This window comes from Coregonus lavaretus, assembly GCF_964263955.1.
Source record: "Coregonus lavaretus genome assembly, contig: HAP1_SCAFFOLD_1924, whole genome shotgun sequence".
NCBI classification, from domain to species: Eukaryota; Metazoa; Chordata; class Actinopteri; order Salmoniformes; family Salmonidae; genus Coregonus; species Coregonus lavaretus.
Window position 1 is genome coordinate 20,012 of NW_028159121.1, and position 72,089 is coordinate 92,100.

The window sequence follows — 72,089 nt, forward strand, 5'->3', positions numbered from 1 at the left end:
AGTACTGGAGCAGGTTTTCATCAAGGATCTCTCTGTACTTTGCTCAGTTCTACTTTCCCTTGATCCTGACTAGTCTCCCTGTCCCTGCCGCTGAAAAACATCCCCACAGCATAATAATATAATAATATGCCATTTAGCAGACGCTTTTATCCAAAGCGACTTACAGTCATGCGTGCATAAATTTTTTGTGTATGGGTGGTCCCGGGGATCGAACCCACAACCTTGGCGTTACAAGCGCCGTGCTCTACCAGCTGAGCTACAGAGGACCAGCATGATGCTGCCACCACCATGCTTCACCGTAGGGATGGTGCCAGGTTTCCTCCAGACGTGACGCTTGGTATTCAGGCCAAAGAGTTCAATCTGGGTTCAACAGACCAGAGAATCTTGTTTCTCATGGTCTGAGAGTCCTTTAGGTGCCTTTTGGCAAGTGGGCTGTAATGTGCATTTTACTAAGGAGTGGCTTCTCTACCATAAAGGCCTGATTGGTGGAGTGCTGCAGAGATGGTTGTACTTCTGGAAGGTTCTCCCGTCTCCACAGAAGAACTCTGGAGCTCTGTCAGAGTGACCATCAGGTTTTTGGTCACCTCCCTGACCAAGGCTCTTCTCCCCCAATTGCTCAGTTTGGCCGGGCTGCCAGCTCTAGGAAGAGTCTTGGTTGTTCCAAAGTTCTTCCATTTAAGAATGATGGAGGCCACTGTGTTCTTGCGGACCTTCAATGCTGCAGAAATGTTTTGGTACCCTTCCCCAGATCTGTGCCTCGACACAATCCTGTCTCGGGGCTCTACGGACAATTCCTTCGACCTCATGGCTTGGTTTTTGCTCTGACATGCACTGTCATTTGTGGGACCTTATATAGAGTTGAAGTCGGAAGTTTACATACACTTAGGTTGGAGTCATTAAAACTCATTTTTCAACCACTCCACAAATTTCTTGTTAACAAACTATAGTTTTGGAAAGTCGGTTAGGACATCTACTTTGTGCATGACACAAGTACATTTTCCAGCAATTGTTTACAGACAGATTATTTCACTTATAATTCACTGTATCACAATTCCAGTGGGTCAGAAGTTTACATACAATAAGTTGACTGTGCCTTTAAAACAGCTTGAAAAATTCCAGAAAATGATGTCATGGCTTTAGAAGCTTCTGATAGGCTAATTGACATAATTTGAGTCAATTGGAGGTATACCTGTGGATGTATTTCAAGGCCTACCTTCAAACTCAGTGCCTCTTTGCATGACATCATGGGAAAATTATAAGAATCAGCCAAGACCTCAGAAAATTAATTGTAGACCTCCACAAGTCTGGTTCATCCTTGGGAGCAATTTCCAAACGCCTGAAGGTACCACATTCATCTGTACAAACAATAGTACGCAAGTATAAACACCATGGGACCACGCAGCCGTCATACCGCTCAGGAAGGAGACGCGTTCTGTCTCCTAGAGATGAACGTACTTTGGTGCGAAAAGTGTAAATCAATCCCAGAACAACAGCAAAGGACCTTGTGAAGATGCTGGAGGAAACAGGTACAAAAGTATCTATATCCACAGTAAAACGAGTCCTATATCGACGTAACCTGAAAGGCCGCTCAGCAAGGAAGAAGCCACTGCTCCAAAACCGCCATAAAAAAGCCAGACTACGGTTTTGCAACTGTACATGGGGACAAGATCGTACTTTTTGGAGAAATGTCCTCTGGTCTGATTAAACAAAAATAGAACTGTTTGGCCATAATGACCATCGTTATGTTCGGAGGAAAAAGGCGGTAGCTTGCAAGCCGAAGAACACCATCCCAACCGTGAAGCACGGGGGTGGCAGCGTCATGCTGTGGGGGTGATTTGCTGCAGGAGGGACTGATGCACTTCACAAAATAGATGGCATCATGAGGAAGGGAAATGATGTGGACATATTGAAGCAACATCAGTCAGGAAGTTAGAGCTTGGTCGCAAATGGGTCTTCCAAATGGACAATGACCCCAAGCATACTTCCAAAGTTGTGGCAAAATGGCTTAAGGACAACAAAGTAAAGGTATTGGAGTGGCCATCACAAAGCCCTGACCTCAATCCTATAGAAGATTTGTGGGCAGAACTGAAAGAGTGTGTGCGAGCAAGGAGGCCTACAAACTTGACTCAGTTACACCAGCTCTGTCAGGAGGAATGGGCCAAAATTCACCCAACTTATTGTGGGAAGCTTGTGGAAACGTTTGAACCAAGTTAAACAATTTAAAGGCAATGCTACCAAATACTAATTGAGTGTATGTAAACTTCTGACCCACTGGGAATGTGATGAAAGAAATAAAAGCTGAAATAAATCATTCTCTCTACTATTATTCTGACATTTCACATTCTTAAAATAAAGTAGTGATCCTAACTGACCTAAACAGGGATTTTTTACTAGGATTAAATGTCAGGAATTGTCAAAAACTAAGTTTAAATGTAATTTGCTAAGGTGTATGTAAACTTCCGACTTCAACTGTAGGCAGGTGTCTGCCTTTCCAAATCATGTCCAATCAATTGAATTTACCACAGGTGGACTCCGATCAAGTTGTAGAAACATCTCAAGGATGATCAATGGAGACAGGATGCACCTGAGCTCAATTTCGAGTCTCGTAGCAAAGGGTCTGAATGCTTATGTAAGGTATTTCTTTTTTCTTTTTTTTTATACATTTGATTGAAACCTGTTTTTGCTTCGTCATTATGGGGTATTGTGTGTAGATTGATGAGGACATTTTTTTATTTAATGCGTTTTAGAATAAGGCTGTAACTTAACAAAGTGGAAAAAGTCAAGGGGTCTGAATACTTTCCGAATGCACTGTATGTAATAAATAATCGTAATATTATAGAAGATGTGTAAAATGCTGAAACATTTATTTGCAGTATGTAAACTTAACATAATGAACAGGAATTACATTTACTCTCAGGGGTGGCCAATAAGATGTAGTTGAAAGCCATGGATCCTGGAAATATCCTAAGGATTACATTCAAAAAGATCCAGCTGCTAAATCAACCAAGCATGAGAGTAAAAAATACCCAACTGATGTTTGGGTAATCCCAACGGTCCAACTTGTTGGGTTATTCACGCAGCCCAACTGCCTGGGTCAAAATAACCCAGCCTATGTTCTGTCCAATATTTATTCAGCGCTGGGTTAACAAAAAAACCCAAATTGGGTTGTTTTAACCCATAATTTGTTTAATTTTAGATAGCTGGAAATGGCTCATCAGGACGACTGAATGAACTGACTGAACCGAAATCTGTTCGTCCTCAGCTGCACGCAATATGTCATCGATTTGTGCACCAGGAGTGTCCGAGAATATATGCCTTAAACATTGTCAGCTTTCACCTATCAGAGGACCCTAATATTCACACAGGCAGCTAGAGAAACCAATAGCAATGTACCAATGAATAAATAAAACCAATACCAGTAGTCAACTAGCCGGAACCCGCCTGTGTCTTTAGCCTTTACCCACCCTGTTGGAAACACTGCTAGACTCATGTAACAGTGCTCTGCCAAAGGAGTGTTCTGGTTATCTTATCTTTATCTTAACTTTATACAAACGTCAGTCTGGTCAGCATTCTGTGCTAAGGGAGAATTTTTAGCATTCGCAGGGGATGTGACCACAGTATTTATTATTGGACTGGAATTTTCCATTACATGCTTTAAAACAGTTTGTTGTTCTGTCTAAAGAAAGCATGGCTGGAATATTTCAGAGCCGGAATTGGGATAGGGTTGGTTTTTTTCCTGGTTTCCAGGTTTGGCTTTGGCAGACACATGATTGGTCGGTTTGCCTATGGCAGACTCACATGATTGGTCAGTTTGGCTGCGGCAGACTCAGTGAATGGGTGGTCTGCAATTGCAAACACAGCAATTGGCCAGTCTTCATTGGGGAAATCTCATTGTGAGGAAACTATAGTGGGCAATGGGCCATTTTACTATGCTACTATGCTTGTATTGTAGCATGACTGTTACAGGTCCGCTTATTTGATATAGAAACCTTCCACTTTCTATGCCGTAATAGCATGTTGGTTGTGTGTTCGTAATATGTCCATAGCCTGTTGGTTGTTTGTACATAGTGTGTGACCTGGCCTCTGGTGTGTGTGTTCCAGGAAACCTTCAGGTCATGCTGATAAGGAGGTAATGGCTGCTACCGTCCTGACATCACTGTCCACCTCCCCTCTGGTCCTCACCCATACCCAGACAGCCTCAGGTAAGACCACACATGCACACGCACACACAAACAGAGGTTCAGGTCTCACTAACAGTAGTGCCAGTCTCTAATTTCTACCTCTAGAGTTAATGTTTACAACGCAACCAACCTCACCCTGCCAACAGCCTGGCATTGGACACATCATTGTACTCCTGAGTGGCGCAGTGGTCTAAGGCACTGCATCGCAGTGCTAACTGTGTCACTAGAGATCCTGGTTCGAATCCAGGCTCTGTCGCAGCCGGCCGCGACCGGGAGACTCATGGGCGGCGCACAATTGGCCCAGCGTCGTCCAGGGTAGGGGAGGGAATGGCCGGCCGGGATGTAGCTCAGTTGATAGAGCATGGCGTTTGCAACGCCAGGGTTGTGGGTTCGATTCCCACGGGGGGCCAGTATAAAAAAAAAATATGTATTCACTAACTGTAAGTCGCTCTGGATAAGAGCGTCTGCTAAATGACTAAAATGTAAATGTAATGTAAAATGCTGTTGTTTCCGGAGCTGCCCGTTACCATGGCACTCATCGCCGTGCCAACGTTAGTAGACGGTCAGAGTCCTGACTTCTATTTTAAGCCTCGATGCAAGTGTTTTTCTTTTGCAGTTTTTTTGGCACCACCACCACTACTCCACTCATTGGAGAGTTGCTTTATTTTATTTCAGCAGGTCGGTAACCTAAAACACGATGCCAAATCTATGCTGGAGTTTCTTAACAAGAAGACAGTGAATGTTCCTAAGTGGCAGAGTTGCAGTTTTGACTTAAATCTACTTAAAAATCTATTGCCAGAACTGAAAATGGTTGTCTAACAATGATCAACAACCATTTTGAAAGAGCTTGAAGAATTGTTTAAATAATAATGGGCAAATGTTGCACAATCCAGGTGTGGAAAGCTCTTAGAGACTTAATGAGAAAGACAGCTGTAATCGCTGCCAAATATGCTTCTACAAAATATTGACTCTGTGGTGTGAATACTTGCGTAAATTAGATATTTATGTATTTCATTTTCAATACATTTGCAAGAATTTCTAAAAACTTGTTTTCACTTTGTCATTATGGGGTATTGCGTGTAGATGGGTGAGAAAAAACAATCTATTTATCCATTTTGAATTCAGGCTGTAACACAACAAAATGTGGTATAAGTCAAGGGGTGTGAATACTTTCTGAAGGCCCTGTATAAAGGATGTAGAAAAGATAATGGACCTATACATTTTTTTAATAATATGATCTTTGAGAACCAACAATGACAGAAATAAAAGCTAGACAGCCAGGGAGAATTGAAAATTCCCAAAACAATTAATTTAGCAGTATAGTTAAAACACAGCATTAGCCATGGCAAAATGAATACAATTTCAGGAAATTAGCTTTAAAACTGCAAACATTTCTTGCAAACATTTCTCTCAGCTCCACGGAGACATTTGACCAAGAAGGAGAGTGATGGCGCTGCATCAGATGACCTGGCCTCCACAATCACCCGACCTCAACCCAATTGAGATGGTTTGGGATGAGTTGGACCGCAGAGTGAAGGAAAAGCAGCCAACAAGTGCTCAGCATATGTGGGAACTCCTTCAAGACTGTTGGAAAAGCATTCCTCATGAAGCTAGTTGAGAGAATGCCAAGAGTGTGCAAAGCTGTCGTCAAGGCAAAGGGTGGCTACTTTGAAGAGTCTCAAATATAAAATATATTTTAATTTGTTTAACATTTTGGGTTACTACATGATTCCATATGTGTTATTTCATAGTTTTGACATCTTCAGTATTATTCTACAATGTAGAAAATAGTAAAAATAAAGAACCCTTGAATGAGTTGGTGTGTCCAAACTTTTGACTGGTACTGTACATCACAGAAGACTGAACTATAACAAAACTGTTTCACAAAGAAACTGGATTTTCAGCAGTTTTTTTGAAATAATGTTTATTAATTATGAAATTATGAAAAATATGACTAACATTCCACCCATGTGGCCACTACATTTTACATTTACATTTTAGTCATTTTAGCAGACGCTCTTATCCAGAGCGACTTACAGTTAGTGAGTGCATACATTTTCATACTGGCTAGGTAATTTAACTGCAGGAAAGGGCTACAGGTTCTAGGTTGAACCCTTTGCCTTACAAAGAGCCCCTGTCTTCCAAAAAGGGTTCTTCAGATCAAAACGGTTCTTAGTAGAACCCTATACCTCCGCAAATAACCCGTTTGGAACCCTTTTTTCTAAGAGTTCAATAATATGCAAACAATGTGTGAGCTTAGCTATTATCTGCTTCAGATGTACAATGACAAGGGGCGCATTGCACATGCCCATTAGGCCAGTAATGCCATCATACTGGCTAGATTGGTGATGCATGCCATGGTGATAAGCTGCAAAATGGGTTCACATGGTGATATGCTGAGAAAGAGTGACAATCAAATAGAATAGATTGGAGAGCTCACAACTGGACAAAAAGGTCATGTTCATTTGAGAAAGCAACACAGAAACACAGACAAATTAGAGACAGATACCTTTCACCCCCTTTTTATTGCAGAATTGTGATCTGCGATTAATTAACATTGACATTAAGGTTGGGCAACAATTTAGGCAACAGGGATCTTGATCCAGGAGGGGATTGAATGTCTCTAGCCTGGGTACCAAACTTTCGGCAATCTCAATGTTCAATACGCAGCTGGATTTACAGTGCCTTCCGAAAGTATTCATACCCCTTAACTTATTAGACATTTTGTTGTGTTCCAGCCTGAATTCAAAATTGATTAAATATATATGTTTTCTTACCCATATACACACATCACCCCATAATGACAAAGTGAAAACATATCTTTAGGAAAAAAGTATGTTTTATTGAAAAAGAAATACAGAAATATCGAATTTACTTAACTATTCACACCCCTGAGTCAATAGATGTTAGAATCACCTTTGGCAGGGATTACAGCTGTGAGTCTTTCTGGGTAAGTCGCGTAAGAGCGTTCCACACCTGGATTGTGCAACATTTGCCCATTATTATTTTAAAAATTCTTCAAGCTCTGTCAAATTGGTTGTTGATCATTGCTAGACAACCATTTTCAGGTCTTGCTATAGATTTTGAAGCAGATTTAAGTCAAAACTGCAACTCACTGTCTTCTTGGTAAGCAACTCCAGTGTAGATTTGGCCTTGTGTTTTAGGTTATTGTCCTGCTGAAAGGTAAATTCTTCTCCCAGTGTCTGGTGGAAAGCAGACTGAACCAAGTATTCCTCTAGGATTTTGCCAGTGCTTAGTTGAATCTTGCATCTGCTACAAGACCATGGTGCTTGCCTACGGAGCTGTGAGGGGAACGACACCTCCGTACCTTCAGGCTCTGATCAGTCCCTACACCCAAACGAGGGCATTGCGTTCATCCACCTCTGGCCTGCTGGCCCCCCTACCTCTGCGGAAGCACAGTTCTCGCTCAGCCCAGTCAAAACTGTTCGCTGATCTGGCACCCCAATGGTGGAACAAGCTCCCTCACGACGCCAGGACAGCGGAGTCACTCACCACCTTCCGGAGACACTTGAAACCCCACCTCTTTAAGGAATACCTGGGATAGGATAAAGTAATCCTCCTACCCCCTCTTACCCCACCCCAAAGAAAGGGAAAAAAAAAAAAACATATTGTAAAGTGGTTATCCCACTGGCTATAAGGTGAATGCACCAATTTGTAAGTCGCTCTGGATAAGAGCGTCTGCTAAATGACGTTAATGTAAATGTAAATGTAAATGTAGCTCCATTCCGTAAAAATGTTTATCCTGAAGAACTCCCTAGTCCTTAACGATTACAAGCAAACCCATAACATGATGCTGCCACCACTATGCTTGAAAATATGGAGAGTGGTACTCAGTAATGTGTTGTATTGGAGTAGCCCCAAAAACATTTTTTGCACTATACCTTTAGTGCCTTGTTGCAAACAGGATATTTGTATGGCTTCCTTCTTTTCACTCTGACTAACTACAATGTTTTTGATCCATCCTCAGTTTTTTCCTATCACAGCCATTAAACTCAGTAACTGTTTTTTTACCCCCATTTCGTGATATCCAATTGGTAGTTACGGTTTTTTGTCATTGCTGCAACTCCCTAACGGACTCGGGAGAGGCGAAGGTCGAGAGACATGCATCTTCCAAAACATGACCTGCCAAGCCGCGCTGCTTCTTAACACACTGATCGCTTAACCTGGAAGCCAGCCACACCAATGTGTTGGAGGAAACATCGTCCAACTGACGACCGGAGTCATCTTGCAGACACGCTGCCCGTCATAAGGCGTTTGTAGAGCACGATGAGCCAAGGAAATCCCCCCGGCCAAACCCTCCCCTAACCCGGACTATGCTGGGCCAATTGTGAGCCGTCCCATGGGACTTCCGGTCCAAAGTGTAATTAATAACTTCACCATGCTCAAAGGGATATTCAATGTCTGCTTTTTGTGTTTTTACCCATCTACCAATAGGTGCCCTTCTTTGCGAGGCATTGGAAAACCTCCCTGGTCTTTGTGGTTGAATCTGTGTTTGAAATTCACTGCTCGACTGAGGGACCTTACAGATAATTGTATGTGTGGGGTACAGAGATGAGGTAGTCATTCAAAAATCATGTTAAACACTATTATTGCACACAGACTGAGTCCATGCAAGTTATTATGGGACATTTAGGCTTTCCATGACAAAGGGGTTAAATACTTATTGACTGAAGACATTTCAGCTTTTAATTTTTAATTTAATTTGTAAACATTTCTAAAAACATAATTCCACTTTGACGTTATGTGGTATTGTGTGTAAGCCAGTGACAAACAAATCTCAATTTAATCCATTTTAAATTCAGGCTGTAACACAACAAAATGTGGAATAAGTAAAGGTGTGTGAATACTTTCTGAAGTATGCAGACAGGCTTTCACAGTGATCTATATCTGAGGACAGAGAAAGAAAGAAATAGGCTCCGTATTATTACAGTCTTCATAGTTTTCCTCTCTAGGGATTAGATCTGGATAATCGTTTCATAATGTAAGTCCAGAGCGTCTGCTAAATGACTAAAATGTAAAATGTAATAATGTCCTCCCACAAAATGACCTGCCCTATCTTACTAGTTCACCTACTCTCTCCCTTTTCTGACAGCTGGATCAGTAAATAATTTCACCCTCTTCCATTGCTGTTATCTACAAATGCTCATTAGCCTACACACAGTGGCCTGCTGTAGCCCGCTTCCTAGCTAGCTAGCTAGCTAGCTAGCTATTAATAATGCATAGTTTTGTAACATTTTCAAAATGTATTTACTTGGAGCGACTGGCAAGCAACCCTATAAACCTACTGTACCACTAAATCAACATCCGTTTTCCCCTGATGTTTATTATTGTTCTGGTCACAACTCTGGGGTGAGGAGATGAGGGCTGGTAACTAGCCACTGTACTGAAACACACATTAGGGTTATGTGTGGCTGGGTCATTAACATTGTGTGAGTTTTCTTCCCCCTTCCATAAATCGACGGTATATATTTAACCCCTCTTGGCCCCATCTCCACAGTTTATTTCAGTTATTTATTAAAATGGGTAAATCCACAAAATATTAGGGGATGGGGGTGTACTGTACAATATGTGGGGAGAGAGGGCAAATATGTATTCATGTTTCATAATTAATCAGAAATGTCATCATACTCTTTTCATACATGATTGAAATGTGCTTAGTGGGTAAGAGCGTTGTGCCAGTAACCGAAAGGTCGCTGGTTCTAATCCCCAAGCCAACTAGGTGAAAAATCTGTCTGTGCCCTTAAGCAAGGCACTTAACCCTAATTGCTCATGTAAGTCGCTCTGGATAAGAGCGTCTGCTAAATGACTAAAATGTAAATGTAAAATGTACCTGTTTACCTCCAATATCGTATTTTCTTCCCCCTAGTGTCATGTGCTGAATACATCTCTTCAGGGGTTATGGGGTTAGTCTCCCCTGAGACAACATATAGAACTATGTGAACTCCTGTGTCTCTATTCTCTGTAGGATCCTCCTCATCTACACTAGCCTCCATGGACCAGTCAGTTATTGATTAATATGAGTTAATCTCCAACACACAGCTCATCCTGCTTGGAAGGCTTTACCTCTTGTTTTTCATTGTGTTTCACTACAAGGCAATGTGATTATGGCCTTCTTATAGGATCTGTATAAGGATCTGTATTAGTGAAGCGGTCAAAATACCATATTGCAGTGGAGGGGTTTGTTGGCCAACGCTGCTGGAGAGTGAGGCTGTTTTCCTATGGATGGATGGACGTTCAATATAAACCTCCATTCAAATATTGCATTAACAATGTTGCCAAAAAACATTGTATGAAAATGATTCTAGAGTATGAAGTAAATAAGTTAATTAAAGCTATAAAGTGAATTAATGCCTCCCTGGTTTTGATGGTACTGACTGGCCATCATCTGTCTCCAGCTGCAGTTCCGGAGCCAGCCAGCAGAGGGTGGAAGGAGGTGCTGTCAACTAGCTACAGCAGCTCCACCAGTGGCAACTGGAGCTGGGACACCAGCGACCAATCAGTGCCCTCCACACCGTCCCCGCCTCTCTCCAACGATGCCAGCAAGAGCTTCCTGCTCTCCTCCCAGGGTGATAATGTCATCGACGACGTCAAAGAGAGCACGCACTTCTTGTTTGAGGACCCCATACCCCGGAAGCGGAAGGTACAACCGGGGGTCAGGGGTTTAGGATGAGGCTTCATCCTAATGCTACTGAACATCCTTCTATACTTATGTCCAAGGAGTTCATAGATCACAGCTATTTGATTTATCCAGTCCAGTTACTTGTTTCTTGTGATCCTTCAGATGAGAACAGTATTTGTAGCCACAACCAACCCTAAGCTGCGACCCATTAGAAATTGGCCATGGGCCAAAAGTGGCTCCCATCAATTTATGAATCGCTGCCCTAGAGTGTCGTTTTGCTAATTCGAGGGGGCCTCTTAAACCCCTCTGGAAAATTATCTCAAAACACAGTGCTAATGTAATTTAGGATCTTATGACACTGACTTGGCCCTGAGACAACAAGGTCTGTCAACCTATACGCCTCTGAGCGTGATGGAGTGTGTTCTCGCTCTCTCTTTTCCTCTCTCTCTTTTTTTCTTCCCCTGTCTTTTCATACAGTGGAAACCTTCCAAGACATAAATGTGGTTTCATTATCAAGAAGAGCCATAAGCCCCCTCACTCATCTCCAAGAGGAAGAGGTGGGAGTTAGGACGGGGAGGAAGGAGGAGGTGTGTAAAAAGAGAGTTTGGAGGGGGAGGAGAGTTTGTAAAAACAGATTAGTGATGAGGAAGGAGTAAAATTAGTTTTGGGATGTGGGAGGAGAGGGGAGTGAAGAGAGAGTTTGTAAGGTGAAGTAGGAGAGGAGTAAAAGGGGGGAGTGTGAGGCTTCATCTGCAGCAAGCTGAGAGGGAGAGAAGAATATCTCAGAGACTGGAGGGGGCTCAGATATGAGTGTGTAGGTCCAACTCACTGGCCTGTAGGCCTATCCCAGAGGTAACAGAGACCATGTCGGCTGGAACACATAAGATCATACAGCATGCAGCAGGCCAGGCTATAGAAAGACAATATCCTGAAAGGAAATGAAGAAAAAGTGATAGTGAATGAAAATATTCTAGATTGGACTACACTCACTGACTAGCTTCACCAGAATATGACAAACACAATGTAGCATTCCCATCACTAAGCACTTGAACTGAATTATGATTAAGCTGTGTTACAGTACCAAAAGACTGTGCTCTATTAGTCAAGTCATCCATCAAATATAATGTATTTTCATGTTTCACGTCCATTCTTCAGCCAAACCTCGCTTGTTAAGATGTGACATAACATTAGACAATGCTAGACACACAGTAAATATTAAATCAACAGTATGCAAAGCCTTGGGAGGCCATCTCAATAAGGCTTGCACTGACATGCATGCAATAGATAAAGTAATTACAGTTTGGATGACTTGTATATAAACCTGCCCTGGGCAAACCTAACAGGCAGTTAGTTTACTGTGGTGGTTCAGTGTAGTAGGCCAAGACCAGAGGCCTAGCTAAGTCCTGAATGGCAGGCAGCAGTAAGTCTGGGTATACAGTAGAGTAGCTGCAGTGTATCTGACTGTGTAGAGTAGTGTACTATAAGAGGCTTAGGAACTGTGTTAATCACCCGAGTATTGCTGTAATAATGTTAAGATGGAAGAAAAACACTTTGGGCATTATTTGTGATTGTTTGTTGAGACGCTGCAGATTTACCTTTGGGTGTGTTTCATACAGTATGTTTCACAGTGCATGTGATGTCTTCACTGCAAAGAATAAGGGATTGCATAAGAATATAGACTGTTAAAAGGGTTAAATTGATCAGCCGCTGATAAACCTGTTCTATAGTTTGTATTTTAAAGTCGCTCTTTCTCCCCTCCCTCTTTCACTCCCTTTCTGGAAGCTGTTGATAGGTAGAGAGCCAACGCCCACTAACCTGTCATTAGTACTGATGCAGGTCCCAACACATCTCTCCCTCCACTACCTACCTCTGAGATCTGCACGCTGCCTGGGAAAATAAGTCTGAAAAAACATAGCTCTGTCTATGTTTTTAGATTCTGCAGTCTAAAAAATGCTGGGTTAAAAACAACCCAATTTTGGTAAATATTGGACAGAACACGTTGGGTTATTTTGACCCAGCCAGTTGGGTCACAAACAACCCATTGTTTTCTTTAAGTTGGGTTGTTGATACTGGGTTATTGAGCTATGATACACTGGGAGACTGGAGGTGTGGCTTAGTAGGTGCGGGCTTTCCGATAGTTATTTTTGGTGACCCGTGAGAGCAAATGTCATTCCGGTTAATCTGTTCTGTTGTGTTGTCAAAACTTGTGATGGTTGAGCACTGACACTTTTGTAGCTTTAATAAGGTTTACACAAGCGTATGAGTTCCTTAAGTGCCTATGCATATCCCAATGTTGGTATAGTTACCAGTTTTTTATAGTTAAATAATGTTATAAATGTTAGATTTAAATATGTAATGTGCAAAAATAGTGAAGGAAAATTGAAATTTGCAGTGTACAAACTTAACATGAATGAAATGTACTGTCATGGGTGGGGAAAAAAAGCCATCTGAAAGCCACACAGCCAATACGACATGCCTTTGGATTACCCAAACATGGGTTAATTTAACCTTCAGTTGTGTTTTTATTCAATTTCATGTTGGGTTGACCCAGCAGATGGGTATTTTTTTATGAAATCCATAGGTTCTTTTCAGGAGGCGTGGTCTATTGGGAAGTGGCTTTCAGATTGGCACACCCCTACTAAGCCATGCCTCCAGTCTTCTGATCTGACTGAGTGGATCATAGCTCAATGACCCAACTAAGTGACCCGACTGGCTGGTTAAAAAATAACCCAATTTGTGTTCTGTCCACTATTGCTGGTTTTTAAACCAGCATGTGAGGAAAAAAAGTATTTTCTTCTAGATTTGAGGAGGATAACAGCTTTCTAAATAATAGCCTTTTGTTGTTGAGAGGTTGAACGTCAGTGTGTGTGCACGCGCGTGCGTGTGTGTGTGTGTGTGCGCGCATGTCAGTAGTGCCAGGACAACAACCTCTCACTCAACGTGATCAATACAAAGGAGATGATCGTGGAATAAAGGAAAAGGAGGGCCGAGCACGCCCCCATTCTCATCTACAGGGCTGTAGTGGAGCAGGTTGAGAGCTTCAAGTTCCTTGGTGTCCACATCACCAACAAACTATCATGGGCCAAACACACCAAGACAGTCATGAAGAGAGCACGACAACGCCTATTCCCCCTCAGGAGACTGAAAAGATTTGGCATGGGTCCTCAGATCCTCAAAAAGTTCTACAGCTGCACAATCGAGAGCATCCTGACTGGTTGCATCACCGCCTGGTATGGCAATTGCTAGGCCTCCGACCGCAAGGCGCTACAGAGGGTAGTGCGTACGGCCCAGTACATCACTGGGGCCAACCTTCCTGCCATCCAGGACCTCTATACCAGGCGGTATCAAAGCTGGGACCGAGAGAATGAAAAACAGCTTCTATCTCAAGGCCATCAGACTGTTAAATAGCCATCACTAGCACATTATAGGCTGCTGCTGCCTATTGAAATCACTGGCCACTTTAAGAAATGGAACACTAGCCACTTTAATAATGTTTACATATCTTGCACTACTCATCTCATATGTATATACTGTATTCTATACCATTCTACTGTATCTTAGTCCATGCCGCTCTGTCATTGCTTGTCCATATTTGTACGGTTGAAGTCGGAAGTTTACATACACTTAGGTTGGAGTCATTAAAACTCATTTTTCAACCACTCCACAAATTTCTTGTTAACAAACTATAGTTTTGGCAAGTCGGTTAGGACATCTACTTTGTGCATGACACCAGTAATTTTTCCAACAATTGTTTACAGATTATTTCACTTATAATTCACAGTATCACAATTCCAGTGGGTCAGAAGTTTACATACACTAAGCTGACTGTGCCTTTAAACAGCTTGGAAAATTCCAGAAAATGATATCATGGCTTTAGAAGCTTCTGATAGGCTAATTGACAATGAGTCAATTGGAGGTGTACCTGTGGATGTATTTTAAGGCCTACCTTCAAACTCAGTGCCTCTTTGCTTGACATCATGGGAAAATCAAAAGAAATCAGCCAAGACCTCAGAAAAACAATTGTAGACCTCCACAAGTCTGGTTCATCCTTGGGAGCAATTTCCAAATGCCTGAAGGTACCACGTTCATCTGTACAAACAATAGTACGCAAGTATAAACACCATGGGACCACGCAGCCATCATACCGCTCAGGAAGGAGACGTGTTCTGTCTACTAGATATGAACGTACATTGGTGCGAAAAGTGCAAATCAATCCCAGAACAACAGCAAAGGACCTTGTGAAGATACTGGAGGAAAACGGTACAAAAGTATCTATATCCACAGTAAAACAAGTCCTATATCGACATAACCTGAAAGGTTGCTCAGCAAGGAAGAAGCCACTGCTCCAAAACCACCATAAAAAAGCCAGACTACGGTTTGCAACTGCACATGGGGACAAAGATCGTACTTTTTGGAGAAATGTCCTCTGGTCTGATGAAACAAAAATATAACTGTTTGGCCATAAACTTAACCATTGTTAAGTTTGGAGGAAAAAGGGGGTATCTTGCAAGCCGAAGAACACCATCCCAACCGTGAAGCACGGGGGTGGCAGCATCATGCTGTGGGGGTGCTTTGCTGCAGGAGGGTCTGGTGCACTTCACAAAATAGATGGCATCATGAGGAAGGAAAAATATGTGGATATATTGAAGCAACATCTCAAGACATCAGTCAGGAAGTTAAAGCTTGGTCGCAAATGGGTCTTCCAAATGGACAATGACTCCAAGCATACTTCAAAAGTTGTGGCAAATGGCTTAATGACAACAAAGTCAAGGTATTGGAGTGGCCATCACAAAGCCCTGACCTCAATCCTATAGAACATTTGTGGGCAGAACAATGTGCGAGCAAGGAGGCCTACAAACCTGACTCAATTACACCAGCTCTGTCAGGAGGAATGGGCCAAAATTCACCCAACTTATTGTGGGAAGCTTGTGGAAGGCTACCTGAAATGTTTAACCCAAGTTAAACAATTTAAAGGCAATGCTACCAAATACTAATTGAGTGTATGTAAACGTCTGACCCTCTGGGAAAGCGGTTAAGGTAGAATTCTCAGATGATGTTGGGATCTAGAATGTCGTCCACCGGGACCCAGCACCGCTCCTCTGGACCGTACCCCTCCCTGTCCACCAGGTACAGTGATCTGACGGCATAGGTGGGGCTCCACTCGATGTCCAAGGGAGGCGAAGGGGTGTTGTGGGGGACGGCATCAGCAAGGGGACCAGGAACCACCGGCCTGAGGAGGGAAATGATGGTGAGATCCGATAGTTAGTGGGGAGTTGTAATCTTTAAATTACCTCATTGACCCTCCGGAGGAGTTTGAACGGCCCCACAAACTGGGGACTCAGCTTCTTACAGGGCAGGCGGAGCGGAAGGTTCCTGGTGGAGAGCCAGACGCGATCACCAGGATGGAACACTAGAGCCTCACTGCGGTGGCGATCCGCCTGCTCTTTCTGATGGCAGACGGCGTGCTGGAGTCTCACGTGGGTATCGTTCCAAACCTCTTCTGCGCGTCTGAACCACTCGTCCACCGCAGGATTTTCGGTCTGGCTCGGAGTCCATGGAGCCAGGGCCGGCTCATAACCCAGAACACACTGGAAGGGAGTCAGCCCGGTGGAGAAGTGTTGCAATGGATTCCGGGCCCACTCCCTCTGCTGGTCCTGGAAGTGACTCCTCAGGAACCTCCCCAGCTCCTGGTTCATCCTCTCCACCTGCCCGTTAGATTGAGACCGGTACCCGGAGGTGAGGCTGACCGTGACCCCCAGCTTCTCCATGAAAGCCTTCCATACATGTGATGTTAATTGGGGGCCACGATCGGAGACGATATCCTCCGGAAGGCCATAGTTCCGGAAGACCTGCTGGAACAGTGTCTCAGCGACCTGCGAATGGTAGGGAGACCAGAGAGAGGGATGAAACGGCATGATTTTGAGAATCTGTCCACAACCACCAAAATGGTGGTGAAACCATCAGAGGAGGGGAGATTAGTGACAAAATCAATGGACAGATGGGAAGGAGATTTCCTGCTGGAGCGTGCCGGGGAGATTTTGATGAGTACATACTGAACATGAGTTGACATTGTGTGCAACGTCATGCGCCAAAGTGGGCCATCAGTATTTCTCAGAAAGGAATTGAGTGGTGCGGGTGATACTTGGGTGTCCAGCGGCGAGGGATATGTGTGCCCAGGTCAGCAACCAATCTCTGACCCCCGTGGGGACATGGATGCGCTCCGGAGGGCAGGTGGCAGGAGCGGGTTCCCTCTCCAGAGCCTGGCGGATGTCCACATCTACGTCCCAAAATACGGGGCCAATGATACGGGAGGACTGATTGATGGGCTGGCGGACACTCACAGGGCCCTCCACCAACGTGGAACCACAGGGTGCGGGAAAGCAGGTCCTCCGACATCCTGGTCCCAGGCGGTAATCCTCCTCTGACCAGGAGATGGTGGGATTATGGAGTTGGAGCCATGGGAGGCCAAGGATGACTTTGTGCACCAGTGCGGAGCTGATGAGGAAGGAAATATTTTCCTGGTGCTTGGGTCTCACGGTGAGGGTGAGTGGAGCTGTGACGTGCATAATAGTGCGGGATCCCAATGGTTGCGTATCCAATGCTTGGACCAGAAACGGAAAGGAGAGCGGGTATGAGGTGATGTGCAGGGAGGAGGCAAGGGCCTGGTCAATAAAATTCCCTGCCACACCGGAATCCACTAGAGCTGTAGAAACAATAGATGAGGGACAGCCAGCTAGTAAAAAAGGTTTGGCGGAAAGTGATGATGGTGTACTCACGCCTAACCCAGGAGACGGATGATCACAGGGCCGTCCCTCTGCTCTTGTGGATTCCGGGTTGGGATGTACCGGACACCTTTGAAGCTGGTGCCCCTCCTGGCTGCAATAGGGACAGAGCAGGAGTGTGACCAAGGTTAGATTGTCGTCTCGGCACGCCAACTCCGTCTGGACCTCTTCGCGCAATCCTCTTCTGAATAGGGTGCAGAGCGCCTGTTCATTCCATCCGCTGGATGCTGCCACTGACCGAAAGGTGAGCGCATACTCCGACATGGTCTGGCCATCCTGCCGTAGTTGGAGTAGGCGCTCACCCCCCTCTCTGCCCTCCGGAGGATGGTCGAAGACCCCCCTGAACAGAGCCATGAACCCCTCATAGGAACCCAGCTCCTCCTCTCCTTTCTCCCAGACAGCTGTAGCCCACTCCAAAGCCTGTCCGGTCAGCAGGGAAATAACCGTGGCAACCTTGAACCTCTCCGTGGTGGGGGCTCCCATCTGATGAGTGATATAGAGGGAGCACTGGAGTAGGAAGCCACGGCATTTGGAGGGAGACCAGTCATATTTGTCCAGGAGGGACAAATGGGCATCGCTGACCTGGGCGGACTGTTGGATGGGCTGTGGTGCTGGCTCGACTTGTGGTAGAGAATCCTCCGCTTGTTGGAGGTGACGCCCCTCGGGAAATGTTGAGACATTGAAGAACGCGGATGACCTCATCCATAGCCGTCCCCAGTTGTGCCAGCTGGTCGTGGTGTTGGCGAAGTAGATGTCCCTGTTCACTGACCATCAGAGAGATGTCCTGATTAACTGCTGCTTCCATTTGGTGAGGCAGTATTCTGTAACGTCGAGGCAGGGAGTCAAGAAGCAGGTGCAGTTAGTGAGTTTAAAATTAACGAACATAGACCGATACATAACAAGCAAAACGTCTGACAAGGAAACATAACCAATACTGCCTGATAACTGATAACAAAAGAATGCTATATAAAGTAATCAGGGAGTAATGAAGTGCAGGTGTGACTGATGATGAGACGCAGGTGTGCGTAAAGATGGGTTGCCAGGACCGGTGGTTAGTAGACCGTTGAGCGCCGGAGAGGGGGAGCAGGAGTACATTTACATTTATATTTACGTCATTTAGCAGACGCTCTTATCCAGAGCGACTTACAAATAGGTGCATTCACCTTATAGCCAGTGGGATAACCACTTTACAATGTTTTTTTTTTTTTTTTTTTATTATTTTTTTGGGGGGGGGGGTTGGGGGTGGGTTGGAGTAAAGGGGGGGGGGGGGGGGGTGGGGGTAGAAGGATTACTTTATCCTATCCCAGGTATTCCTTAAAGAGGTGGGGTTTCAAATGTCTCCGGAAGGTGGTGAGTGACTCTGCTGTCCTGGCGTCGTGAGGGAGCTTGTTCCACCATTGGGGTGCCAGAGCAGCGAACAGTTTTGACTGGGCTGAGCGGGAACTATGCTTCCGCAGAGGTAGGGGAGCCAGCAGGCCAGAGGTGGATGAACGCAGTGCCCTCGTTTGGGTGTAGGGACTGATCAGAGCCTGAAGGTACGGAGGTGCCGTTCCCCTCACAGCTCCGTAGGCAAGCACCATGGTCTTGTAGCAGATGCGAGCTTCAACTGGAAGCCAGTGGAGTGTGCGGAGGAGCGGGGTGATGTGAGAGAACTTGGGAAGGTTGAACACCAGACGTGCTGCGGCATTCTGGATGAGTTGTAGGGGTTTAATGGCACAGGCAGGGAGCCCAGCCAACAGCGAGTTGCAGTAATCCAGACGGGAGATGACAAGTGCCTGGATTAGGACCTGTGCCGCTTCCTGTGTAAGGCAGGGTCGTACTCTCCGAATGTTGTAGAGCATGAACCTACAGGATCGGGTCACCGCCTTGATGTTAGAGGAGAACGACAGGGTGTTGTCCAGGGTCACGCCAAGGCTCTTCGCACTCTGGGAGGAGGACACAACGGAGTTGTCAACCGTGATGGCGAGATCATGGAACGGGCAGTCCTTCCCCGGGAGGAAGAGCAGCTCCGTCTTGCCGAGGTTCAGCTTGAGGTGGTGATCCGTCATCCATACTGATATGTCTGCCAGACATGCAGAGATGTGATTCGCCACCTGGTTATCAGAAGGGGGAAAGGAGAAGATTAGTTGTGTGTCGTCAGCGTAGCAATGATAGGAGAGGCCATGTGAGGATATGACAGTGCCAAGTGACTTGGTGTATAGCGAGAATAGGAGAGGGCCTAGAACTGAGCCCTGGGGGACACCAGTGGTGAGAGCACGTGGTGCGGAGACAGCTTCTCGCCACGCCACTTGGTAGGAGCGACCGGTCAGGTAGGACGCAATCCAAGAGTGAGCTGCGCCGGAGATGCCCAGCTCGGAGAGGGTGGAGAGGAGGATCTGATGGTTCACAGTATCAAAGGCAGCAGACAGGTCTAGAAGGACAAGAGCAGAGGAGAGAGAGTTAGCTTTAGCAGTGCGGAGAGCCTCCGTGACACATAGAAGAGCAGTCTCAGTTGAATGACCAGTCTTGAAACCTGACTGGTTTGGATCAAGAAGGTCATTCTGAGAGAGATAGCAAGAGAGTTGGCTAAAGACGGCACGCTCAATAGTTTTGGAGAGAAAATAAAGAAGGGATACTGGTTTGTAGTTGTTGACATCAGAGGGATCGAGTGTTGGTTTTTTGAGAAGGGGTGCAACTCTCGCTCTCTTGAAGACGGAAGGGACATAGCCAGCGGTCAAGGATGAGTTGATCAGCGAGGTGAGGTAGGGGAGAAGGTCACCGGAGATGGTCTGGAGAAGAGAGGAGGGGATAGGGTCAAGTTGGCAGGTTGTTGGGCGGCCTGCCGTCACAAGTCGCAAGATTTTATCTGGAGAGAGAGGGGAGAAAGAAGTCAAAGCATAGGGTAGGGCAGTGTGAGCAGGACCAGCAGTGTCATTTGACTTAACAAACGAGGATCGGATGTCGTCAACCTTCTTTTCAAAATGGTTGACGAAGTCATCCACAGAGAGGGAGGAGGGAGGGGGGGGGGGGGATTCAGCAGGGAGGAGAATGTGGCAAAGAGCTTCCTAGGGTTAGAGGCGGATGCTTGGAATTTAGAGTGGTAGAAAGTGGCCTTAGTAGCAGAAACAGATGAAGAGAATGTAGAGAGGAGGGAGTGAAAAAATGCCAGGTCCGCAGGGAGTCTAGTTTTCTTCCATTTCCGCTCGGCTGCCCGGAGCCCTGTTCTGTGAGCTCGCAATGAGTCATCAAGCCACGGAGCTGGAGGGGAGGACCGAGCCGGCCGGGAGGATAGGGGACATAGAGAGTCAAAGGATGCAGAAAGGGAGGAGAGGAGGGTTGAGGAGGCAGAATCAGGAGATTGGAGGGAGAAGGATTGAGCAGAGGGAAGAGATGATAGGATGGAAGAGGAGAGAGTAGCGGGAGAGAGAGAGCGAAGGTTGCGACGGCGCATTACCATCTGTGTAGGGGCAGAGTGAGTAGTGTTGGAGGAGAGGGAGAGAGAAAAGGATACAAAGTAGTGGTCGGAGACTTGGAGGGGAGTTGCAGTGAGATTAGTAGAAGAACAGCATCTAGTGAAGATGAGGTCAAGCGTATTGCCTGCCTTGTGAGTAGGGGGGGACGGTGAGAGGGTGAGGTCAAAAGAGGAGAGGAGTGGAAAGAAGGAGGCAGAGAGAAATGAGTCAAATGTAGACGTAGGGAGGTTGAAATCCCCCAGAACTGTGAGGGGTGAGCCATCCTCAGGAAAGGAACTTATCAAGGCGTCAAGCTCATTGATGAACTCTCCAAGGGAACCTGGAGGGCGATAGATGACAAGGATATTAAGCTTAAATGGGCTAGTGACTGTGACAGCATGGAATTCAAATGAGGAGATAGACAGATGGGTCAGGGGAAAAATTGAGAATGTCCACTTGGGAGAGATGAGGATTCCTGTGCCACCACCCCACTGACCAGATGCTCTCGGGGTATGCGAGAACACATGGTCAGACGAGGAGAGAGCAGCAGGAGTAGCAGTGTTTTCAGTGGTAATCCATGTTTCCGTCAGCGCCAAGAAGTCGAGGGACTGGAGGGTAGCATAGGCTGAGATGAACTCTGCCTTGTTGGCAGCAGAACGGCAGTTCCAGAGGCTGCCTGAGACCTGGAACTCCACGTGGGTCGTGCGTGCAGGGACCACCAGGTTAGAGAGGCAGCAGCCACGTGGTGTGAGGCGTTTGTGTAGCCTGTGCGGAGAGCAGAGAACAGGGATAGGCAGAGGCATAGTTGACAGGCTGCAGCAGATGGCTACAATAATGCAGAGGAGATCGGAATGAAATGAACTGAACATCTGGGAAAGGAGAGAGCGGGGCCTCCCTCACCACAACTCCCAAATATAACTCTCCCAACTTCCACCTCAGAAACTATAATTGTTGTAAACTACAGCGGTTCAATGTTTTCTAGGAATAGACTAACTTAGTTTATTCAGCTAGCTAACTAGGTGCAGTATTATTCCGTGAAAAACGTCCGGGCACCTCGTCATAAAACGCCACAGCCAGCTAGCATGCCGGTCTCCAACAACACGGTTTAGCGCCAATACTCAGCCACAACAAACCACCAGTGTATCAACACGCAAGCAGATCGTTCGTGTCCGTGTCTAACGTTGTGTGTTAGTCCCGACAGCTTGAGCGAGTCCGTCGTCAACTTATTCAGCCAGTTAGTTAGCTAGGATAGTTAGCAAACTAGCTAGCCATTGCTTTCAGACAAAGAAGAACCCCTCCTTTCACGGCACGAACACAAAGAGAGCCAAACTAACGTTAACTAGTCACCCATGTCCCGAATTCCGGGTAGACGTGACAGAAGGCTACAGGACTGAAAGTCATCGAATGCAACAATCATAGGTGGTACAGGTACCTCTAAAATTCACTGGAAAGGCACCCAGGGAAATAGTGTTAAAACAACACCCAAAAATGAGTTACTGTAACGCCACAGGTGTTAATTCCCTAACACTGAGAAAGTGTAACAGCATCTCTAATAACACTCTAATAAAGTGTTAATTTAAGTTGGAATTTGCAACACCCATGGTTTTAGGGACCAAGACTCTTGCGGTATTACATTATCAACACTTTCAAAATAAATTGTTTAACATTATTTTGGTGACTTACATATACAGTACACACTAAAGAAGTGTTAAATGTGACACTGTGGGTGTTAAAATTCTGATCTCAAATTTGCTGTGCAGACTGTAGAGATTATGACCATGTGAATATTAGGGTAACTTTCTTGCCCTTGGCCATCCCAAAAAATGTTTATTTATGACACTATGCTTCTGTCAATATAGAGCAGAGAGAGAGAGCGGTGTAAAGTTTCACCTGTGTGTGTGTGTGTGTCTTGCTAACCTGTCTTCTCTCAGGTTTCTATGTTCACAGGCCTGCTTGTCTCATAGGCTGTGTAATGGTCTAATGGTCTTGTTTTCTTTTTTACACAGTAGAATACGTGTAGCCTCCCTGTATGTAAGTGGAGCACATCCTCTGCTGAGAGATCTGAACGTTTTTCTCACAGGTTGCAGTGCGCTCACCCCATAACCACAGGGTTGTTGGTTCAAGCCCCACTCTTGCTCTTCCCCCTTGGTTGCTACAATAGCACTGTCTCCACTGTGTTGTGTGTTCTGTTGTGTTTCAGAACTCTATAAAGGTGATGCTCAAGTGCTTGTGGAAGAACTGTGAAAAGGTCCTCAGCACCTCTTCAGGGATCCAGCGACACATCCGCACCGTCCACCTGGGGTAAGGCACCAATCAACTAATCATAGAGCAAGATATAGGTCAACTGCTATAGATATCCAATCACAATAGTTGAATTGGTAATTGTTGTAACCAATCGCTGCATACAGGTCTCCTGGGGACCAATAAGAGAGCAGATATAATACAGTTCACCTTACTCTATTTACTGAAGTATTGTTCAAATATCTACTAACAGCAAGGAGCTAGTATTTTGGAGTATGTGCTACATTGGTAGCTCTGCCTCTCCATGGGCTCTCAGTGTTTGTTATGACTTCTCTATGTCATTAGGTTTGTTACTCTAGTATAGTAGTGGCGCCGGAGAAGATGGCTGCCGTTTTACAGCCCTCTAACCAATTACTATTATGTGTGTTTTTTTGCGTTATTTGTCATTTATTCTGTACATAATGTTTCTGCCATCGTCTCTTATAACCAAAAAGAGCTTCTGGATATCAGGACAGCGATTACTCACCTCGTACTGGACAAAGATTTTTTCTTCAACGAGTCAGACGTGAAGGATATCCTACAGACACCCGACAAGGCCCAAATCCCTGTCATTCGCAGGAGAAAGAGACGGAGATATCGTGGACGTAGGTCGGGGTGCCTCGTAAGGATCCGACGGCGAGCGAGTAAACTGCCTCTTCCATCAATCCTATTAGCCAATCTTCAATCATTGGAAAATACATTTGATGACCTAAGAGTACGGTTATCCTACCAACGGGACATTAAAAACTGTAATATCTTATGTTTCACCGAGTCGTGGCTGAACGACGACATGGACAACATACAGCTAGCGGGCTATACGCTACATCGGCAGGATAGAACGGCTGACTACGGTAAGACAAGGGGTGGTGGTCTGTGTATATTTGTAAACAACAGCTGGTGCACAAAATCGAATACTAAGGAAGTCTCAAGGTTTTGCTCGCCTGAGGTAGAGTATCTTATGATAAGCTGTAGACCACACTATTTACCAAGAGAGTTTTCGTCTATATTTTTCATAGCTGTCTATTCACCACCACAAACCAATGCTGGTATTAAGATTGCACTCAATGAGCTGTAGAAGGCCATAACTAAACAGGAAAACGCTCATCCAGAGGCAGCGCTCCTAGTGGCCGGGGACTTTAATGCAGGGAAACTCAAATCCGTTCGACCTAATTTCTACCAGCATGTTAAATGTGCAACCAGAGGAAAAAATACTCTAGATCACCTTTACTCCACACACAGAGACGCATACAAAGCTCTCCCTCGCCCTCCATTTGGCAAATCTGACCATAACTCTATCCTCCTGATTCCTGCTTACAAACAAAAACTAAAGCAGGAAGCACCAGTGACTCGGTTAATAGAAAAGTGGTCAGATGACGCAGATGCTAAGCTACAGGACTGTTTTGCTAGCACAGACTGGAACATGTTCCGGGATTCTTCAGATAGCATTGAGGAGTACACCACATCAGTCACTGGCTTCATCAATAAGTGTATCGATGACGTCGTCCCCACAGTGACCGTACGTACATACCCCAACCAGAAGCCATGGATTACAGGCAACATCCGCACTGAGCTAAAGGGTAGAGCTGCCGCTTTCAAGGAGCGGGACTCTAACCCGGACGCTTATAAGAAATCCTGCTATGCCCTCCGACGAACCATCAAACAGGCAAAGAGTCAATACAGGACTAATATTGAATCGTACTACACCGGCTCTAACGCTCGTCGGATGTGGCAGGGCTTGCAAACTATTACAGACTACAAAGGGAAGCACAGCCGCGAGCTGCCCAGTGACATAAGCCTACCAGACCAGCTATACCACTTCTATGCTCGCTTCGAGACAAGCAACACTGAAGCATGCATGAGAGCACCAGCTGTTCCGATGACTATGTGATCACGCTCTCCGTAGCCGATGTGAGTAAGACTTTTAAGAGGTTAACATTCACAAGGCCGCAGGGCCAGACGGATTACCAGGACGTGTACTCCGAGCATGTGCTGACCAACTGGCAAGTGTCTTCACCGACATTTTCAACATGTCCCTGACTGAGTCTGTAATAGCAACATGTTTCAAGCAGACCACCATAGTCCCCGTGCCCAAGGACACTAAGATAACCTGCCTAAATGACCACCGACCCTTGGCTCTGACGTCTGTAGCCATGAAGTGCTTTGAAAGGCTGGTCATGGCTCACATCAACACCATTATCCCAGAAACCCTAGACCCACTCCAATTTGCATACCGCCCCAACAGATCCACAGATGATGCAATCTCTATTGCACTCCACACTGCCCTTTCCCACCTGGACAAGAGGAACACCTACATGAGAATGCTATTCATTGACTACAGCTCAGCGTTCAACACCATAGTGCCCTGAAAGCTCATCACTAAGCTAAGGATCCTGGGACTAAACACCTCCCTCTGCAACTGGATCCTGGACTTCCTGACGGGACGCCCCCGGGTGGTAAGGGTAGGCAACATCACATCTGCCACGCTGATCCTCAAGACGGGGGCCCCTCAGGGGTGCGTGCTCAGTCCCCTCCTGTACTCCCTGTTCACCCATGACTGCATGGCCAGGCACGACTCCAACACCATCATTAAGTTTGCCGACGACACAACAGTGGTAGGCCTGATCACCGACAATGATGAGACAGTCTATAGGGAGGTCCGTGTGGTGCCAGGATAACAACCTCTCCCTCAATGTGACAAAGACAAAGGAGATGATTGTGGACTACAGGAAAAAGAAGAGGACTGAGCACGCCCCCATTCTCATCGACGGGGCTGTAGTGGAACAGGTTGAGAGCTTCAAGTTCCTTGGTGTCCACATCACTAACGAACTATCATAGTCCAAACACACCAAGACAGTCGTGAAGAGGGCACGACAAAGCCTATTCCCCCTCAGAACACTGAAAGGATTTGGCATGGGTCCTCAGATCCTCAAAAAGTTATACAGCTGCACCATCGAGAGCATCCTGACTGGTTGCATCACCGCCTGGTATGGCAACTGCTCGGCCTCCGACCGCAAGGCACTACAGAGGGTAGTGCGTACGGCCCAGTACATCACTGGGGCCAAGCTTCCTGCCATCCAGGCGGTGTCAGAGGAAGGCCCTCAAAATTGTCAAAGACTCCAGCCACCCTAGTCATAGACTGTTCTCTCTGCTACCGCACGGCAAGAGGTACCGGAGCGCCAAGTCTAGGTCCAAAAGGCTTCTCAACAGCTTCTACCCCCAAGCCATAAAACTCCTGAGCAGCTAATCATGGCTACCCAGACTATTTGTACTGCCCCCCCACTCCCAGACCATATTTTTACACTGCTGCTACTCTGTTAATTATTTATGCATAGTCACTTTAACTCTACCCACATGTACGTATTACCTCAACTACCTCAACTAGCCGGTGCCCCCGCACATTGACTCTACACCGGTACCCCCCTGTATATAGCCTCCTTACTGTTATTTTATTTTACTTCTGCTCTTTTTTTCTCAACACTTTGTTGTTGTTGTTGTTTTATTTTAATTTTTTATTACAAATAAATGCATTGTTGGTTAAGGGCTGTAAGTAAGCATTTCACAGTAATGTCTACACCTGCTGTATTCGGCGCGTGTGGCCAATACAATTTCATTTGATTTGACAAAGTGCCATAAAGGGATGCAGGGTGGATGGTGGAGGCATATCAACACATGAGGAGGTTTTGCTGGTGTGTTTTTATAGCCTTCTGTTGCCATCCTGCATTCTCTCAGTCAGTCAGTGAGGGCTATGACCAATGAAGTCTGTAAGCTCAGTGGCTTTGACTCAGAGGCCCTGGGTATCACTGCCCTCTGCTGGTTATAGAGGATCCAGCATCAAATCAAATCAAATCAAATCAAATCAAATCAAATTTTATTGGTCACATGCGCCGAATACAACAGGTGCAGACATTACAGTGAAATGCTTACTTACAGCCCTTAACCAACAGTGCATTTATTTTAAACAAAAAAAGTAAGAATAAAACAACAACAAAAAAGTGTTGAGAAAAAAAAGAGCAGAAGTAAAAAATAAAGTGACAGTAGGGAGGCTATATATACAATAGAATAAAGTGACAGTAGGGAGGCTATATATACAGGGGGGTACCGTTGCATAGTCAATGTGCGGGGGCACCGGCTAGTTGAGGTAATAGAACAGCTCCTCATTAAAAAGCTTGAAGCGGCTTGGTATGATGTGTTATAATGCCTTATTAACATGTTCATACCACTTTACTGATGTAGCTGCAGAGTATTATGAAGCGGTATATTGACTGCAACTTTAGGGTGCTCTGAATGTTATTATAAGGGGAAGGGAGGGAGCCACCAACACAGATAAGAGTGAGGTGCTGGATAGAGGAGGTAGACTCAATGCTGCAGGACTGTTTTGAGAATACTGATTGGAATATGTTCAAAGATTCATCCATCCAGGACTCATCCATCAACATTGAGGAATATAAATCGTCAGTCACAGGCTTCATTAGGAAATGTGTTGATGATGTTGTACCCACAATAACAATCCAGACCCCAACCAAAAACCCTGGATGAATGGAGATATCCGTACCATGCTGAGAGCCCGTACTGCAGCATTCAATGTCAGCAGAACAAACCCTGATGACTCGGTGGCGTGCAACGTGTACAAGACAAGCAGGTACGAGCTCCGCAAATCCATTAGGGATGCAAAAAGACAATACAGACTCAAACTTGAATTGATGTTTGACAATTCAGACTCGCAACGTATGTGGCAAAGAATACAGACTATCACGGACTACAAAGGTAAATCCAGCGGTGTGGTGCCCACCGAAGCCTCCCTCCCAGACGAGTTTAACATTCTATATATATATGCGTCCTCAGAGTGTGTACTGTCCAGCTGGCGGGCGTCTTCACGGACATCTTCAACCTCTCTGTGTCCCAGGCTGTAGTCCCCTCCTGCTTCAAGGAGATCACCATCGTACAAGTGCCCAAGAAAAACTATGTGACATGCCCAAATTACAATTGCCCCGTCGCACTCACCCCGTTCATCATGAAGTGCTTCGAGAGGCTAGTCATGGCACACACCAGGCACACTGGACCCTCTCCAATTTACCTACCGCTCCAACAGATCCATGGAAGATGCCATTTCCATCACTATTCACATGGCCCTAGCAACTCTGGACAAGAGGAACACCTATGTGAGAATGCTCTTCATTGACTAAAGTTCAGTATTCAACACTATTGTTACCTCCAAGCTCGACACGGAGCTCAGAGCCCTGGGTCTGGACCACCATCTGCAACTGGAACATGGACTTCCTGACGGGCAAACCACAGGCTGTGAGGATTGGTAATAACAACTCCTCCACTCTTAACACAGGAGCCCCCCAGGGCTGTCCTCAGTTCACCCACAACTGCCTGGCTTTGCACGACAGCAACTCCATCATCAAATTTGCTGACGACATCATGATTATAGGCCTGATAACCAACAACAACGAGTCAGCTTATAGGGAGGAGGTAAGTGAACTGGCATGGTGGTGCCAGGAACACAACCTCTCCCTCAACGTCAGCAAAACAAAAGAGTTGATTGTTGATTTCAGGAAGCAGAGGAGGGAACATGCCCCAATCCACATAAACGGGACTGCAGTAGAGCGAGTCAGCAGTTTTAAGTTCCTCGGCATCCACATCACCGAGGACTTACATTTACATTTGACATTTTTAGTCATTTAACAGACGCTCTTATCCAGAGCGACTTACAGTTAGTGAATGCATACGTTTTCATTTTTTTCATTTTTTTTTATACTGGCCCCCCGTGGGAAACGAACCCACATCCCTGCCGGCCAAACCCTCCCCTACCTTGGACGACGCTTGACCAATTGTGCGCCGCCCATGGGTCTCCCGGTTGCGGCCGGCTGCGACAGAGCCTGGACTCTAACCAGGATCTCTAGTGGCACAGCTAGCACTGCGATGCAGTGCCTTAGACCACTGCGCCACTCGGGACTTAACATGGACCAACAACAACACCACTCTTGTCAAGAGGGCACAACGGTGTCTCTACTTCCTAAGGCGGCTGAAGAAATTCGGCATGCCACCCCAGGTACTCTCCAAATACTACCACTGCACCATCGAGAGCGTCCTGACCGGCTGCATCACGGCCTGGTAAAGAGGGTGCAAAGCTGTCATCAAGGCAAAGGGTGGCTATTTGAAGAATCTCAAATTTCAAATATATTTTGATTTGTTTAACACTTTTTTGGTTACTACGATTCCATATGTGTTATTTCATAGTTTTGATGTCTTCACTATTATTCTACAATGTAGAAAATTGTAAAAATAAAGAAAAACCCTTGAATGAGTAGGTGTTCTAAAACGTTTGACCGGTGGTGTATGTCACTCTCCTATGGTGCAGGCGGAACTGTGACTCGGACTACAGTGACGGCGAGGAGGACTTCTACTACTCAGAGATCGAGGTCAACATGGACAGCCTATCAGAGGGCTTGTCCAGCCTCACACCCACCTCCCCCACCACTACCGGCCCTCCCCCCATCTTCCCCCCTTTCTCCCCCGCTGCCTTTGTACCCCGCTCTGAGCCCTCCCAAATCATCGTGAGGGGACCGCAGGGTCACGCCCCCAGCCTGCTCAGCCAATCAGCTCCCTCCTCGCTCTGCCATATCCGTACTGACCACGCCTACCAGGTAAGAACTGTCAGGCACACACGTGCACGCACATACACCTTATTCTCCAACGGCTATGGTACTCTCTGTTGCTATAGAGACTCTCCAGTAGTGTCATGTAGCTGTCCTCTACTTCATGACAGATAATGTTTTGGTTCCCCTGGTCTGTTTGTGTGTAGCTAATTATGTCCATGAAACTGAGTTGTCCACGGGCTTAAAGCTGCACATGTCATGACGTCCCGTCAGATCAATAGATTTATTTTAGGTGAGGCAGTCGCCTTCTCTCTTCTACTACATTTTCCATAGTATCTGTCTCCCTTTTCTTTCTGTATCATTCTTTGTCGCTCAACCTCCCTCTACCTCCACTTTTTTTCACTTCTTCTCTAATCATCTCTCCCTCTTCACCCCACCCCTATTTTTCACTCCCCCATCTCTCACCTCTCTACTCCTACTCCCTCGCTCCCACCACCCCCAACTAACCTCTTTTTCAATGTCTCTCTTCCCCACGCCTTTCACTCATCTCTCTCCTTTTTTCTTCTACTCTGCCTCCCAGCCCTGGAGTGTTGTCTACTATCTAGACATATTGTCTTTAGGGCTGAACTAGAATCAGTTCAGCCCTAACATAGCCAGTGTGAAGAGTAACACGGTCTGAAGAGGTGACACTGATCTAGAGCCGTAGTTACGTAGAGTTCTTTCTGGTCACGTCACATGGTCAGGAAAATCTCAGAGCACTAGGTGTAACCCTTAATGATGGACTGCCATGCTATGATTGGTTGGTGTTGAATGCCCTTTGACCTGTGGTTGCCCCTGCAGGGCCCGTTGACTCACATCCGCACGGTGAGCTTCGGGGAGAAGAGACAGCCTGCCCCCCACACACACACCACAATCAGCAAGACACCCCCCTTTACAGCCCCCCTGCCCAAACCAGCACCAGGAACCAGGTACACAGTATGTGTGTTGACCCTTGCTGTGTGAGTGTGTTTATCAACTTCATGGGATTGTAGTGTAAAGTCTAACTGTGTGCCATCTTCTTGGTTGCCAAGGAAACCCCGTGGTGATGCCAAAAAGTGCCGTAAAGTGTACGGCATGGAGAAGAGGGACATGTGGTGCACAGCCTGCCGCTGGAAAAAAGCTTGTCAGCGATTCACTGACTGAACCCCACTACATCACTGGGATGGACTCTTCCTCTGCCAGCGCTTCACTGAGGTGGCATCTACCACTGAGGAGATGTGGGGGTTTCTCCGTGATGAAGCCCCTCAGAGCACGTACTGCTTCCTCCTGACCAGCAGGGCGCTCTCTGCTCGCTTCTCCTTGTCCGCAGATAGCTGAACTCACAAAACACAAAACTAACTGATGGAAAAGGCAAAAAAAATACAAAAATCAAGAAAAATGAATGTGGCTTTGGAAGAATTGTGTTTCTTTCTAAGGATGAGACTTTTTAGGTAATCAAAAAAAGGAAAATATTATTCAAAACGTGATTCAGAACCTTTTCGATTTGTTTTGTATTTTCAAAGTTTGCCTGCCTTCACTGTAGGGGAGTGGTTGAAGATTTCAGATAAGCTTTTTGGTCTTGTGTACTCTCAACATGTTGTTTTTTACTGGTCCGAGTATCATGGAAGCTACTGTGTTTGAGTTTACAAGATCCTGATACCGCTCTCTTGTCATCATTTTTCTTTCTCTTGATGCATCTCTGTTAATGTTTTATAACTAAAAACAGATTAACTTCGGGGCGTTTATTCAAATGGATTGTTTTAAATTTTCAAATGGGCAGTAAGTCTTACCAAAGGAAAAACGAATCAGATTGTCAATCTATTCTCTCAGAATTTAGATGCTGCTTATTAAGACTCAAGCTTGTTCTGCTCTTCATATCCAAGTGTTATGGAATAACACATCACATGCTGTTATGGGAATTCAACTCATAAACTCTAATCAGTTTGTTTGGGAAGTAAATAATCCATAGCTACTCATCATAAGCTTCCTGCTTTTTGCATAGCTATGAAACACACGTTCTTCCATCTGGTGGCACCAAATGTTACGTTTTGAATCTTTAAATTGTTCAATGTACATCTACAGTTTATAAAGAGATCTATTTCCGTTTCTTCCTTTCTATACCTCTGATATGCATCTTTCAGAAACAATACATCTTTCAACAGATCAATGTAAACTTTGTAACTACAGTGTTTGCGCTCATTTCTTACATGTATTTTCAGCGATTAGTTGCCAAGGCAACTAGTAGTTGCAGAGTGCAATCTCCAGGGTTTGGAAAGTATTGTCTTGCTTTGATTAATCAGCTCTATTGTTGATAACAGTTATCAACAACAACATTAAGCTCTGCTGTAGCATTGTTGGCTACTCAGAGTTGTAGAGTTCATTTTCTGGGTACAGTGGGGGAAAAAAGTATTTAGTCAGCCACCAATTGTGCAAGTTCTCCCACTTAAAAAGATGAGAGAGGCCTGTAATTTTCATCATAAGTACACGTCAACTATGACAGACAAAATGAGAAAAAAAATTCCAGAAAATCACATTGTAGGATTTTTAATGAATTTATTTGCAAATTATGGTGGAAAATAAGTATTTGGTCAATAACAAAAGTTTCTCACTACTTTGTTATATACCCTTTGTTGGCAATGACACAGGTCAAACATTTTCTGTAAGTCTTCACAAGGTTTTCACACACTGTTGCTGGTATTTTGGCCCATTCCTCCATGCAGATCTCCTCTAGAGCAGTGATGTTTTGGGGCTGTCGCTGGGCAACACGGACTTTCAACTCCCTCCAAAGATTTTCTATGGGGTTGAGATCTGGAGATTGGCTAGGCCACTCCAGGACCTTGAAATGCTTCTTACGAAGCCACTCCTTCGTTGCCCAGGCAGTGTGTTTGTCATGCTGAAAGACACAGCCACGTTTCATCTTCAATGCCCTTGCTGATGGAAGGAGGTTTTCACTCAAAATCTCACGATACATGGCCCCATTCATTCTTTCCTTTACACGGATCAGTCGTCCTGGTCCCTTTGCAGAAAAACAGCCCCTAAGCATGACGTTTCCACCCCATGCTTCACAGTAGGTATGGTGTTCTTTGGATGCAACTCAGCATTCTTTGTCCTCCAAACACGACGAGTTGAGTTTTTACCAAAAAGTTATATTTTGGTTTCATCTGACCATATGACATTCTCCCAATCCTCTTCTGGATCATCCAAATGCACTCTAGCAAACTTCAGACGGGCCTGGACATGTACTGGCTTAAGCAGGGGGACACGTCTGGCACTGCAGGATTTGAGTCCCTGGCGGCGTAGTGTGTTACTGATGGTAGGCTTTGTTACTTTGGTCCCAGCTCTCTGCAGGTCATTCACTAGGTCCCCCCGTGTGGTTCTGGGATATTATCCCAGAACCGTGTGGTTCTGGGATAATAATTGCTCCCACAGTTGATTTCTTCAAACCAAGCTGCTTACCTATTGCAGATTCAGTCTTCCCAGCCTGGTGCAGGTCTACAATTTTGTTTCTGGTGTCCTTTGACAGCTCTTTGGTCTTGGCCATAGTGGAGTTTGGAGTGTGACTGTTTGAGGTTGTGGACAGGTGTCTTTTATACTGATAACAAGTTCAAACAGGTGCCATTAATACAGGTAACGAGTGGAGGACAGAGGATCCTCTTAAAGAAGAAGTTACAGGTCTGTGAGAGCCAGAAATCTTGCTTGTTTGTAGGTGACCAAATACTTATTTTCCACCATAATTTGCAAATAAATTCATTAAAAATCCTACAATGTGATTTTCAGGAGAAAAGAAATTCTCATTTTGTCTGTCATAGTTGACGTGTACCTATGATGAAAATTACAGGCCTCTCTCATCTTTTTAAGTGGGAGAACTTGCACAATTGGTGGCTGACTAAATACTTTTTTCCCCCACTGTATCATCATAGAAATAGAATACAATCTCATCCTAGTTCTCTGTGGGTACCATACTCAGTCCTACTCAACCCTCAATCCCAGTTACAGCTCTTAACTGGTATCTAATGGCGTTGAAATCAAGATGTTTTTCTCCAAGGGATTATTTGCTTCCCATGAATTGTACCTGGAATCCTGATCAGACATGAGAGCAGATATAGATGTATATTTTTAAACAGATTTATTTTTCTACTCTAGCTATTGTTTTGATTGTTGCCAGCTCTTTGAATGTAGTCTCTGCAGCCTCTCTCTCTTTCTACTCCCAGCCATGACACAAGTTGCAATAGCATGATGCACACACAAACACACACACAGGGCTCTAAATTAACATTTTTCATTGGTAGCACCACATAAAATGTATGAGCACCAGATTATATATATGTTTTAATTGATTGAGATACAGCCTATATTGGGCCTATATTAATTCTAGCTACTTTTGAAGCATATGTTGATACAAATATCAGTAATTAAAATTACCTGGAATATTAGGTTTCTACAGTGTGTAAAAGCACTATTTTCCTATAGAGTGCATTACATTGAACATTTTACACTGTCTCTTTAAGCACGTCAGGTTTGTGATGAGGACATGCAAGAAATCTGACAATCGTTCAGTGCTATGATCATTGATCTCCTGAAGAAGATATCCCTTTTCCTTTCTTTCTATGCCCCCAAATGTTTGGATATACAGTGCCTTGCAAAAGTTGTCATCCCCCTTGGCGTTTTTCCTATTTTGTTGCATTACAACCTGTAATTTAAGTTGATTTTTATTTGGATTAATGTAATGGACATACACAAAATAGTCCAAATTGGTGTAGTGAAATGAAAAAAAAAAAAAAAAGTTGTGGAGAAGTACAGATCAGGGTTGGGTTATAAAAAAATATCTTGAAACTTTGAACAGCCCACGGAGCACCAATAAATCGATTATTAAAAAATGGAAAGAATATGGCACCACAACAAACCTGCCAAGAGAGGGCCGCCCACCAAAACTCACAGACCAGGCAAGGAAGAGACTAAAGATAACCCTGAAGGAGCTGCAAAGCTCCACAGCGGAGATTGGAGTATCTGTCCATAGGACCACTTTAAGCCGTACACTCCCCAGAGCTGGGCTTTACGGAAGAATGGCAAGGAAAAAGCCATTGCTTAAAGAAAATAATAAGCAAACACGTTTGGTGTTCGCCAAAAAGCATGTGGGAGACTCCCCAAACATAGGGAAGAAGGTTCTCTGGTCAGATGAGACCCAACACCTCTCATCACCCCGAGAACACCATCCCCACAGTGAAGATTGGTGGTGGCAGCATCATGCTGTGGGGATGTTTTTCATCGTCAGGGACTGGGAAACTGGTCAGAATTGAAGGAATGATGGATGGCGCTAAAGACAGGGAAATTCTTGAGGGAAACCTGTTTCAGTTTTCCAGAGATTTGAGACTGGGACCTTCCAGCAGGACAATGACCCTAAGCATACTGCTAAAGCAACACTCGAGTGGTTTAAGGGGAAACATTTAAATGTCTTGGAATGGCCTAGTCAAAGCCCAGACCTCAATCCAATTGAGAATCTGTGGTATGACTTCAAGATTGCTGTACACCAGCAGAACCCATCCAACTTGAAGGAGCTGGAGCAGTTTTGCCTTGAAGGATGGGCAAAAATCCCAGTGGCTAGATGTGCCAAGTTTATAGAGACATACCCCAAGAGACTTGCAGCTGTAATTGCTGCAAAAGGTGGCTCTACAAAGTATTGACTTTGGGGGGGTGAATAGTTATGCTCGCTGTTTTCTGTTTTTTTGTCTTATTTCTTGTTTGTTTCACAATAAAACAATATTTTGCATCTTCAAAGTGGTAGGCATGTTGTGTAAATCAAATGATACAAACCCCCAACAAATCCATTTTAATTCCAGGTTGTAAGACAACAAAATTGGAGAAATGCCAAGGGGGGTGAATACTTTTGCAAGCCACTGTACTGGTAAAGTTACAAGGTTGTTTGCTAGGTAGCCAATGAGGTAACATGACTGAACAAAGTGTAATGAAATGGTTAAGGGCCCGCGAGTAGTTTTAGAATGGCCCACGACATGGTTTATTAACGTAAATTGCGGTCCTGTCGATAGGCTATAGAAATAAAACAAACTTTGCGCCGGTAATATGGGTCAGATCTTTTGAACTGTTTGGGGTAGAAACTAGCCATATTCGCTGTAGTAATGGTACAACCATGACGCTAATAAATATGCGCTCCCTTTTTTCTCAAGGGCACTCGGAATCAAAAGTACAGCAAAACCTACTCATTACAACTAATATTATTCGGGCGATTTTTTTTTATAGGAGCACAGATCTCCCAAATAAAAATTCCAGGTCGCACAGCAAAATATTTTGGAGCATATGCGACCAAAATGGTCGCACTTTAGAGCCCTACGCACGTGCACATAGTGCCACCTGTCCTGTCTTACCTGAGCTCAGCTTCAACTTGTTTCGATGACAACGGCCACAGTCAGTGGCGGTGTTCGATAACATCAAAACGACTGCAGGCGACTGCCTGCCGACTGACTGATCTACAAATCACCTTGCATCATAAGTAACGACTCATTATTATTTGTCGATCAGTCAGTCACAATTTACCCATGATACGTTTTTTTTTTTATCCTATCGAAGACTTTCCAGTCTTTGGCTGTGTAACACGTCTGTTGTCATGTTAACACATGCTCTCTCAGCTGTCACATAGTAGAAGGCCATTCTAAGACAGCTGGCCGTGACTGTTATATCTTGTTATTGTTGTTTTTTGGGTACAACAAACAAACAATCTAACGAACTGGATTAATTTTAGGGCTCTATTCATCCATATCACTGAAGCATTACAGATTGCGCGATAGAAATGTAAAGGTAATTTCCAATTGAGCCGACATATGCAACGAGTGGATGCAATCTCTGTTAACAGGGAACGTTGCCTTTAAATTTAAATTACACTGTAACGCTGAATTTTCCCGATACGGATTGAATAGAGCCCCTAGCATGCCCTGCCAGTCTTTCTTTGATAACTATTACCAACAAATATGGTCATGCTCGTTGGCTGGTAACCTTGCCTGTCAGGCATTCTGTCTGAGAGAGAGAAGCTGTGTCTTACAGTACTCAGAGTGGAGAGTAGGCTGGTAATTAATTGTCAGAAACTTCACTAAGTGCCAATGAAAATAACATTACGAGGAAAAATGATATACCTAAATAAATTGCACTAACTTGCACTGCACAAAGACATGTTTTTATACATGGAGATTTTATATACACAAATTTTGAAGTGAAATGTAATTTGAGGTTGTTTTATTTTGGGTCGTCACTGCCTTCGTGTTAAAACCTTTTTTGCATATTTTTTAAAGGGCAATCGAGAAGCTATAGTGAATATAACATGTACATACTTGTATATTGCAGTTTAGGGGAAAAGGGGAGGGGAAAAATGTTTTTTTATTGTAACGCTGGCTAGTTTCTACTGCCTGTAGAGAACTGTTAGTGCACTCAGACTTCAGAATCAAAAAACATTTAACACACACACTAACAGTTGACCTATCACTTGTGTATCATATCATATCTATACCACAGCCATGCAGTATTGCTTCACCTTCTTACATTGTGCAATGATTTCATTGGAACATTAACTAACTTGACCTTTTGATGACCTTTCTGTGAGCCACCTGTGTGTGATCTATTATGAACGCATTTATTGGCATGTAGGCATTTATTTAGGCTGTTATAAGGAGTCATTGGCTATTATGAATGCTTATAGCGATCAATATACTGCACTCTTCCCACTTAGTTTAATGCATATAATTAATATGTTTATGAAGGTGTTATGCATTTGTTAAGGTGGTCATAAGAAACCTTGAGCTGTTGTGAATGCTTATGACAAGTCTTATAATACACTATGGAGTGATCGACTGCGCTATAAATGCAGTCATAATGAATTGTACACGATTCATAAAACCTGCTACCTACCTTTTCTGTCTCTCTTCCTGCCAAATATGGATTTATCGGAATACATGTTGTTGTTATTATCTTTTGTGGTATTGATGTTATGTTGTATGACATGAGGAAGTGTGTTATCCAGAGAAATATAATTAGTTTTACCTTTGGGGATTCTGTTTCCTGTCCTGCACATTCCAACAGGCCGCTTGCCTTGGTGTCTGTCTGTCCAGTAGCTGTATATTTCCCTGTCATAACATCAGTGACTGCCTCTCTTCCTCTCCATCTTCTACTCTATTTCTCTCCATTTAATTTTCTCTTTCACTTTCAAAATGTACTGTAGTCCCAAGTCATTATCAAGTCGTCCCAAGTCATTCTGTGATTCTGTCCTTTGTTTGCTTTTTGAATATCCATGTTGTTGAGTCCAGCCCGACAGCTCACCAGTAGCAAAGCCAATGGATCTCCATCCAAATGTAATTCATCGTCATCGCCATGGCAGCTCCGCTCAACTCTGTGCTTCTTCTTCTATCGTACTCTTAAACGACACACCTATTTGATCTGTTTGTTGTTCTGTCACTGTTTTACCTCTCTTTTATCTATTTTTCTTTCTTTTTCTTTTTTAACTGTCTAAATGTTTTTCTCCTGCTGTGCCAATTCTTTACCGTGCCTTATTGTAGGCTGGAGTGAAACTGACCTTATTTTTGTTGCTTTATTATCTTGTTCATATTGATTGATTGATTGATTGATGTTCTCTCATTATGTGTGGTGCAGAAGAGTGATTTGTTTTATTGCTCATGTGTGTCTGTGACATGTTCTCGAGTGGATGGATGACTTGATGTCATGATGAAGATGATGTTGAAAATGTGATTGAGAGAAAATAAACACAAATGGAATGGATAAATAAAATAAATAAAAAGATGAAAATGCATATGAACATTTCATAAGCAATGGTAAAATGTGTAGAATTGCAGGAAATTAGCTTTAAAACAGCAAAAAACAAATCTCAGCCTCATGGAAAAATGTGTAGAATGGAGGTAGGTGCCCCAAATGCGTTCGTCCTGTTCGCCTGTTCAGACGCACTGCGACACTGCGACCCTTGGTGCCCCCCATTCTCATTGGGTCAAAGCGCTGTCAATCTGGCTCAGATTGAACAAGAAAAGAGGGTGTGTTCCTTCTGATTTTCCCATTGGCTGGCAAATTTTTGTAGGCTAAAACGAATGGACCAAAACATTACTACATCATCGTCTGCGTTTCTGTCATTAGAAGAAACACTTTCCGAATGACGGAGTGGATGCTAACAGAATACGGTCGGGAATCGGGATAATCTTTTACAGTATATTATAATAATAATATTTGTAAAAAATCTGGGCTAGGTATAAAGTAGGCAAACTCCAGCTAAATGATGCTGTGGCGCTAGTAGCTAATGATCTAGCTAGCTAGATAGCTAACTAACTTCAGCAGACGAGCAAAGAGGCTAGTTTGCATTTTCCTGTTATATAAATGTTTGTTTACGTTTGTATTGGATCAAAACGACCTTATATTTTGGCTTGTGATGGGGTAAGAAAAAAGAAACAACACTTTTTTTGACTGGATAATTTGAACGAATCATCACCTCACATCAGTTTCTAAATAGCGACAGGGGTTGGCTCTCATTTGAATGATAGCTTAACCCTCAAATCCATGAATCCATGTTAGGCCAGAGACGTTTATGGAAGGTGCGCCCGATTTGACAGCTGCGTTCTAAGTCCCACTACGAACTGGCGTTAATGACAAAAACACAGGTACTAAACAAAATATATTTATCTGTTTTAAGCAATACATTTTTTTAGATCATGATGACTATAAACTTTAATACTAACATCACCAATCAAACATAGAAAATGTAGAGAATCATTGTAACACCTAAACAGCTGTGTTCATTAACCCCTAAATACTGTATTTTCAGCTATTTCAAGCTGGTGTACAAAACTGAAAGTAAAAGACGCAAAAATGAAACGTAACGGGAAGCATAGAAGTAGCGGACATAGAACAGATATACCGCTTCTTAGACTTGCTTTCAATGAGAATGACAGATCTATAACTCAAATTTCTATGTGAATTTGGCCAGGTCGCCCAAAAAGTTACATATTGCAGCTTTAATGGTAACTGACATTCAAATGAGAAAAGGTCACAGCAAAACATTATATAAAGTCAATCTAGCTACCATGTTTAGCTGACCTGGCCTGAGTATTTGTATGTATGTATGTATTACACTTTAGATTATTGGCCGAACACAACATGTAAAGTGTTGGTCCAATGTTTCAGGAGCAAAAAAATAAGATCCCATTTATTTTTCCATATGCACAAAAAGCTTATTTCTCTCAAATTTTGTGCACAAATTTGTTTACATCTCTGTTAGTAAGCATTTCTCCTTTGCCAAGATAATCCACCCACCTGACAGGTGTGGCAAATGAAGAAGCTGATTAAACAGCACGATCATTACACAGGTGCACCTTGTGCTGGGGACAAAAAAAGACCACTCTAAAATGTGCAGTTTTGTCACACAACACAATGCCACAGATGTCTTAAGTTTTGAGGGAGCGTGCAATTGGCATGCTGACTGCAGGAATGTCCACCAGAGCAGTTGCCGAAGAATGTAATGTTCAATTCTCTACCGTAAGCCACCTCCAATGTCGTTTTAGAGAATTTGGCAGTACGTCCAACCAGCCTCACAACCACAGACCACATGTAACCATGCCAGCTCAGGACTTCTTTACTTGTGGGATCGTCTGAGGCCAGCCAACCAGACAGCTGATGAAACTGAGGAGTATTTCTGTTTGTAATAAATCCCTTTGTGGGGATTTATTGGCTAGGCCTGGCTCACCAGTGGGTGGGACTATGCCCTCCCAGGCCCACCCATGGCTGCGCCCCTGCCCAGTCATGTGAAATCCATAGGTTAGGGCCTAATGAATGCGTTTCAATTGACTGATTTCCTTATATGAACTATAACTCAGTAAAATTGTTGCAATTGTTGCATGTTGTATTCATATTTTTGTTCAGTATATATACAGTGCATTTGGAAAGTATTCAGACCGTCTCCACATTTTGTTACGTTACAGCCTTATACTAAAATGGATTAAATAGTATTTTCCCCTCATCAATCTACACACAATACCCCATAATGACAAAGCAGAAACAGGTTTGTCAACATTTTTGCAAAACAAAATGAAATATTACATTTACATAAGTATTCAGACCCTTTACTCAGTACTTTGTTGAAACACCTTTGGCAGTGATTACAGCCTTGAGTCTTCTTGGGTATGACGCTACAAGCTTGGCACACTTGTATTTGGGGAGTTTCTCCCATTCTTCTCTGCAGATCCTCTCAAGCTCTGTCAGGTTGGATGGGAGCATCGCTGCACAGCTATTTTCAGGTCTCTCCAGAGATGTTTGATCAGGTTCAAGTCCGGGCTCTGGCTGGGTCACTCAAGGACATTCAGAGACTTGTCCCGAAGCCACTCCTGCTTTATCTTGGCTGTGAGCTTAGGGTCGTTGTCCTGTTGGAAGGTGAACCTTCGCCCCAGTCTGATGTCCTGAGCGTTCTGGAGCAGGTTTTCATCAAGGATCTCTCTGTTAATTTGCTCTGTTCAACTTTCCCTCGATCCTGACTAGTCTCCCAGTCCCTTCCATGATGCTGCCACCACCATGCTTCACCGTAGGGATGGTGCCAGGTTTCCTCCAGATGTGACGCTTGGCATTCAGGCCAAAGAGTTCAATCTCGGTTTCATCAGACCTGAGCATCTTGTTTCTCATGGTCTGAGAGTCCTTTAGGTGCCTTTTGGCAAACTCCAAGCGGGCTGTCATGTGGCTTTTACTGAGGAGTGGCTTCCGTCAGGCCACTCTACCATAAAGGACTGATTGGTGGAGTGCTGTAGAGATGGTTGTCCTTCTGGAAGGTTTTCTCATCTCCACAGAGGAGCTCTGGAGCTCTGAAAGAGTGACCATCGGGTTCTTGGTCACCTCCCTGACCAAGGCCCTTCTCCCTTGATTTCTGAGTTTGGCCGGGCAGCAAGCTCTAGGAAGAGTCTTGGTGGTTCCAAACTTCTTCCATTTAAGAATTATGGAGGCCGCTGTGTTCTTGGGGACCTGCTACAGAATTTTTTTGCTACTTTTCCCCTGATCTGTGCCTCGACACAATCCTGTCTCGGAGCTCTACGGACAATTCCTTCAACCTCATGGCTTGGTTTTTGCTCTGACATGCACTGTCAACTGTGGGACCTTACATAGACCGGTGTGTGCCTTTCCAAATCATGTCCAATCAGTTGAATTTACCACAGGTGGACTCCAATCAAGTTGTAGAAACATCTCAAGGATGATCAATGGAAACAGGAAGCACCTGAGCTCAATTTAGAATCTCATAGCAAAGGGTCTGAATACTTATGTAAATTAGGTATTTCTGTTTTTAATTTTTTATGTTAAAGTTTTCAAATCAAATCACATCAAATTTTATTGGCCACATGCGGCGAATACAACATCAAATTTAATTGGCCATATGCGCCGAATACAACAGGTGCAGACATTACAGTACAACGCTTACTTACAGCCCTTAACCAACAGTGCATTTATTTTTAATAAAAAAGTAAAATAAAACAACAACAAAAAAGTGTTGAGAAAAGAATAAAAAAGTAAAATAAAAGAACAGTAGGGAGGCTATATATACAGCGGGGTACCGGTGCAGAGTCAATGTGCGGGGGCACCGGCTAGTTGAGGTAGTTGAAGTAATATGTACAGTGGGGAAAAAAAGTATTTAGTCAGCCACCAATTGTGCAAGTTCTCCCACTTAAAAAGATGAGAGAGGCCTGTAATTTTCATCATAGGTACACGTCAACTATGACAGACAAATTGAGAATTTTTTTCTCCAGAAAATCACATTGTAGGATTTTTAATTTATTTATTTGCAAATTATGGTGGAAAATAAGTATTTGGTCACCTACAAACAAGCAAGATTTCTGGCTCTCACAGACCTGTAACTTCTTCTTTAAGAGGCTCCTCTGTCCTCCACTCGTTACCTGTATTAATGGCACCTGTTTGAACTTGTTATCAGTATAAAAGACACCTGTCTACAACCTCAAACAGTCACACTCCAAACTCCCCTATGGCCAAGACCAAAGAGCTGTCAAAGGACACCAGAAACAAAATTGTAGACCTGCACCAGGCTGGGAAGACTGAATCTGCAATAGGTAAGCAGCTTGGTTTGAAGAAATCAACTGTGGGAGCAATTATTAGGAAATGGAAGACATACAAGACCACTGATAATCTCCCTCGATCTGGGGCTCCACGCAAGATCTCACCCCGTGGGGTCAAAATGATCACAAGAACAGTGAGCAAAAATCCCAGAACCACACGGGGGGACCTACTGAATGACCTGCAGAGAGCTGGGACCAAAGTAACAAAGCCTACCATCAGTAACACACTACGCCGCCAGGGACTCAAATCCTGCAGTGCCAGACGTGTCCCCCTGCTTAAGCCAGTACATGTCCAGGCCCGTCTGAAGTTTGCTAGAGTGCATTTGGATGATCCAGAAGAGGATTGGGAGAATGTCATATGGTCAGATGAAACCAAAATAGAACTTTTTGGTAAAAACTCAACTCGTCGTGTTTGGAGGACAAAGAATGCTGAGTTGCATCCAAAGAACACCATACCTACTGTGAAGCATGGGGGTGGAAACATCATGCTTTGGGGCTGTTTTTCTGCAAAGGGACCAGGACGACTGATCTGTGTAAAGGAAAGAATGAATGGGGCCATGGATCGTGAGATTTTGAGTGAAAACCTCCTTCCATCAGCAAGGGCATTGAAGATGAAACGTGGCTGGGTCTTTCAGCATGAGAATGATCCCAAACACACCGCCCGGGCAACGAAGGAGTGGCTTCGTAAGAAGCATTTCAAGGTCCTGGAGTGGCCTAGCCAGTCTCCAGATCTCAACCCCATAGAAAATCTTTGGAGGGAGTTGAAAGTCTGTGTTGCCCAGCGACAGCCCCAAAACATCACTGCTCTAGAGGAGATCTGCATGGAGGAATGGGCCAAAATAGCAGCAACAGTGTGTGAAAACCTTGTGAAGACTTACAGAAAATGTTTGACCTGTGTCATTGCCAACAAAGGGTATATAACAAAGTATTGAGAAACTTTTGTTATTGACCAAATACTTATTTTCCACCATAATTTGCAAATAAATTCATTAAAAATCCTACAATGTGATTTTCTGGATTTTTTTTCCTCATTTTGTCTGTCATAGTTGACGTGTACCTATGATGAAAATTACAGGCCTCTCTCATCTTTTTAAGCTGGAGAACTTGCACAATTGGTGGCTGACTAAATACTTTTTTCCCCCACTGTACATGTGGGTAGAGTTAAAGTGACTATGCATAAATCATTAACAGAGTAGCAGCAGCGTAAAAAGATGGGGTGGGGGGTGGGGGTGGGGGGGCAGTGCAAATAGTCCGGGTAGCCATGATTAGCTGTTCAGGAGTCTTATGGCTTGGGGGTAGAAGCTGTTGAGAAGTCTTTTGGACCTAGACTTGGCACTCCGGTACCGCTTGCCGTGCGGTAGCAGAGAGAACAGTCTATGACTAGGGTGGCTGGAGTCTTTGACAATTTTGAGGGCCTTCCTCTGACACCGCCTGGTATAGAGGTCCTGGATGGCAGGAAGCTTGGCCCCAGTGATGTACTGGGCCGTACGCACTACCCTCTAGTGCCTTGCGGTCGGAGGCCAAGCAGTTGCCATACCAGGCGGTGATGCAACCAGTCAGGATGCTCTCGGTGGTGCAGCTGTAGAATTTTTTGAGGATCTGAGGACCCATGCCAAATCTTTTCAGTCTCCTGAGGGGGAATAGGCTTTGTCGTGCCCTCTTCACGACTGTCTTCGTGTGTTTGGACCATGATAGTTCGTTGATGATGTGGACACCAAGGAACTTGAAGCTCTCAACCTGTTCCACTACAGCCCTGTCGATGAGAATGGGAGCGTGCTCAGTCCTCTTTTTTTTCTGTAGTCCCCAATCATCTCCTTTGTCTTGGTCACGTTGAGGGAGAGGTTGTTGTCCTGGCACCACACGGCCACGTCTCTGACTTCCTCCCTCATCATCGTTGTCGGTGATCAGGCCTACCACTGTTGTGTCGTCGGCAAACTTAATGATGGTGTTGGAGTCGTGCCTGGCCATGCAGTCATGGGTGAACAAGGAGTACAGGAGGGGACTGACACTTTGTCATTATGGGGTATTGTGTGTAGATTAATGAGGAAAACATTTATTTAATCAATTTTTAAATGTAACAAAATGTGGAAAAGGGGAAGGGGTCTGAATACTTTCCAAATGCACTATATATATAATGAAGTATAATATTTAATTACTTGAATTTATTCTTTAGGGAGACGTTAGGGGGAAAAAAAACATGAAAAGGACACAGTATATACAAAGCTTTTTTAAAAAGAAGAAACCATATCGGACAGACAGCACAGGACAGAGCCAACCTGAGACCAGTCAGGGCCAGACCAGCAGCCTTCGACCTGCAGCAACAGGTGCATGTCAGAGCAGCAGTCTGTTAAGTTTCATATTATTTATCCAGTTCACAAGATACCACTTTCATTTGGAATTTTAGTCATTTAGCAGATGCTCTTATCCAGAGCGACTTACAGTCAGTGCATTAATCTTAAGATAGTTAGGTGAGACAACCACATACACACCAGGAGGCACCATACTGTATACCAGAGGTTCACACTCTGTGATCAAAAAGACCATGCAGTCATGAACTGTAATATTTCCTTCACAGATTAAATTCCCAGTACAGCCACCTATGTAGCATTAGCACCATAGCAGCTTCAGCCTGAGTGAACACTAATGCCTAAAATATAGTTCTAAAATAAGGTTTGTTCCCTGGTCATTGGTAATACGGAAGCTGGGTCCTTATTGCTACAGTATTCAATATGTCTGTAACCATTCAGTAGTTTTATCCATCAGCTATTGCTAAGCTAATGTAAGGCTGTGGGTTGTAGGTCTTGCAGTTGAAGAAGCTAACACAATGCGCATTAAACTGCAAACTTTAATGATACGTTTCTGCATAATTCAAAAGGGGATATAAAATAAATAATAAGGGGAGAGGGAATGGCGACACCCCCATACACTACATCATGGCAGCGCGGACTGATCTTATACCCAGAAGCCCTTGCTCTAATACAGGAGCCAATTAGAATACGGGTATGGGTGGATCACACTGAAAGTCCTATACATATCACATGACATTCCAGTTCCACACTAACTTAGCCTTTAGCTAACAATGTATAGATGCTGTTAATGGCACTGTAGCACCCTGAACCAAATTCCCAAGCAGACCCCTGGTCAGGTCATAGAGCTTAGCTACTACCAACGTGAGTTCACCATGAGTATTTAGGCTAGCTGTCATCCTGAGTATTTGGGTTAGCTATAATGAAATCCCTGTGGTGTTCAGGATGCAGGCAGGGTACTGGGTAAGGCTGATGGAAGTGGTGGAGGTGAGGCAAGGTGTGTTCCTGGCACTGACAAACACCTGTCAGCTAAGGGTACAAGGTTAATGTATGGTTCACAGTGTCTTCTCTATACTTAGACAGCTACAAATACAGGTACAGGTATATACACTATATATACAAAGGTATGTGGGCACCCCTTCAAATGAGTGGATTCGGGTTATTTCAGCCACACCCGTTGCTGACAGGTGTATAGAATCGAGCACAACGCCATGCAATCTCAATAGACAGATATTGGCAGTAGAATGGCCCGTACTGAAGAGCTCAGTGACTTTCAACGTGGCATCATCGTAGGATGCCACCTTTCCGACAAGTCACTTCGTCAAATTTCTGACCTGGTGGAGCTTTACAGGTCTACTGTAACTGCTTCTTGGAGCAACCACAGCTCAGCCGCGAAGTGGTAGGCCACACAAGCTCACAGAACGGGACCGCCGAGTGCTGAAGTGCGTAGTGCTTAAGAATCGTCTGTCCTCGGCTGCAACACTCACTACCGAGTTCCAAACTGCCTGGATGCAACATCAGCACAATAACTGTTCATCGGGAGCTTCATGAAATGGGTTTCCACGTTCTCTGGAGTGATGAATCACGCTTCACCATCTGGCAGTCCGACGGACGAATATGGGTTTGGCGGATGCCAGGAGAACGCTACCTGCCCGATGCATCGTGCCAACTGTAAAGTTTGGTGGAGGAGTAATAATGGTCTAGGGCTGTTTTTCATGGTTTGGCATTAGTTCCAGTGAAGGGAAATGTTAACGATACAGCATACAATGACATTCTAGATGATTCTGTGCTTCCAACTTTGTGGCAACAGTTTGGGGAAGGCCCTTTCCTGTTTCAGCATGACAATGCCCCCGTCCACAAAGCGAGGTCCATACAGAAATGGTTTGTCGAGATTGGTGTGGAAGAACTTGACTGGCCTGCACAGAGCCCTGACTGCAATCATCGAACACCATTGGGATGAATTGGAACACCGACTGCGAGCCAGGCCTAATCGCCCAACATCAGTGCCCTATCTCACTAATGCTCTTGTGGCTGAATGGCAGCAAGTCCCCGCAGCAATGTTCCAACATTTAGTGGAAAGCCTTCCCAGAAGAGTGGATGCTGTTCTAGCAGCAAACGGAGGACCAACTCCATATTAATGCCCATGATTTAAAAATGAGACATACTCTGGCCATGTAGTGTATCACAGTCATAGTAAGTACATTTTCCTCAATACCAAAAGCATATTAACCATGATAATTGATTAATGTTTTAGATATACCCAGGAATGAGAGCTCCAACCAAACCTCTGACGGAGAAGAGGATCAGTCTTCGAGCAGACTTAACCGCAGTGGTTCAAAGAGCAACAATGACAGATCCACATTTGCTGTTCCTGTTGGACCTCAAGGTACAGTATGTTGTCAAATGTTATCTTCCAGTCAGTGGGTTTGTTTCAGACCATTTCACTATAAATAACATTGATCTTGAAATAAGAGGGACGAATCTTGATATTGTATTTATACTTTTAGATATTTCGCAATAAAGAACGGTGGGACCAGTACATTCTAAGATGATGTTCCCCAGAACACATCAAGGAAAGGTAACAGGGGGCCCCTCAGGGGTGCGTGCTCAGTCCCCTCCTGTACTCTCTGTTCACCCATGACTGCATGGCCAGGCACGACTCCAACACCATCATTAAGTTTGCCGACGACACAACAGTGGTAGGCCTGATCACCGACAACGATGAGACAGCCTATAGGGAGGAGGTCAGAGACCTGGCCGTGTGGTGCCAGGACAACAACCTCTCCCTCAACGTGACCAAGACAAAGGAGATGATTGTGGACTACAGGAAAAAAAAGAGGACTGAGCACGCCCCCATTCTCATCGACGGGGCTGTAGTGGAACAGGTTGAGAGCTTCAAGTTCCTTGGTGTCCACATCACCAACGAACTATCATGGTCCAAACACACGAAGACAGTCGTGAAGAGGGCACGACAAAGCCTATTCCCCCTCAGGAGACTGAAAAGATTTGGCATGGGTCCTCAGATCCTCAAAAAATTCTACAGCTGCACCATCGAGAGCATCCTGGCTGGTTGCATCACCGCCTGGTATGGCAACTGCTTGGCCTCCGACCGCAAGGCACTACAGAGGGTAGTGCATACGGCCCAGTACATCACTGGGGCCAAGCTTCCTGCCATCCAGGACCTCTATACCAGGCGGTGTCAGAGGAAGGCCCTCAAAATTGTCAAAGACTCCAGCCACCCTAGTCATAGACTGTTCTCTCTGCTACCGCACGGCAAGCGGTACCGGAGTGCCAAGTCCAGGTCCAAAAGACTTCTCAACAGCTTCTACCCCCAAGCCATAAGACTCCTGAACAGCTAATCATGGCTACCCGGACTATTTGCACTGCCCCCCCCCACCCCATCCTTTTTACGCTGCTGCTACTCTGTTAATTATTTATGCATAGTCACTTTAACTCTACCCACATGTACATATTACCTCAACTACCTCAACTAGCCGGTGCCCCCGCACATTGACTCTGCAACGGTACCCCCCTGTATATATAGCCTCCCTACTGTTATTTTATTTTACTTCTGCTCTTTTTTTTCTCAATACTTTTTTTTTTGTTGTTGTTTTATTTTTACTTTTAAAAAAATTAATAAATGCACTGTTGGTTAAGGGCTGTAAGTAAGCATTTCACTGTAATGTCTGCACCTGTTGTATTCGGCGCATGTGACCAATAAAATTTGATTTGATTTGATTTGAAGGAAGAGGTATTTTAATACCACATGGTACAAAGACAATTCATGGCTGGAATATTCACAAAGCCAGGACTCACACTTTTCACTACCCAATGACCCTCAATCTTCCTTCACTTCTCTCTCTGGTTTTGCAAAGTAGAAGAAAAAAAATCCTAGAATCGCCCATGGTTTCAGTGTGCTGCTCAGCCTCAGCCAAGTCAGCACTTGCCACACAGTCAGGTGTGTATACCAGCCACCTTTAGAGCCCAGCCTGGAACCAATTACATCAACCCTCAGTACCAGTAAGTTAAATATTACTCCTGGACTAATTTACAGTTTTAATGGAGACTACCACCTGAATCTCTTCTCGCTCTGGCATTCAGGCAGTCCTTAGTTCAACTCAGACCACACTGAACCTTTAGGTGTGCCAGCGACCATATTTATTTACTATTAAGTGAAATATCTAAAAGCTACCTTTTAACTAATGTCTTAAATGACAGCTGTTTGTTAGACTGAATAACTAAATATACTATAAGGCAGGGTTCTTCAATTCCGGTCCTGGAGGGCCGAAACACCTCTGTTTTTCATCCCCTCCTTCTAATCAGGGGCTAATTCAGACCTGGGACACCAGGTGAGTGCAATTAACTACCAGGTAGCAATAAAAAACAGAAGTGTTTTGGCCCTCCAGGACCGGAATTGAAGAACCCTGCTGTAAGGTATCTTTTAGCTCCCCAAGTGTAGGTCTTCCACCTGTATACTATGGAAACTACAAAATGTGATAGTAAATGTATGATCAATTTAGTAGATTCATGTGCATCATTATAATAGTACTCAGTCTTCATCTTTTGTGTCTTCTTAATATTTGCCTTGAGATACTTTCATTGATGATAGTGACTTATCCTTCACTTATACTGTTTTCAAGATACCCCTCAAGAGAGACCATAAAGTCATGTCAAACTGTAGAATTGCAGGAACTTATATATATTCATGTGCATCATTATAATAAAACTGTCTTTATCTTTTGTGTCTTAATATAAATAAATATGCATGTGTGCATCATTATAATACAACTCAGTCTTCATCTTTTGTGTATTTCTTATGATGACTTATCCTTCCATTTATCATTCTACTTATACTGTGTTTTCAAAATATCCCTCCATATACCCTTCAAGAGACGCATAATGTCAAACTGTGTAGAATATGAGGAAATGCATTTTAAAATGTCAAACCAAAAATGGAGGACGACCCCCGGACCCCCCGTCTAATGTTAGCCCCCCCCCCCCCCAATATCTACACCCCATTTCTCCCTTGGTGTGTGTGTGTGTCACAAGTTCTGGGATGAAGTTTCTGCTAGGTATAGATCTAGGATCAGCTTCCCCTCCCCCAATTCTAACCTTGACCATCAGTGTGGAAAATGTGAAACTGACCCAAGATCAGCATCTAGGGGCAACTTCACCCTACACCTTTATTGTTGTAAAGCCTACTTCTCCCTCATGTGAAGAACAGGTGTATTATAGCGCTAGGGTAGAAATCATACAGTGGAGGTTGACACGAACACAAAATGTACAAAACAAACATAACTTATTTTCAGCAGCAATTTCCAAATTTATTGAGACTGATTGGTTTTGCAAATAATAGTCAAGCTAATTCCACTAAACATGAAGTTAGAAAGAGGCCTGGGTTAGCCCTTTAGGCTAGCCCTCACAACAGGACGGTAGGGAAGTTCATGTTTGGCTATAAAAACGTTCAAGTGATCAGTACTTTACAGAAAATCTGCCCACTTGAATCCTCCCAAACAGAACAAGGTTTTGATTATTCAACACATCTTTGTTACATACACAGGTTTATGATAATCAATATAAAGTCAGTATCATATTGAACAATATTCCCAACAAAGAACCATCAAGTTTCAAGCATCTCACTTTACAAACGAAAGACACCTTGCGAAATGTGAGAGAAAATAAATAATATATAATAGTAATATCAATTTATATATATATATATGAATACACACATCACTCTTAGTAAAGAACAGAATCTAAAATAAAAAGTAAGAATTTGAAGTATAGTATACTCTAGATATAACCATGTCTATGGCTTTGTGATTTGCACATACGAATCAAGCTACACAGGCTAAATCAGGATTGCAATTTTGTACACATCTAAGAAGGGAATATCCATATTCATCCGCTAAAGAGCAAACAGTTCCGGTTTGGCATGGTGTGAAATTAACCAGTTGGGTGCGGCTGTTAGAGACTTTGGTATGACAAATGAATAAAGACGTGCAGTTAAGACCATAAAACCAGGGCACAAAGGATTAATAAACACTGTCAGAAACAGAAACATAGAGCTGCATTTTTCTTTGTCTCAACTTTTTGCACCTGTGATTGAGATAAAATATATGATTTCCGTTTCTCTTGAAAACACACACTCCAACACACCCATGCAGGCACACCCACGCACACACAGGTAAAACAGATCGAGGCACATTGTTGAGGGGATTGGATGGCAAATGTTTCCTGAATTACAACCCAAGAAGGAGGAAGAAGACACAGGCAGGCAGGTGATGATGAGAAGACTGAAGTGGGTAAAAACATCTGTGTTCACAGGAGTCTGGAAAAGCACCGGGTGGATGACAGAGAAATATCACTGATACTGCACTCCTTCCAAATACACTGCACTTCTTGACAATCCCATCATATTCAGCCATTAACATTCAAAATATCCACCCAACGTCATTTGTTTTCTTTCTGAAAACTTCAACAGATTAGAAATTGCTCATGGATGGGTAAAAGCAAAATAATACCTACTTAAATAAAGCTAGCCACCACACACGGAGAAGGCATTTCAAATCAGTGAAATCAAACACACAGCAGAGGGGTGTTCGGTGGATACAGTGTTTAGCATTGAGACTGATGGAAATTGAAGTGTGGCAGATGGTATGTTTGCAACCACCTGTGGCAACACAACTACAATTCCCAGAGCCAACACTGTGGCCCACTCTGTTCCTTTCCCTCGAAGCGTCCAGGCACCCCAAAACATGTCTTGTAGGTCTGGAAGGACCTTGCCCTTTGATAGGTCAGGTTGAAATGTTTCCATAATATTTACACCAGTCCAATCATTTCAGACCTACAAAAAGTGTATAGGGGTCGGGCCAGGGGTAGATTTGGAATTGGGCTTATGTTTAGGATATACAGTAGAACACACAGTTGGAAACAAGGCCAATAAAGAAAAGAGGGGTTAAATTTGCAATCTCCAGCAGGTCTAGATTAGCAGGTCACAAGGCCCTTCATATACAATTATACCATATATGAGAAATATAAAAAACTAAACAAAAGAACAACATCCAAACAACAAAATGATTAGACCACAATAAATTGAAAATATTTGCACCTGCACACGCACCGTTGAAACAAAAGCACTTGATACAACGTATTAGATTGTTTTTGGTATGATGTTAATAAATTAGTGTATGTTAGTAATATAGAAGCATGTGCCATACCATACATACAGTTAGTTCCGATCCATATCTAACTTAGAATAAGTTCCTCTAATTTGTCTTATTTCTCTGTAGAAAACAAATACAACAGAAAAGCAGAGAACTGACACGATAGAACTAATCAGAAAAGCCTAATGGCTTACTGTCCACAACAAGGCAAAATATAAAAGCTTTCTTTATACAAGATATAAAATATCAAAAAGAAACACACAACAAAGCTTAGCATTCAGCACTTAATAATCATAATGTTAATAATAATAATAATAATAATATAATCATAACAACAATAATCATAATTCTGATCATCATAATAAGACTCAAAATGGTCAAATAACAGGAAATAATCGTAAGAAAATCAATACACATCTCACACGCGTGCACACACAAACACACACATCCACATACGCACACATACACACACACTGTGCCCACAGAAGGCATTAGACAGAGTGAAGGGCCTTTATAGTATAATAATTCTACTACAAAAACATGTATTTTAATAAATAACCTTTTCAAACAAAAGAAAGCGTCATAAAAGCACTCAACAGAACAGGCCACTCTCTGGATGGACTCAAGCAGAAGCCTGAGCTTTTATTTTCTTATTCACAAATACAAACCAAAAAGAAAGATGAACCATCATTTTAAGGTCTACTAAGATGTAAAAGTGTGCATATTCTGTATTGAAGGTGAAATATAAAAATGATAATAAAACAAAGGTTTTAAAGAGTCTGCTTCTCAACACGACACCTGCACAGAGATACAACATGAGATGGAAGGAAATATTGAGTGAGAAAAGGAAAGAGAGAAGGAAGAAAGAGAGAATCAATGTAAGCCATGTAGCGTCATGTAGAATAGTTTTATAGTGTGCTTGTTTTGGCATGAGTTTTGACCCGTCATCATTGTGTATGTAGATTGTGTATGTAGTCTGTCTCTCTCACCCTTGTCGTATAGGGAAATGGTAGACATTGGTAAGCAAATTGGCATCTGCAAGCAAATAGGCATCTCTCTTCTCTCTCTCTCTCTCTCTCTCTCTCTCTCTCTCTCTCTCTCTCTCTCTCTCTCTCTCTCTCTCTCTCTCTCTCTCTCTCTCTCTCTCTCTCTCTCTCTCTCTCTCTCTCTCTCTCTCTCTCTCTCTCTCTCTCTCTCTCTCTCTCTCTCTCTCTCTCTCTCTCTCCTCTCTCTCTCTCTCTCTCTCTCTCTCTCTCTCTCTCTCTCTTCTCTCTCTCTCTCGATCTATCTACTGCATTATCTGGAGCTAGTAACATAAGCATTTTCACTGCACCGCTATAACATCTGCTAAACTGTGTACGCGACCAATACACTTTCATTTGATGTCCTCTCTCTGAAAGTAGAGATTTAAGAACACTTACATCTGGATTGATCATTTATGTTCCTGCATAGTGTTCACTCTCACTCTCTCGTCTCTCTAACACTCCCTTTCTCTCTCATACACCTATCTCTCCCTCTCGCTCGTCAACTCTCCCTCTTGCTCAATCTAATTCCTGTGGCTTGTTTGTATGTACATTTGCTCAACCTTTCATAATTCTCAACACAGCTCAACAGAAACACATGGTAAACTTAAGTGGAGGAGAAAGAACCCATTTAAAGGCATAGGCTATATAATCAGCAAACTACAGCAAAAGCATTCTAATATCCATATATTTATATATCATAACAGTCATGAGGACATACAATATATCCTTAAAGGTAGGTGCGGTCACCGAGTTGTGTAGGTAAAATCAGATTGAAAATGTAAACCACGGGTTGAGGGCATTGACAGGATTCTAGTCGACGTTAAAGTGCAAGTTTGTGGCAGTTTCACTCTGCAGGAGACAATGTGCCAACCGCTGCCCGACGCGTGCATCTTTGCAATAGATAAAAGGCTGTCCCAAAAATGTATAGAGACTGTCCCCAAATAACACTGCATGGCAACAAGACACCACCTTGGCATTTTCCCAAACCGTTAACAATCCGTCATGTCCATGGCAACTGTGACCACAAACGGCCACAGTTCAAAATCACCCAAGACGTTTAATGAGTCCTCATTGGTGCCAGTGTGTCATAGGTGGACATCTAAACCAATGCACAGACTCTGGTCTGGTCCTCATCAGAAACAAACAAAAAAACAAAACCAACAAAACTAAAGAGGAAAGAAACTGCATCAGAAAGAAAGGAGGTGATTAGAACGAGCCTCTCTTTCTCTTTCTTTTTACTCTCAATCGTTCTCCATGGTAATCATCAGTACAGGGCTCAGCTTGTGTGTGTGTGTGTGTGTTTGTGGCACCTGTCAATTTAGATCATTGTCACGTATCGCCCACATACCCCACTCAGAGAAAGGCCTGCCCATATACATGGGTAAAGAGAGCTGTCTCTGCCTAAGACATCCCAACAGATCCACGATAGATCCTAAATGATCCCATGGGATCCTAAGAGATCCAGGAGAAATCCTTCTCGCTCCCGTTGTGCTGCTCCCGCTCTGGCACAGAGTCACAGCTCTCCTCCTTGTCGTTGTCCATCACTCCGTCTCCCTCCGTCATCATCCCTGAGTCATCCTTCCACTTCCTTCCCTCGTCATCCACCTCTCCCATTATCTCTCCATCCCCTTCCGTCATCATCTCTTCCTCCCCCTCTCCGTCACCGTCGCACTCCGTCTGGTCATCATGGAAACGGTGGTCGCCAGGATACAGCTCGTCCTCGGGGGAGACGTCTCCGCCCACTTCCCCGTTGTGGTCCAATAACGCGGCCATGCCCCGCCCGGAACAGTCAGCGCAGACGCCGTGGCGACGGGAGCCATGTTTGATTCCAACACTGGCTGCCGACATGAAGACCCGGCTGCAGATCTTACACACATACTTCTTATCCTTACTGTGGACCTGTAGGAGAGACACACACATCATTAACACACACAATTTACACACATATACTTTTATCCTTAAGAATGCTGAAGTCTAAACCAAGCTTACCAACTGAGTTGGACAGACTGGAATGCTCAGAGGAAGCAACATTTGTCAGCCTGTTTCTGCTCAAGCCAAATTGTTGTCTTGCCAAACAACAGTGAGACAGCATTGTCAAATAATTGTCAGAAATAACCCAGAATACAGAAACATGGCATCCAGCACAGATGTTGGCCGAAGCCTCTCTACATGCTATCCTCTGGCATTGCTAAACTGTGGGAGCTCAAAGCCAAGCCCAGTAATAGTCCTTAACCCTCCCCTCCTCCCCTCTCGTCTCTTCCTGACTCCTGCTGGGCTGGCCTGTAGTCATTGTGGATGTTTCTCTGCTCTCTGAACTCCTCTCCCCTGAGCACAGCACAGCAGCTGAGTGGTACTTGCTCTGCTCTGGCTTTCAGATTTAATTTCACTTATCCAGTACTTTCAAATCTGTGAACACAGAAGGCGAGGGGGCTAGGGCCAAAATGGAACAAAAATCAAATCACATTTTATTTGTCACATGCGCCGAATACAACAGGTGTAGACCTTACAGTGAAATGCTTACAAGCCCTTAACCAACAATGCAGTTTAAAGAAAAATAAGTGTTAAGAAAGTATTTACTAAAATAAACTGAAGTAAAAAATAAGAAAATAGACAAATAACAAATAATTAAAAGAGCAACAATAAAATAACAGTAACAAGGCTATATACAGGGGGCAGCGGTACAGAGTCAATGTGCAGGAGTACAGGTTAGTCGAGGTAATATGTACATGTAGGTAGAGGTAAAGTGACTATGCATAGATAATAAACAGAGAGTAGCAGCAGCGTAAAAATGGGGGGGGGGGGGGGGGGGGTTCAGTGCAAATAGTCCGGGTAGCCATTTGATTAGCTGTTCAACACTCTTAGGACTTGGGGGTAGAAGCTGTTAAGAAGCCTTTTGGACCTAGACTTGGGCTCCGGTACCGCTTGCCGTGCGGTAGCAGAGAGAACAGTATGACTAGGGTTGCTGGAGTCTTTGGCAATTTTTAGGGCCTTCCTCTGACATCGCCTGGCAGGAAGCTTGGCCCCAGTGATGTACTGGGCCGTACGCACTACCCTCTGTAGTGCCTTGCAGTCGGAGGCCGAGCAGTTGCCATACCAAGCGGTGATGCAACCAGTCAGGATGCTCTCGATGTTATCCTGGCACCACACTGCCAGGTCTCTGACCTCCTCCCTTCTCCTAGGTTGTCTCATCGTTGTTAGTGTTCTTGGGCACAGGGACTATGCTGGTCTGCTTGAAACATGTAGGTATTACAGATTCGGTCAGGGAGAGGTTGAAAATGTCAGTGAAGACACTTGCCAGTTGGTCAGCGCATGCTTGGAGCACACTTCCTGGTAATCCGTCTGGCCCTGCGGCCTTGTGAATGTTGACCTGTTTAAAGGTCTTACTCACATTGGCTACAGAGAGCATGATCACACAGTCGTCCGGAACAGCTGGTGCTCTCATGCATGATTCAGTGTTGCTTGCCTCGAAGCGCGTATAGAAGTCATTTAGCTCGTCTGGTAGGCTCGTGTCACTGGGCAGCTCACGGCTGTGCTTCCCTCTGTATTCTGTAATAGTTTGCAAGCCCTGCCACATCCGACGAGCATAGGAGCCGGTGTAGTACGATTCAATCTTAGTCCTGTATTGACGCTTTGCCTGTTTGATGGTTCGTCGGAGGGCATAGCGGGATTTCTTATAAGCATCCGGGTTAGAGTCCCGCTCCTTGAAAGCGGCAGCTCTACCCTTTAGCTCAGTGTGGATGTTGCCTGTAATCCATGGCTTCTGGTTGGGGTATGTACGTACGGTCACTGTGGGGACGACGTCATCGATGCACTTATTGATGAAACCAGTGACTGATGTGGTGTACTCCTCAATGCCATCGGAAGAATCCCGGAACATATTCCAGTCTGTGCTAGCAAAACAGTCCTGTAGCTTAGCATCTGCGTCATCTGACCACTTCTGTATTGAGTGAGTCACTGGTACTTCCTGCTTTAGTTTTTGCTTGTAAGCAGGAAGGTGGACTACAGTTTTTTTCCCCTCTGGTTGCACATGTAACATGCTGGTAGAAATGAGGTCAAATGGATTTAAGTTTCCTGCATTAAAGTCCCCGGCCACTAGGAGCGCCACCTCTGGATTAGCATTTTCTTGTTTGTTTATGGCCTTATACAGCTCTTTGAGTGCGGTTTTAGTGCCAGCATCAGTTTGTGGTCGTAAATAGACAGCTACGAAAAATATAGATGAAAACTCTCTTGGTAAATAGCGTGGTCTACAGCTTATCATGAGATACTCTACCTCAGGCGAGCAAAACCTAGAGACTTCCTTAATATTAGATTTCGTGCACCAGCTGTTATTGACAAATAGACACAGACTGCCACCCCTTGTCTTACCGGAGGCAGCTGTTCTATCTTGCCGATGCATGGAAAACCCAGCCAGCTGTATGTTATCCATGCCGTCGTTCAGCCACGACTCAGTGAAACATAAGATATTACAGTTTTTAATGTCCCGTTGGTAGGATAGTCTTGATCGGAGCTCATCCAGTTTATTATCCAATGATTGCACGCTGGCTAACTGTATGGAAGGTAGAGGTGGGTTACCCACACACCGTCGGATTCTTACAAGGCACCCCGACCTACGTCCCCTATATCTCCGTCTCTTCTTCATGCGAATGACAGGGATTTGGGCCTTGTCCGGTGTCTGAAGTAAATCCTTTGCGTCCGACTCGTTAAAGAAAAATCTTCATCCAGTACGAGGTGAGTAATCGCTGTTCTGATATCCAGAAACTATTTTCGGTCATAAGAGATGGTGGCAGAAACATTATGTACAAAATAAGTTACAAATAACGCGAAAAAACACACACAATAGCACAATTGGTTACGAGCCTGTAAAACGGCAGCCATCTCCTCCGGCACCATTGTAGTCCTTCCAACAGTGCCTTAATCTGACATTGCAAAATGGATTTTCTTTTAACTCAAAGGTACATCTAGCAGTTTTCCCACCATATACTTAAAGTTAGGATTAAGAGAAGATTAACTGGTCCTAGACCTGTGCCTAAAAGCGTTTTTTTAAAAGGAACAGCATGGCCAGTGTGTGACTCAGCTCACTGCTGCACCCTGGTGGTGACTGTCTGCTACTGCACTGCACTCACCAGTGTGTGTCTCTTCATGTGCTCCCTTCTGGTGAACTTCTTGCCACAGATCTCACAGGGGTAGGGCCTCTCGCCTGTGTGGGAGCGCATGTGCCTCTTCAGGATGCACTGGTGCATGGCAGAGAAACTACAGTAGGGGCACTTAAACTTCTTACGGATCACTGTGAAGTCATTCACTGTGGAGAGAGAGAGAGAAAGAGAGACGGATTAGTTTGCATCTAGTCTACTTGAGTTAAACCACAGTTCATTTAAAGTTCATTCAAAAGTTTTAAAATGTCTACATCAGTTAGATGTATAAAATACCATAAATGCAATTTAAGTGACAGATTCAATTGATCAAAGACACAGGTTTATAAAACACTGCCAACCTATATTTAACATTAGAGTGTATTACCAACCCCTATGCCCACCTAAATGTCAGTCAAACTTACAGTTTCCCTGGCAACTAGTCTGTCTAAACAGGAAGGTAACAAAGGCAATGACAAACTCAAGACATCATCAACAACAACAACCAGGAACAAGTCAACAACATCCTGTTTACTCCCTAGAAGAGGTTTCTTTATTCAGGAAGTGTGACTAGTCTATTGGATCACACAAAGAAGACATCTCAGGTAGAGAGAGAGAGAGAAATAGAGATATAACATTACAATACAGTAAGGCTTGGATAAAGGCCTACAATAAAGCTACATCTCCACATTACATAATAGATCAACTCAGGATGAATTGGGTAGAGATCAACACACACGTGAGGTCAGGTAAAAAAAAACAATGGCCAATTGCATACATACATACATACAAAGGTGAAGTCAGGTAAAAGGGGTAGAGAGATGTTAGAGAGAGATTGCAACATATGATAGCTCTATATATCTACTCATTGCATATAACAGGTAAACCACAGGAGGAATCAGGTACTGTAGAGATCAACACACGTGAGGTTGAGGACTTGCTAGATACTTACAGAGGTGAAGTCAGGTAAAAGGGGGACAGTACATCATGTACATCATTGTAATACCATCCTGTTGCTATTCAGCTTCTACAGCAGGGCTCTCCAACTCTGTTCCTGGAGATCTACCCTCCTGTATGTTTTCGCTCCAACTCCAGTTGTAACTGACCTTCAGCTTATCGACCAGATAATTATTAGAATCAGGTGCGCTAGATTAGGGTTGGAGGGAAAACCTACAGGACGGCATAGCTCTCCAGAAACAGTGTTGGAGAGCCCTATTCTCCAGCCTCCACTAAGCCCATTCATTCAAAGTCTAAAGGTTAAGTAGATGCTCCAGCAGATATATAGTGTTTATGGATGTGTGTGTGTGTGTGTGCACAGGCGTCTTACCCGGACTTTGACTAAATGTGTCAAGGCAAAAAGCGTCCCACTGGGGACAGACGTAAATTTAACGTCTATTCCACATCGGTTCAACGTGATTTCACTAAAATGACTTGGAAACAACGTTGGTTCAACCAGTGTGCCCAGTGGGTTAATAGATTGGGTGAGGAGCAAACCCCAAGTAAGACAAGAACATAGAGTACACATTTTATCTACAACCCAGTGGGGGTGTGACACACATGTTGGTTACCTGACATTAGAACGGCTCAGGGAGTCAGAATATAAAATATGACCACCTCATCCAACCTTACACTGTTAGGCATAACTTGGTTGGGAAACATGGCCGTAACTCAAAGTCTATGGAGCATAGTCTATATCTACAACCAAAAGTATGCCTTTTACATACTCATACAGTATGCAGATACATATTACTTACCTTGTAAGACAATTTAGGAAAGGAAAACGTATGTGTGTTAAACGCATGATTTTATACAGTTTGTGTGTACTGTATATTTCTACATAACTACAGGACTCAAACACAACAAAAAGATTATCAGACCCAACATCCAAACATGTTTTCCTTCACAGTTTATTGATTACAGAATACAAACTACCAGAAAATGTCATCTAACTTGATAAAAATACATTAAGAAAAGGGTATATTTGGGAATGAAAATATTCAAAAATACAGTCTAAAATACCCTGTCTTTACAAAACAAAATAACAACAGTGCAACTGAAATCAGTCTAATTTGCTCTTTATAAAAAGGGCTAATACCATCTGGTTCGTAATCAGTCTGGATTCACATGAGAGGAGCCTGCTTTCTTGTTTTGACCATAGCCCAGTAGAGTTATTCTCCCTGAAAAAAGGGACCCTATGTCTTTAGGGGTTGACATTTGACTGAGTTTTTTTCTAAGCCAGATCAGGGATGAGTTTCTTAAACAAGACGACAAATTCCACTTAACATTTTGCTCTATTCTCATACCTGTTTGTGTGGAAAACACCAAAATGACATACAGGGCATGACACCGTAGAGTGCACTGCTTTTGACCAGAGTCATAATGGTTGATGCCCCTAAAGTTCCATGGAAGGGCCCTCTGCTCTTCCCTTTGAGTAATATTCACAGTATGGGTACAGACAGGACACACATTGACCAGGACTGACAAACACAGCTTTAGATTGTCATTGCTCTCTGGGGGTTGACACAATGCTTGCTTTTTTGGTCAGATGCATTTGTAAAAGGTCCTGTGTGAATCCACATTTGATTGATTGAGTGGTTGGTTGATTGGCTAATTGGTTGATGCACTTCCATGAAATTAGGACACGACATGCTTCTGTACTACAGTCACGTCAAACAGCCAGAAAAATACACTTTCAGAATGAGGAAGTGGAAGTGGGAGGAGGGCTATTCCCAGCTAACAATACAATTCTAGGGAGAGAGAACATTTTTGTAATGTTACCTGTAATGTTCCCCTGATGTTTGAGTGTCCAGTTTTCTGTTAGTTAGGGGAGCATTTTATGTATGTTAGCAAAAACCTCCTGAGACCCTATTTAGCATGTTCTGGCGTTAGAGTTAGGAGAGCATTCCCTTAATGCCAAACAAAACTAACTTATCCAGAATGTGGTTACCATGTCCTCAGAATATCCTATATTAATGTTCTAGACACATTTCATGAGACGTTGCAAGAACATTCATGTGTCCAGTTTTCTGAGGGTTAGGAGAAATATTCCAGCAACGTCACAGCAAACATACACGGAACATGGTTGCCATGTTCTCAGAATATAATATATACTTTTTCTAGACCATTTTGTGGGAACGTTGCAAGAACATTCATGTGTCCAGTTTTTTTAAGGTTAGGAGAATATTCCATGCATTCTATACTAAACATATACAGAACATGGTTGCCATCTCAGAATATAAGAAAAGTTTCATGAAAACGTTGCAATAACATTGCTGTCCCAAGGACGTATTAAACACAGGACATTCTGTCATTGTCCATTGGAGGTTTTTGTCTAGTTCCCGGCTTGTTCCGGTGACATCTTTAAGATGTCACCTGATGGTCCCAAAGAGACGTTCTCCGAAATTGTTTCATTACACATCACCCCTTGTTACTGTTACCAAGCGCATTAAGGCACTGATTGGTGAACCACTGATCCATTCGCAGCTCTTTGTCTGTTGGCAAGGTTAGGAACACCCACAAACACAAAGTGCTTTCAACTTACATATTTGACATACATGATTACATTGTGCATGTTAATTTATACAGTAATTACTATTCAATATGTCTCCACCTGGGATTTAAACTCACAACCTTTTGGTTCACAGTATTCCGATCTTTAAAAGCACTGTGTGTGTCCCTAACCTTGCCAACAGACAAAGAGCTTTGAATGGATCAGTGGTTCACCAATCAGGGCTTTGACGGGTTCTGCAACAGTAACAAGGGGTGGTGTGTAAAGAAACATGTTTTTATTCTTCGGAGAACGTATCTTTGGGACCTTCAGGCGACGTCCTAAAAACGTCTTTAGGGACATCCCTGGAACAAGCGAGAACTAGACAAAAACCTCCAGGGGACCATGACAGAACGTCCTATGTTTAATAATTGGACACAGGAATGATCTTGCAATGTTCCCATGAAACGTGTCTAGAACATTAATATCTATATTCTGAGAACATGGCAACCATGTTATGTGTATGTTTGGTGTGACATTGATAACATTTTATCCTAACGCTCAGAAAACTGGACACATGAATGTTCTTGCAACATTCCCATGAAACGTGTCTAGAACATTAATCTCTTATATTCTGAGAACATGGTAACCATGTTCTGTGTATGTTTTGAGTGACGTTGATGGCCTAATGAGACTCTTAAGGGAACGTTCTCTAAAGTTGTGGGAACGTTTGTTGTTAGCTGGGCTTTAGGAGTCCTAGCTCTCAGAGAGTAACATTTATGGCAAGAAAAGCATTTAAGTCAGACCACTCAAACACTGTGACATATTAAGTCCTTAAGGACCACCAGCCACACACACACAGAGAGAGAGAGAGAGAGAGAGAGAGAGAGAGAGAGAGAGAGAGAGAGAGAGAGAGAGAGAGAGAGAGAGAGAGAGAGAGAGAGAGAGAGAGAGAGAGAGAGAGAGAGAGAGAGAGAGAGAGAGAGAGCGCTTTGTGGTTCAACAATTCAGTTACTCAAAATAGCATCAATCCACCAACCAAATTATACATTCAAAACGCATGCCCCTTGTTTTCCAAATCGTAGCAAGCAGGAGGAAGACAAACAGTCCTATAAGGATTCCAGTTAAGATACAGTAAGTGATAGGTTTGGCCTAGTTTTCAGTCCCACCCTGCCATTCACAAACATTACTCCCTGTACATCAACCACAGACTGTGTTACAATGGACAGTCTGCCCCTCTCTGACCACACCATCCAACCTCTACTCTTCTCTCTCCCTCTCCCATATTCTCTCTCTCTCTCTCTCTCTCTCTCTCTCTCTCTCTCTCTCTCTCTCTCTCTCTCTCTCTCTCTCTCTCTCTCTCTCTCTCTCTCTCTCTCTCTCTCTCTCTCTCTCTCTATCCATTATTTTCAGGTCAGAGAGGTCATGCACCTCCTCCGCCCACTTCCTCTTTATCTGAGGAGTCTTAGGTCAATAAAGCTGGAGCTAAGAAGAGCCAACTACTATTCTCCTTCAGCTGGGCTTATAGAGGGGGTTAGGAGGATTGGGCGCAGCGCATAGAGAAAGGGACTTGGAACGACCCTAACCCCACCCCAACATCCCACCAGCGTGTTTCTGTTGTCTTAAATTGCTTGGTGCTCCTTCATCTGCACGGATTAGAAAACAACACAGGCCAACACAGGCCAAATGTAGGAAAATGTCAAACGCCTTCACAGACACCTGCTTTCACCAGTCCAGTTGGTTCACACCAGAGCAGATGAAGGAGAGGAAATTGTGCCAAAACATAGAGTGATACCTCTATCCTCAAATCCATTTAGGTGTACTTTAGTGCAAGACGATTTGGGTAAACGTTACCCCCTAAGGCTGTTGTATCTGTCACATTTGTACTTATTGTAGGCCTGCTCTGAATGTAAGACCGTCCTCTTTTTTTATTTTTTATTTTTATTTTACATCTGAGATGTGTTGTTTCAGTAAGACTTCCTGACTGGAATAAAGGTTAAAACAGATGATTGTAACATTGTTTCAGATTAGATAAGCCAACCTCTGATCATAGTGTGCAGTATGAACACTGACAGTGAATGTGTCGTAAATAGGATTACCTGCAGGTGGTGCTGATTTGTGGCGGCTCATAGTCAGTTTCTGAGCAGTTTTAGTGAGAAGTAAAGAATTAGAGATACATATCTCCTAATATGGAGAAGAGGGCCTAGGCTGAGCCCTGACTGGCAACACAGTGGGATAGAACCAACACCACAAGCACAAGTAGAAGAACAATGTTCCCCATAGACACTCCACTAAAGTCAGTTTTGTGTTAATGGTTACGATGAGGATTTAAGAAAGGTACTGTAAGCTGATCCTAGACCTTATTCTACCCAGAGCTATTTCCAACAACAGCACCATATCATCAGCGAAATGAGTACCCCTAATCATTCAAACAATGTCAACTCCATAAACAAGTGACAGAATGACAAACAGACAGACTAACACGCACAAACATATTGATATATATATTAAAACAAAGCTGGAACTCAGGTGAGGAGTTACAGTACATTTTCACCGGTAACTTTGCATATTAATAATGCTTTTTAAAAAGATGCCTAAAGGCTTCTCAAAAATATAGGCCCATATGTAAAAACCAAAATGTATTTGAAAGATCAGTCTTTAATCTTATAAATGTACAAATACTTACAAATATTACACAGGCTGTAGAAAATATACCAGTGCTCTTACATATAACCTATATGGGGCGCCCAGCTCAGATCTACTCTCATCCAATGGGACTCTATGGGTTTAGGGAGGAAGTGACACCACAGGTCATTAATTGGCATGTATAGCGTGTTTGTGTTTGTGTGTGTATGTGTGTGTGTGTGTGTGTGTGTGTGTGCGTGGTCGTGTGTGTTTACTCTCTATATCTTTGTATGCCTCCAAGCTCAATCGACCACATTCACATGGTGATGATGAATATTATGGTTGCTATGGGCGTCTGCCTTCATCTCATGATGCAAGCCCCACAGTTGCTTGGCAACCCCACCCTGCCCCACCCCCATGCCGACCCTTCTCCATGACCCTACTTCCACCCCCATCTGGCAGCACACCTTGACATGCGTGGCCAGGTTCTTCTGGGTACTGAACGCCTTGGCACAGGCCGGGCAAGAGTGCCCTCTTTCTCTCGAGTGTACGGAAGACAGGTGTCTGTGTAGATCAGTACGGTCTCTGAATTGTTTCAGACAGTAGGTGCACTGCATCAGTTTCCTCTTGAAGTGGATGGTCTTCTCATGTCGGTCTGCGTTGGACTTGAGGGTAAAGGTGGCTGGACACTGGGAGCAGAGGTACCGTGCTGGGAAAGGCTCAGCCACCGGGAGGTGATAGAGAGACTGCGAGTGAATGGGTCCCTGAGAGAATGCATGAGTCTGGTTGTGGTGGTGGTTGGCTTGGGGGCCTTGCAGGTCAGGCCAGTCTAGGGAGATGGCCATGAGGGACAGGGTGTGGCGGTACTCGTGCTCCTTGAGCTGCTCCAGGCTGCTGAACAGCCGTTTGCACAGGGAGCAAGCCAGCTTCTGGGGCCAAGCAGGCCCCGACAGGGCCCCTCTCCCCCCACCTTCCAACACCTCCTCCCTGGACACACCATGCCTCCCCTCAGCCATCTGATCCCCCTCCATGGGAGACGGGCCATGTTCCAGAACTAAGAGAGAGAGGAGGAGGAGAAGGAGGAGGAAGGGAGAGAGAGAGAGAGATAGGGGGGAAGAAAGCATTGAGAGAGAGAAGGAAGAGGGAGAGAGTGAAGAAATAGAAAGAGTGTGGGAGAGAAAGAGAAAAGAGAAAGAGATAATAATGTGAGAACTGTTGCCACTTGTACTGTATAAACATTTAAAAACCTAGCTATACAGAGACAATGGTAAAATATGAATAGAGGTCTAAGGACTTTTATAATGTATATGCCATCTAAAATTAACATGTCAGGCACCATACATACCTTTGTTGTATCCCTGATTAGAATCTTTTTCATCCTGCATATCCTCCTAAAAACACAGGATACACAGTTAACACAAACGCACCCTGGCTCTAAAATGTACTGTGTCGAAGAATATTATTTGGGCATGCAGGCAAGGCAAGCTGTGAACGCACTCACACAGAAAGAGAGAGAGAGAAACACACACACAAAATTCACACATCTTGACAAAACAAAAGACACGTAAAGAAGACAAACTGTTAAAGAGAGAAAAAGTCAGAAAGCAAAGAAATAAATAACATGGATTAATAACTCAAATAAACAAAAACACTATTACAAACAGAGATTAAAAATAGATCAATGTTTGGGTGTGGTCCTTCTGTCGATCTAAGGGCTATAGTCTGTGGTCAGTGTGACATTGTAACACAATCACCCTTTACTCCTTTTATGTAACATAACAGGTGGAAGGAGAGAGCGAGAGAGAGAGAGAAAGGGGGTTGAGGGAGATGACAATAGGGTATTCAATATTTACTCGTATCTCTGGAAAGGGGGGTTACAGATGCACTTTTGTTCAATGACCACTCCCCATGGGTGTGTGTGTGTGTGTTTGTATTCATCCCCAAACTAAAGCATACCCCTCCTCCACATCCACTCTCCATCCCTCCCTGCTTCCTTAAGAACAGACACCATGCACTGGGCAAACAGATGGCTTGTCCACAGAGATATGGAGGCTTGTAGGGAGGGAGGTCCACTGAAACCAAATGCTGCTTCTACACATACACACACACACACACACACACACACACACACACACAGTGGCAGAATGGAGCAGGCAATTTCCTGCGGTCTCAGTGCGACCCTCTTGTTGTCTAGAGATATTGATTCTATTCAGTCCCAAAACTGTTCTGTTATCCAAACCATCTATAGCAGTGGTTCCCAACCTTGTTTGAACTGTGGCACACCTTGATGGGATTGAAAATCCCGCTGAACACCTAAAATGTTCCTATTAATTGATTTAGTGGTAATGACCTCCATCTAATCTAATACTGCAAACCATCTATTTTCTGTGACAAACGTTTTTTATAGTTTAAATAGGGTTTATTTGAACTATTTTCATAATTCCTTACTCATGATGATTAATGTGTTTGTACCCCTTTAAAAGAGTCCGGCGAATCCTCTAGAAATATTTTTTGTTTCGGTAAAATGGTTCTTTACTTTTCAACGGTTTGGGCTAGAGATGAGTGGTTTTCTGCATAGTAAAGGTGCAATCACGGACACAAAGCCATGCTCCATGTGTTTCTATGGCAGAGGCTGTGGTACAGTGAAGCCTAATCAGACTTGCCTGTGCTAATGGTTCTCACAGGAGAGGTAAAAATTATACAAATGACTTTTCTCGTGATGCACACCACTCAAATGAGTGCATTGGACTTGAAACAACGATACAGTTGTAACCATGTGTGTCATTCAATATATTATCTGATCGGCACTGGTGCTCTCAAGTCAAATTACATGTCACGTTTATAGCCTAAGTGATGTCACATCTATTAATATTACTCCCTACTCTGGGCTAGTTGTATGCAATATAGGTTCTAGATGTACTGTATGTGCTTATGTTAAGATAGTTAATTAAATGAAATAAAAAATACAAAAACGTAAAGTTGAAAGAGGAAAAGAGAAAGGAACACATGACAAAAACAAAGCCACATGGACAAGAAGAAGCAGGTTGGACAGACATGTTGTAAGGACAAACAGATATCACCAGTAATAATAACACAGGTAACAAAAACAGGAAATACAACAAATTCCACACACAGTCAGCTAGACTAGAGTGAAGAAACATACATAATAGTAGAGGGGTTGGGGGAAGGGTTGAGATATGACCCCCAGGGGTATACAACCCCCCACCAACCCCACCCCTACCCCCAGGGTATAACCAGAAGGAGAAGGTTGAAGTTGCCCCTGGACACTGATCTCAGGTCATGTTTACATTCATCCTCCTCATTGTTAAGGTTATAATCTAGTGAGGATAAGCTGATCCTAGATCAGTGCCTGAAGGGCCAACTTCCACCAGGGGTGAACATCGATGTTTCTGCTTACCTCTGGTGGGGGGGAGAAGGGCTCGGGGCCCTCTAGGGCCTCTTCTTCATCCACAGCCAGCCCCTGTGAGTGTGAGTGGAGCGCTACGAGGGGTCCCCCAGGCCGCAACCCAGGGGCCATCAGGGGCCTGGCCTCGGAGGGCTGCAGGGGGGCAGTGGGCGGACGGAGGGAGGATGGTGGGGGCGGTGGAAAAGGAGGTGGGAGGAGAAAAGGAGAGGAGGAGGAAGAGGAGGACGAAGCAGCCCCTTGTTTGCTATCAAATGTGGCCCCTGCGGCTCCTGCTGTGGCCCCTGGTTGTGTTGGGCTGTGGAGGTGCTGCTGCTGCTGCTGGTAGTGGTGGTTGTTGTGGAGGCCTGAGGAGCACAGGAAACGAGTCTCACCCACCCACTCAGGACAAACTGCAACCAGCTGGCTGCGTCCACACAACAGCAGCACAGAGAGAGAGGGGGCAAGGGGGCACACGGAGGCAGCCGCAGCGCCACAGCCAACCCAGCGCAGAGCAGAGGAGAGGAGGAAGAAAGAACAAAAAGACTTGCTGTCCTCTCCTCTACCAGGAGGAAAGGGTTAGGGGTTGGTTCTCTGTTTTCTCTCTCTCTTTTTTCGTTCATCCTCTCCTTCTCCTTCCACCCACGTGCGCGCACAGAGGACAGACGAGTGAGTGAGTGTCTGTATGTGTGTGCGCGTGCGTGATGTTTGAGAAGACGAATGATTTTGTTCAGTATAAAATACTGATTTCGATCAGCTGTCTATGAGAGCATCCATTTTAGGGAGAGCTGGAGCGCAGGTTGGTCTAGTCAGGAAAATAAAGGATGGGCAGAGTTACCCACCCTGATCACTACCACATAAACAGTATACGAGAGTGTTTCTGACAACTGAATAAGACATTGGGCATGTATTGTTGGATCCTTGAATGACCAAATCACTCACTCACTCATTCACACATGTACAGTAGGTGTATCAAGGTAACACTTCCATAGAGATCCAGGTGCAATGTAAAACAACAGTGTGTGTGTGTGTTTGTGGGGGCAGTGTTTCGGGGAATAGAGAGAGAGAGAGAGAGAGAGAGAGAGAGAGAGAGAGAGAGAGAGAGAGAGAGAGAGAGAGAGAGAGAGAGAGAGAGAGAGAGAGAGAGAGAGAGGCGAAGCAGAAGTATTTGTATTTGAGTATTTTCAAATACACTGTCCAAATAACCTACTTCTATTCGAAAAATTGAAGTAGGTCTACCAAATACTTTACCAATGATATTTGAAAGTGTTTTCAAATACTTTTTTCAAATACATTTCAAAAACCCTTACATAAACTGCCATAAAATGTAATTTCTTTCCAAAAATGTGTTGTTTTGGGTCCCCTTATCTCATTTTAAGTTTAATGCAAGGCATATTGTGTGCAGCTTCTAAGAGTTAATTATTAGTACTTGAAAATACACTTCAAATCAAATCGAAGTAGTTGTAAATACATGCTGATAGTACTTGTATTTCCAAACAAACTCTGTCTCAAACAAAATGACCCGCCACTGTGTTGAACCAACTTTATTTAATTTTTATATTTTTTGGATCATTTGTGAGAAGGAGGCAGTGATACTTTCTTTAAAGTCTCACTGCCCCCTTCTCACAAATGATCCCAAAAATATAAAAATTAAATAAAGTTGGTTCAACACAGTGGCGGGTCATTTTGACCCTAGGACAACGGGAGGGTTAAATAATTTTTGGGGGTATATGTACTTTACTTTACTATTTATATGTTTGACAACTCCACTACATTCCCAAAATACACTGAAATATAAATTCAACAATTTCAAAGATTTCACTGAGTTACAGTTCATGTAAGGAAATCAGTCAATTGAAATAAATTAATTAGACCCTAATCTATGGATTTCACGTGACTGGGAATACAGATATGCATCTGTTGGTCACAGATACCTTTAAAAAAAGGTAGGGGCGTGGATCAGAAAACCAGTCAGTATCTGGTGTGACCCCCATTTGCCTCATGCAACGCGACACACTCATTTACATTTACATTTACATCATTTAGCAGACGCTCTTATCCAGAGCGACTTACAAACACTCCTTTGCATAGAGTTGATCAGGCTGTTGATTGTGGCCTGTGGAATGTTGTCCCACTACTCTTCAATGGCTGTGCGAAGTTGCTGGATATTGGCGGGAGCTGGAACACGCTGTTGTACACGTTGATCCAGAGCATCCCAAACATGCTCAATGGGTGACATATCTGGTGAGTATGCAGGCCATGGAAGAACTGGGACATTTTCAGCTTCCAAGAACTGTGTACAGATTCTTGCGACATGGGACTGTGCATTATCATGCTGAAACAGGATCTTGTCACGGTATTTCTATGCATTCAAATTGCCACCGATAAAATGCAATTGTGTTCATTGTCTGTAGCTTATGCCTGTCCATACCATAACCCCACCACCACCATTGGGCACTCTGTTCACAACATTGACATCAGCAAACCGCTCATCCACACAGCACCATACACGCTGTCTGCCATCTGCCCGGTACAGTTGAAACCGCGATTCATCCGTGAAGAGCACACTTCTCCAGCGTGCCATTGGCCATCGAAGGTGAGTATTTGCCCACTGAAGTCAGGTCAAGACCCTGGTGAGGATGACGAGCACGCAGATGAGCTTCCCTGAGACAGTTTCTGACAGTTTGTGCAGAAATTATTCAGTTGGGCAAACCTACAGTTTCATCAGCTGTCCGGGTGGCTGGTCTCAGATGATTCCGCAGGTGAAGAAGCCGGATGTGGAGGTCCTGGGCTAGCGTGGTTATACGTGGTCTGCAGTTGTGAGGCTGGTTGGTCGTACTGCCAAATTCTCTAAAACGACTTATGGTAGATAAATTAACATTACATTCTCTGGCAACAGCTCTGATGGACATTCCTGTTGTCAGCATGCCAATTGCATGCTCCCTCAAAACTTGAGACATCTGTAGCATTGTATTGTGTGACAAAACTGCACATTTTAGAGTGGCCTTTTATTGTCCCCAGCACAATGTGCACCTGGGTAATGATCAGGCTGTTTAATCAGCTTCTTCATATGCTACACCTGTCAGGTGGATTGATTATCTTGGCAAAGGTGAAATGCTCACTAACAGGGATGTAAACACATTTATGCACAACATTTTTGAAAAATAAGCTTCTGGGATCTTTTATAAATAATAAGCCATTTAGCAGATGCTTTTATCCAAAGCGACTTACAGTCATGTGTGCATACATTTTAAGTATGGGTGGTCCCGGGGATCGAACCCACTACCCTGGCGTTCCAAGCGCCATGCTCTACCAACTGAGCTACAGAGGACCACAGCTCATGAAACATGTTGTGTTGTGTTTATATTTTTGTTCAGTATATATACGTTTTACTCCCATACATTTTCCATCACACCCAAAAGTACTCATTACATTCTGAATTCTTAGCAGGACAGGAAAATGGTCCTATTCACACAATTGCTTAGCAGGACAGGAAAATTGTCTAATTCACACACTTCAAGAGAACACGTGGTCATCCCTACTGCCTCTGATCTGGCGGACTCACTAAACACAAATGCTTTATTTGTAAATGATGTCTGAGTGTTGGAGTGTGCCCTTGGCTATCAATAAATAAATAAAAAACAAGGAAATCATGTTTTCTTTTTAAAAATGATTTATAGCATTTACTTTTACTTTTGATACTGAAGTATATTTTTGCATTTGCTATTACTTTGATACTTAATTATATTTAAAACCAGATACTTTTGAGATTTTAGTGGGTGACATTTTCTATTAAAGAGGTAATCTGCAGTTGTTACATCCATTTTTGTACCCATTGATTCTTAAAGAATATAATTGTCAAACCCCATCAGAACCGAAAATATAAGATTGTTTTACTCCAATGTTTGTAA

General features: G+C 43.9%; 1 protein-coding gene across 1 annotated transcript; it reads left to right on the forward strand.

The window, feature by feature from the left end:
- Nucleotides 1–3,798: 3,798 nt before the first annotated feature.
- Nucleotides 3,799–32,041, forward strand: LOC311123260 (zinc finger protein 704-like; the record flags this gene model as incomplete). Its single annotated transcript, XM_084197516.1, has 7 exons — nt 3,799–3,893; nt 4,102–4,202; nt 10,598–10,842; nt 23,235–23,335; nt 29,679–29,964; nt 30,757–30,884; nt 30,987–32,041. 7 exons carry the CDS (start codon nt 3,799–3,801, stop codon nt 31,096–31,098), a joined length of 1,068 nt encoding a protein of 355 aa, XP_084053642.1. The 3' UTR covers nt 31,099–32,041.
- Nucleotides 32,042–72,089: the final 40,048 nt, after the last annotated feature.